Below are 53,568 nucleotides of genomic sequence, written 5' to 3' on the forward strand. Positions count from 1 at the left end.
CTATGCCCATGATTCTCAATCTTGTTGGAACTGCACTCTTTGCAAAGCTACTCATGATGGTATGTCGTGACATTCCGATCTTGAATGGTTTTGGATTTTATTGATTACTGAATTAAATGGATTGATTTTGTTTTTGGCACTTGAACTCAACGGATTGCAAAATTAACAATTCTCTAGCTGGTCAAGGCACAGTTAGGATGCCTACTCACAAAGAACGGGAGGAGTTCAGAGAAGCAAGGCCTGGAAATCCCTTTTGAATCCACGCTTGCTTCTCCTATTGCACGCATAAGAACGGAAGAACCAGTGCGCATGGTGAAGCATCCTGTTCTTTTCATTACTAAATTATGTTGTCTTGCTGATAAACACATAACTGTGATTTGTCAACCCTTTTGTTTTTTAGTTAATGGATGACTCTGATGTTGTCTCTGCTGCATTTTTAGTTAATGATTTGTCACCTCTACATATTCACGGATGCTCTCACTCGTGTTGAAGAAAGTGTTAAACGCAGTTCATAGAGTCTCCCCGCCGGCAGACAGTTACATGATCGAATCACCCTCCCTCCTCATGCTCGAGGGCCAAAGCACTGCAAATAAAATTGTATGCCATCCTTCCATTAACCATGTAACATTACTTGCCGGAAGCATTACAAATTACAATTACATTACAAAATAAACTAAATTAAAAAGGGTTTTTGTTGATCATCTTGGCGTTTGACTGAGGTGCTACAGTGCACTGGAGTCGACCCCCTTTCTTTTCTCGTCCTTGAATGATTGTTTAGTTTCAGTGTACCAATTTTTTTTTTTTTAATTTTATCTTTTCAATGTTAAAACTACAATCTGTTAAGTTTTGGGTGATATGACTTTTGTGTTGTAAAAAAATAAGAATAGAGTTTACTTTATCAATTAATAAATTGAAATTAGAGAGACTACATTTAATATAAACTAAAAAACAATCCTTTTGCCTGTATTTTAAAGGTTTCATATTTCAGTTTTTTAAATTTTAAAAACGAGAAATTTATTGGAAAAAGAAAAAAAAGAAAAAAAATAGTTGGTTAATCATGTTTTAGCTATTAAAAAAAGATAATCTTGATGTTAACGGATTTTTTCAAGAAAACAAATTTCATTAAAATATAATTTTTAGATCATTTATACTATTAAAAAGATTAAAAAAAAAGAAGAAGGGTGGGGTTTGAAAAACCTTGTTTTGTTTGGTTTAATTTTAGATTTTTTTTTTTTTACCATTTTAAAGTTGCAACAATTGACCTCTTAGCGTTTAAAAATAATTTTTGAAATCAGCGCATCAAAATGATCCAAAACATGTAAAAAAATTTAATATTTAGTAAAAAAAAATTAAATTTTTTTAAAAAACACCAATTGACCCGCATTTCCAAATAGACTCTCAAGCTTGTATCTATTAGATATTAAATTGCTCAAATATGGCATATAAATTGAACATGACTCTTTGTTTTAAAAAATAAAAAAATAACAACATGCTATCATAATTACAGATCAATTTAGGCCTACTAATATCAATAAGAAATCTATAATTAATAACTGATCAATTTATTCTGTATAATTTAAAAAATTGTATGTTAAAATGTAATATTATTCATATATACTTTAATCTCTAATTAAATATAATGAAAGAATTCCAATTAAATTTAGCATAAAAAATTATCATTTTCATTATGTTCTCAGGTTTAAACCTTCTATGTTATGGATCGGTAATAAATGTTCAATTTAACTACCATTCATTTATTATTTGACAAGGGAAGGGGGGTTGGAGAATTAATAATTTATATTTTAATATGCATTATTTAAAATCATTTATTAAAAAAGATTATATTGAATATTAAAAAAAATGAATAAAAGGTTTAAAATAGCACTCTTATATTATAACATGTGAGTTATTAACGGCTAAATTGTGATAATGGAGATTTTAAGATTATATATACAATCTATAAGTTTGATACCAAATTTATTCTTGATATATAATATAAGAAAATATTTGGTACTTATAAATTATATATATGTTATAATTTTAAAATTCTCATAATCATAATTGAGCTTTAATAACTCTTTTAAGACCCTGTTTGGTTATGTGGTAGCATCCATGTTTTGTGTGTTTCTAATTTGCAAGCTGTTTGGTTAACAGCTGACCACAATTTTAACCGCCTGGATCCCACACAAATATGCGTTCCAAACACAGGAGTAGCCAAAGAAACTTTGCCTTGCTTTTATTGTGGCTGCTGTTCAGAAAATGCTGCAAAACAATAATGTTCATTACCAAAAAAATTAATTAGCCTTATCTATCCTCATGCACTAGTGTCTCCTCCTCCACTTTGGCTTCCATCGTCTCTCCTCCTCCATTGATTCACCTTCCAAACAAAGTTGCCATCGTCTCTCCTCCTCCACAACTTCCCTCGTCTCATCGATTTGTCCTCCTCCCCACAGCTTCCTTGTCTCAACCTTACACAGACCTCAAACCGTTTCCTCCCTGCTGCTTTTCCTCTTTGCGATCTTCCCATGTTCTCTCTACTGTGCTTCCTTCTGTCATGCCAAGCTCAAACTAACCTTACACACTCACCTTGACTGGCTGATTCCCTACTCGCGCCATTGTTCTTCATTCTCTCACATAGACCGCACCCAGTCACTAGTGTTTGTAGTAGATTGTAGATCAAGCCCATCTGCTAATGATCTGCTGCCTTTATGAACTCCTTTCGCGGTTGAAGAAGACACGCACTCTCCAAGGTAATTATGTTGTCATTGTACTTAAAAAACTGTATATATCATGCCTAATCTGCTACTACAAACATACCAAACGTCTTTCTTTGTGTATGATTTTGCTATATCTATTTTGTTTGCCAGAACCAAAGAGGGCATCGAAATTAGTCTTCTGGAAAGCTCAAGCATAACACTTACCAATCTTTGTTTCGATTGCACAAGTAACATCAAGGTTAGTTGTTGTGTGCTTTTGGAAGTGCATGTTTTTAATTTTAACCGTTGATTTATTATCTCTGTTTTGGTTGAACAATTAATCTTAATTTTCAGTTGCTGTATGTTTTCTAAATTTACATGTGTGTAATTGTTAGATTTTATTATCTCTGTTTCGGTTAAACAATTAGCATCAATGTCAGTTGTTGTGTGTTTTTTGAATTTACATGTGTGTACTTATTAGATTTATTATCTCTGTTAAATAGGTATAAACATAAAACTTGTGTGAATATCCAACCGCTGAACATGGCCCTGAAGACATTTATCTGCTCTATATCACGTCTATTTATGTAATTAAACACATGAGAAAATTATATCTAAGAAATCTTAGCAGCTAATGTTATATGAAATAATTGGCAGATTCTGCTTAGGAAATGAAAACATTGGCTTCTAGGGACAGAAATGTAAATATACTTAGCAATTAAAGTGGTTAGCTGATTATGTTAAGTCCATGTTCTTAAATTGCATGCTTTTTTTAAGTTGGCGATTTATTAAGATAGATTGTGCATTTCATGTCTGTTACATTGCCTCTAGAAAATTAACCTGTTAATTATATATTAGACAAAACATTTTAACTGAGAATATGGACGATTCTCAATCACAAGATAAGGCTTGTTGGACTAGAGAGATATCACACACTTTTTGTGACATGTATTAAAGCAATTGAGCAAGGTACGTGATTGAACACATATTTCGACAAAGCTAGTTGTAAATATGTTATGAATTGCTTTAAGGATCAAATTGGCCATGCATCAACTAAAGCACAATTAAAGAATAAGTGGGACGAAATTAAAAAAGATTGGAGAATATGAAAAAGGTTGATTTATGAAATAAGAGTAAATATGATATCATATTTACAAACATTGTTGCTACCGGTCAGTATGTTTGGATTCCATCACAAGGTTTGAATTCTGATGAAGATGGTATCGGTGAAAGGCGAACTAACGCAGTAAATGAGGACCGTCATCTAGAGGAAGGTAGTGGAGATTCTGAGAAGGATACTCTACCAAATTTTATAGATGATGTCAATAATATGGTTGCTGGTGTCACTTTTACCAGCAACAAAGGTAATCTGATTGGTAGTAGTGGGAAGAGAAAATGTGTGCAACAATATACATAAAAAAATGAGAAAAAAAAGGGGTGCTAGAAGGGGAGTGCAATTGTTTTCGCGTTTAGATAAGTTGGTTGATAGTGTATTTACCAAGAGCGAATGCACATCAAGTGGTTTGGATAAAATAGTATGTAGCATAAAAGAGGTCATAAAGGAGTTTTACTCTATTGAGGAAGTGGTTTTTCGGCAGTGAGCTTTATTGTTTTGCAATTGAGTTTTTTATGGTTAGAAGTAGGAGGGAAATGTGGGCAGTAATTGGTGATATGGACCGGAAATTTTAGTGGCTAAAATTAATGTTCGATCGAAGGGTAAACTACAAACCTTGATGTAAATGTACATTTGATAAAGGAAAAACTTACACTTACACTTATATATATATATATATATATATATATATATATTCTATTTAACAGCAATTAAAGTTTATTGTTTGTTATATGTTTTGGTAAGTATTTCATGCATTTCGTATTTGAAGTGTTGTTTAAATGTATAGCATACTTATCATGTTTGTTTTTTTTTTTTTTCTTTCAATGATCCATTAACATATTGTATGGTTATGTGTTTTTTGCAGTTAAAAGATTACAATACCAATCTTATTGGTGAGGTGCACTTCATAAGGTGTTGCTGCGGTTGTGTTGTTGCCAAATGGTTGATGAACAAGGTTTAGCCATTGCTGTTTTTTTCAGGTTTCTAATTTGTAATGTATGCTATGTTGAACAACTGCTTTGTACGTGTATGTGTATCTGTATCTATAAGATAATGGGTTATGTTTGAGATGTGTTGAACATCTATTGTTGTACTTGTTACAAGCTGGAATGTTAGGTTTCATGTTGACTTCTATAGGTGTTACTGGTTTGAATGGATGTAAAACATTGTTTTGAGTTTGCTTTTTCAGCCTAGAATAGGATATTGTAATTTCTCGGATTTGGTGGTTGTTGCTGAGTTGAATGGCTAATTTGTTGAATGTTAGTTACTGCTTTGAATGATTGTTGCTGAGTTGAATGGCTGCTAATGGTTTGAATGGGGGTTGCTGAGTTGAATGGCAGTAATGGTTTGAATTTCTGTCATGTATGTGTTTCTATTTAAGCTGCATTTTCATTTTAGCCATGTTCATTTGTTGCCAACAAATATTTCAAGCATTCCCACGTGTATTGCTTTGTTTTGAGAAGGTTTAGTTGCTGGTTTGACACTGCCACATCCATTGCTTTGAATTTAGAAGGTTAGTTGCTGATTTGAGGTTATATGTGTTACAAATAATTAAGCAAAAAACGTCACTGATTTTGTTCTCATAGGGCTCTTGTTTAGTTAATAAAGATGGTTCCTTTATGTTTTGTAAACAAATTTGTGGCTGGTCTTATGCTTGGTTTGATAACTTTTGGTCAATGACTGGCTTGGTTTGTGTTGGTTGGTTATAGTTTGAGGTACTTTGCTATTACATATATTTTCCTTTTTTTTTTTTTTTTTTTTTTGTAATTGTATGGTTGTGTTGTAAAATATTGAATTCATTGATTATAAGTAAAATATGTGCGATAATTAGGGATTGCTCTAACGTAATTGTTTGAGGTTAAGTTCATGTCGCTTTTAAAATTTAAAATATTCGAAACAAATTTTTCCATGGACAATGTCTTTTTACCGATACTTTGCAGGTTGAAAATTGAAATTATGGTTGTGTTGTAAAATATTGAATGAATTATTTATAAGTAAAATATGTTTGATAATTAGGGATTGCTCCAACATAATTGTTTTGGGCTAAGTTCAGGTTTCCATTAAAGTTAAAAATATTCGAAACAAATTCTTCCATGAACATGTATTTTTACCGGTACTGTACAGGTTCAAAATTGATATTATGTTGTGTTTTTAGATATGGATGCGAATTGGTTTAATGTGCTACTTGATGTCTGGTATGAAAATATTATGAATAATGTTGTTTGGTATGTGTCTGATGGTACAAGTGCTGGAAGTGGTTTTGGAGATAGTATCGGTGCTGGTTATGGGAACAATCAACAGGATGCCGATGATGTTGGCGATTTATTTTGGCATAGAGAGTGTGATCGCACTAAATTAATAATGTGCACTACTGGAGCACTGGCTTTGTATTATAATATGTATATTTATAAAGAACCATGTATGGTTTCATACAACACAGTAATGCGATGGTTGATTGAAATTTTAAATGGGCATTAGATACGTTGTGTGAACATGTTTTAGATGGATGCAGACACATTGAAGAGTTTATTTGTTGAGTTGGAAATGATGTACGAGTTGAAACAATCTAGAAGGATGAGTGTTATTCAAAAGGTATTCATGTTTCTCTACACTTTAGCTCTAGACGCTTCGAACAGGTAAGTTCATGAGAAATTTCAACATTCAGGTGAAATCGTTTCTAGAAATTTCAACGAAGTTCTTCGTTCTGTGTGCTTGCTAGTTGCTGATTTAATCAAACTAGTAGATCCAGAATTCACAGCAACACCCTTGAAAATTGCAATGAATCCAAGATATATGTCCCATTTCATGGGAAAAAAAAAATACTTTTTATAAGTTGTTAAATATTTCAAAAGGTTACAATCAAATATTTAAGTACAATTAAATTGATTCGGCAACAATTGTTCTTTGTTTTTGTAAAATTGTATTGAAGCGATTAATAGAACATATGTACATGCATGTATATCACAAGAAAATCAAATCTTATTTATTGGTAGAAAAGGTGTACCAACGTACAATATAATGGCAACATGTAGCTTTGACATGCAATTTACATTTGTTTGGGTTAGGTGGGAATGTAGTGCACACAATACAAGAATATTTCATGAGGCGATTGGAAATACAAATATACAATTTCCGAGGCCACCAGAAGGTATTCACCTGCAAAAAAATAGGGGTGTTGTTCAGCTATTCTTATTTTTTTTTTATATGAAATAGGAAATAACAGTGAAACAATAATTAATTTTATGAAGGGAAGTATTATCTCGTTGATTTGGGATATCCGAATGAGTACGGTTATTTGGGTCCATATAGAGGGGAGAGATATCATCTTCCAGAATTTTGTCGACGAGGACAACCGCGAAGTCGGGAGGAACTATTCAACTGAGTTCATTCATCCTTACAATGTGTAATCGAATGTACATTTGGAGTTTGGAAGAAAAGGTGGCGAATCCTGCAAAATATGCCTAAGTTTCCTTACAAATCACAGGTAAAAATTGTTGTCGCATCAATGGAGCTGCATAACTACATTCGGTGGAAGTTGGGCCAAGATGTTGCATTTAACGAGTTTGATAGCCATCCTAATTTTGTTCCTCCTGATACTTTTCCCGATGTCGTTCCACAATCACAACCACATAGGCACCAGAGGGCGTCGTGTATGGATTATATTCGTGATGATATTGCAAATAGTTTGATGGGTCAATAATGTTTATTTTGTAATAACAAATAACGATTTTATTTTTTGGCTGGTATTTTTTTTGACTACATGTTTTATTTCCTCTTAACATAAAGAATTATTTCATTTATGTTATTTTTGGTCATAATTTTAACCAAACATGTTTTTACCATAATAAAATCAAACCACACTTTTAACCAAACACACAAAATATATACACAAACCACATAAAAAGTGCTTTTTTCAAAATCACTTTTTTCCAACTACAACCACAACAATTAAAGCAAAACCAAACACTTTCTGCTAGAGTCCAATGAATATAAGATATGTGATTAAAATAATTTTACTGGAGAATTTTTAAGATTTTTTAATTTAATGCAAAATTTATTTATTTATTTTTTTCGCATAATTTATTCGAAAACTTAATTTTCTTCATTTAAATTTAATGAATTAAAACAGGTTTCTATAGTGAACTGGGAACAATGCCCATACCATCTAACTATATTTCTTTGGAATCTCTTTATGCTCTGTTTATTTGTTGGAATTTTTTTTTTTTTGAAAAGTGAATTCTGGAAAAGTAAATTCTGGAAAAGTGAATTATTTTCTGATGTTTAGTAGTGTAATGAAAAATAAGTTGGAAAACACTCTCCAGTATTTGATTATGTCATGAAAAATAAGCTGGAAAATAACTTATTAATGTTTTTTTTTTTTCAAGTTTATTAAAATAATGAGAAACAAATCTTACAAATTAAAAAGTTGAATGAGAATGAAATTGAAAAAAAAAATAATTTCATAAATTATCTCAAATAAAATAAATAATAATCAAAATAATAGAGATCAAATCTAAAAAATAAAAAAAATTAAAAGATGAAGAAATTAAAACATTAAGAATTAACATTTCATAAATTATTTCAAATAAAATAAGTAACAATAAAAAGAATAAGGACCAAATTTGATAAATAAAAAATTTCAATTAAAAAATGATAATAAAAAATTAGCTAACAATTATAAAAATGAGAACCAAGTTAGTATAAAAATTAAATTATAAGGGATGAAATTAAAAAATAAATATTCAAAACAAAATATATGTAATAATTAAAAATTTGATAATCAAATTTGATATAATCAATATAAAATATGATATTTTTAATTTTTTTCATAACTTTCAGAAATTTTTTTTTATCCAAAATAAAATAAAAATACTTTTCTAAAAATTAAGAAAAATTTTTCTTTAACTAGATAGTATTTTATATTTAACAATTTTTCATTCATCAACTTTTTTTTTTTTTTTAAGTAACAATTAGATACTGCAAAAGTTTGAAAAATGGTTTTAAAATGAACTTTCCGGGAAAAAACGCACCTTAATCATATCATGTACAAGTTTTAGATCTACGCAAGTAAACTGTGATCAACAAGAATTTATCAGCAGAAGAGAAGTGGGATTTAGAGAGATTTGTGTGAGAATGGAAAAGAAACGATCTTGGGCTTGTACTTTTGTTTTGCAAGTTTCTCTCTTTATTGCCTTCTACCTTCCTCTCAACTTGGATCAGCCTCAAACGTCCATTTATAATAGCAGAAAAGGCACTAGAACACCTCTTGATGTTTACTTTCTTAGTGTTAGAGGAGGATATAGACCCCTTAAACAACGAGCCCTTCTTCTCAAACAGGTCAATTTCTCTTCTTTTCTTCGTTAAACATTGAAGCACACTTCTTTATATTTTAGAATTTATCATAATAATTACCAATTCCTAATGTTACTAATGGAGGTTGGATTCTGTTCTTATTTCCCTCTTTTCACATGTTAAATGATTTTGGCTTCATGTTTGTGGCTTCATTATCCAAATTTCTTGAAATGAAATCATAGCTTCAACTTTTCTAGTTATTTTTCCTTATGGGCTTCTATGGCTTCTTTTACAATTTTCTCAGTTGTCTCGGTTGTGTTGGCATTTCGGGTTTGGTTCTGTTTGTGGTAAAGAGGTTTGGTGTGTATCCTTATTTGATGTCATAGGAAGTAGATGGTGTTTATGTTCTGAGTTTACGTTTAGTTAACTTTACTCAGGTTTAGTCAAATCAACGGAGGGTACTGTTTCTTTTTTATATTTCATACGCTGTACCTAGTTTGACTGGATATCCTGTTATTGATGAAGATGGAGAAGGTGGCTAACATGTACAAGGCAAGGTTTGTGGTGAACATTAGTGAGCTGGGAGAAGATGATCCACTCACCCAGAATGTAAGATCTCTTTCTTTTTCCTGTTTTTATCAATTTGTAATCTCTTTCCTTGGTCCACGAAACTTTCAATTATTGGAAGCCTTGATGTACACTTTTTCCTACTTGTCAAATGGATTTCTGGGGACACTTGGTTCATGATCATGTGAAAATCAAACTGTTATGCAAAAGCTTACTATGGACTCTTTATGATAGAATCAAGTATGATTGCATTTTCATTGAAATCAACAGGTAGCAACAATCCTACATGTATCTTTTGCAGGCAAGCAGGCTCTTCCCACCACAGAAAATCCCATGGTATTTACTCACGCAATTGGTACCCGTCTTCAGCAATGCAAATGTTTTTTTTCCTTGGATTGTGATAGATGATAACCATTTTTAATCCAGTTGCTTCAAATCACAGTTAAATGGTAATTATGAAAAGGAATGCTTGTAGGTATTCTACGAGAGTATCAAAAGGCAGGGAAGGTGGAAGCTTCCTGGAGCAGATCAACATAACTTGCGGGAAAACATTAACAGTTGTTGGTTTGGATACCGGGCTGTTACAGGTATAAACTTGCTTGTGAAATTCACTATTTGCATTTGCTTGTGACGTAAATGATGTATTATGTGTCTGCACTCTTCCTCGAGATTTATATCTGAGCTCCACAACATAAAGTTGCTAGTGTCAGTTGTTAAGGCCTTTGGGATGTGCATCTTTCTGATGCTTCTTGGTTGAACTTTCAATAGTTATGATTTGAAGTTATTGCATCTCCTCTTTAATCCCTCATCCAATTCTTTAAATGGATTAACTATTAACAATTATTGCATCTCCTCTTTAATCTACTCGTCTAATGTATCACAGTTTGCCTTCAGCAATGAGGTCCTTGGCAAGTTCGAGAGTGAAAATAGATCAAATCGAGCTGTGGATTATGGAGAGATATATTTTTGAAGTTGGATTTAAAGCACAAGTAGGAATATGGTTATCGATTTTACAGACTTAGCATGAAATTTGTCAGGGACACTTGCAATGCATTTTTCAGTTTTAGGGCACCACATTTCAACTGCTTTGGACCTGTTTGAGAGTGATGAAGGTTGCTTTTCAAAATACTTTTTGCTTGGAAACATATTAAAATAATATTTTATTTTTATTTTTTTAAAATTCATTTTTTACATTAGCATATCAAAACGATCCAAAAACATAAAAAAAAAATTAATTTAAAGCTAAAAAACAAATTCAAAAATTTCAAAAAACACGGTTAAATTGTAATACCAAACAATGTTATTTGTAACGAGTAGTTTTGTCGGTTGGTTAATTGATCACATTTTATTCATGAAATGAGTTGGATTGATATTAGTCTGGTTACAACAAAATAATTCTCTTAGATCAAATAAGTACATTCAATCTAATAAGTACCTTGGGTTAGAATTGAGAAATTCTATGGCTCGACTCTTTAGTATTTTTTATTTATTACCCGTGTCTACTCTTTAGGTAGAATAACATCACCCATTTTTACTAAAAAACTGAAAGATATCTCATAAATGAAAGAAAAAAAGGAAGAAACAAATGTAGAAATAGAAACATCTCCCGAAACAACGAGGACTAAATGGGAACAAGAGGGATCCACCAAAGAAGAGAAGAAGATCCTTCTTCTTCCTTCTTTTCAGAAGAAAAGGAGAATCTTGACAAAATTGACGAAACGGAAGAGATCCGAGTGAATGGAAAGGAAAAAACAAAGGATGAATTTCATTTTCACTTTAAAGAGACATTCTATATACATTATCAGAACATACATTATGAGAACATTCACTTAGGTAATTTCTCTTCAATGAAAGTGCAGATATACATTTGATGTTTTTGGAAGAGTACCTTCGTAGATTCTTTATTCTTATTTTTCTTGTAGTATTTCCTTATCTCTTCCTGACATGTGCCTGTTTTGAAACTTCAAGGATTTCATGGGACCAACGAGTGGCTTTAAGAATGGTCAGTTAAACTGGCTGACAGAAACACTAGAAGCGACCACTAATAGCTGGTAAAATCAGTCTTCATCATTTTGTTTATTTATAGCTTATTTGGCCTTTGCAACTCAAGCACCAGCAGGCTGTGTAAAAGGGAACGCAATTTTGAAGATTTGGATGCTGTCCAAATTAGTTGGGTCATTTTAATATTCATGTTTAAAGCCTTAAGCTGTGATAACTCGTATTATGATTTCAAAAAGAACTGAAATTATTGTAATACACAAAAGGTTTTCAAACTGAACTGGGATCTGACTCCCTCACAATTCTAGCTCTTCTTATTTACTCTTTCACACTTGTGCAGGATCATAGTTTCTGGATATCACCCTGTGGTTATCTGTGACAAGGAGCGAGTGGAAGCAAAGCAAGTTTATGGGGCTTTACACAATATCTTTATGAAATATGGAGTGGTAAGAAGTGAATGTCTTCACATTCTGACATCTACGGGTGAATCTCCCATGTTTGTGGTTTTAAATTCTGGATCGCATCAATAGACAACGCTGCTAACACAAATTAAAAGTGCATCATATTAACTTTGATTTGTATGTATTTTCCTTGAGAACGAACTCACAGCAAACTAGATGAAGTTGAATATCAATGACTTTTGAATATAGTAAAATTTAATAACTTGCATGTGGCACATTTATGAAGGTAATTTGTGTTTCTTTCTTTTTCTCTCTAGAATGCGTACATTAGCAGGCAGGGTTGCAATTGTCATACCGTTCAAGATGGTGTGGCATACATAGGCATTGCAGACTCTATCGAGAATGAACCTTTGAATTCCTCAAATGGAAGATTGGCTCTTCGAAAGTGAGTACCTTGTTCTCCTTACATTACGTTCTACATGCATTCCACTCATGCAAGTTGAGCTTACGGTCTTCCATCTTTTTCAGCTTCCACAGAGATACGGTGAATGATTGGTTTCTTCTCCACAGAGTTGGCTCCCTCGAGATTGTATGTATTCCATCATTTTTGCAGAAGATTAGAGTTCATCTGGGAAGATTTGCTGGTCTTCAACAAATCCTAATGATATGCAGTGGTCTTCATTCTAACATGATAATATGCGCACTCCTCGTTCCTCTTAGATGCACCTTGTGAATCATAATGGACTAATTCGATACATTCTGAATATTGAAATATGCTCTCTTCCTCTGGAGGACGTCTGAACTTTTCATTTTTTTGCAGACAACCTATTTTGTAAGCTCAGCTGGGAAGATTGTGAATAAAGCTGTAATCAAACAGCGTGGAAAGGTGGCCATGTAAATTAAGAATTTAGAGGACCAAACTCCATCCATTATTGAAGCTTTGGTGCAGCTGCGTCCATATTGGCATTCCCTATATTAGCTTCCTACATTGAGAGGACGACGGGATTTCTATATACGATATTTTATCAACGTCTAAAGCACCAAAAATAGTGGTATCGATGAAGCTTTTTCTGATCATGTGAACATAGATTGTCAAGCAAAATGTTGAGATTTGACGTTGGATGTTTGGACAAGGACTTCCAACTTGAAAAAGTGATTAGATACATGATTATGGACTGCATATAAGCTTTGTTAAGGTCATAATGAACTTTGTCTTGATGTTAATCAATGCCTTTCCATAATCACCATATTTACTGAATATTTATCTTGTATATAATTTGAATAATAAGAAATTCAAAAAAATATTAACGACTCCCTGTTTTAAAGAGTATATATGGACGTGATCATTATTTTTAATGATTTAGCTAAAATTACCTAGTGGATTGTGTTGTATTGTCGGTCAACTATTTTATATATATATAAAAGATTGTATATGCATGCTATTCTGACGCATATTTGTATATAAAAAAATTTTAAGTGTAAATAAAAAAGTTTAGTAATGGCTGGAAAATCAGTACAGAAGGTTTTATTTATCTAAAAACTCATTTTCAATCTAATTTGACACAAAAACATCTAAAAAATACCTTAAATACCTTGATAAACATATATATAATCTCAAAAAATCATCCCAAAACCTAAAATAGAAAATATTCCCAAGCTCAAAGATGTTTTTCTAGACACTTTCAAGGTAAAAAAACTCATTATATATGCATGCTTTTCCGATGCATATAAATTTGTATATAAATATATCCATAATCTTAAAAAATCATCTCAAAATATATATATCCAAGATGTAGAAAACACTTTAAGCATCTTGATAAATATATCCATGATCTCAAAATCTAAAATAAAAAAATATTCCCAAGCTCAAAGATGTTTTTCTAGGCACTTTTAAGGTAAAAAAAAAATAAAAATTGTATATGCATGCTTTTCCGACGCATATTTGTATATAAAAAAATTATAAGTGTAAATTAAAAAGTTTAGTAGTGGTTGGAAAATCAGAGCTGAAGGTTTTTTTTACCTAAAAACTCATTTTCAATCTAATTTGACACAAAACACCTAGAAAATACCCTAAATACCTTGATAAATATATCCATGATTTCAAAAAATCATCCCAATTCCTAAAACAAAAAATATCCTCGAGCTCAAAGATGTTTTTCTAGGCACTTTCAAGGTAAAAAATAAAAAAAGAAGAAGCATTTATGCTTAACTCCCCTCATATAATAAAATCATTTGACATAAAGATTGATTGTTTTGGTGGCCGAAATCAACTCTAACGACACCTTTATCTTTCTATTGCCAGAATCCAATGATCCCTCTCTCTTCTCCTTCTAATCAAGGACTAAAAAATAACAAAACTAAACTTTATAGTACTACAATTGAATTAAAAAATATTAAGGGATTGAATATGTATAATTTGTAAAGTTTAGGGACTAACTCATACTTTTTGTGTGAACTTTGAAACAATCATTTATTTATGGCGTCTTTTCTACTTTGATTCATTGTCTTTCATTTTTATTCTTAGTTAACAACTCTAATTTAATTGTCCTTGAATTTGGTCTAAGAAGGGTATTGTAATCATGCAAAAAAAAAAAAAAAAATTGAAATTGAAAAAAAATAAAATAAAATTTTGAAGGATATGAATTCATAGTAAATTATGAGATGATTAACAATGTACATATATTCAATATTTTAGCCATTCTTTTATATTTTTATTAATTATTTTTTAGTTATTTTAGCTACAAAATAAAGAAATATGGAGGGGGGGTAGTTTTTACTGTCGCGCATGCAATGCATACTGATAACCGAGCCAAATCATATCTAACCACGGTTAAAATCCACAATAGATTTATCGAACTAGCCTCAAGTTTATTTTATTTTACGCGAGACGACATAGCTCATCAATGCCATGCAAGAGGAAGGGTAAGTAGGGGATGAAAAGAGACAAGAACAAATCTGCCGTAAAAGGAGAGAATGTGCAGCCAATGAGTAATCCCACAATGAGGTTTTGCTCTCAGAGAGATGGGCTGGTTTGCTTCAATGTCGTTACCTCCCTCTCTGAAAGACTGCGTAGCCGGTGATTTCACAATATCTTACCCAGCCAACCGCCATGTGCACGTGTGTATATGTCTATTAACATTTCTGCTGTCAATATTGATCATGATCCTTCCCCTCCTCCTCCTCCTCCTCCTCCTCCTCTTCTCCTATGAGGCGGTGGCGGTATTTTCCAGTTATAATCGGTTATTTTAAAGAAATTCTCCAATCATTTGGCAAGGCAAGTTAGGGTTTCTGTGTTAGATTAACTGTTTTGTCCGTTTTCACATTGAACCATCTTCGTTGCAACCATGGTTTTCGTGTTTCTTTTTATTTTTCTGATAAATAACGCGAGTGTGAGCCTCCGGAGAGGCACATCTAATAAATATGCTCTTATGACAACCAAGAAGAAAAACAAAGAAATCAATGCAATCTCTCTCTCTCTCGCTCTATGCATGTATGCATGAGGCAGTGATGGTGTTCGAAATGAAAACTCAGACGGAAAGGGAAATGCAATTTTTGGCAGGGTAACCTTACTAGGTCTGTGAAATGAAATGGGTGTTTTACAAGTCACTAGGAAGACGAAACATCATTGTTTCGCAGGCATAAATATCATTGTTGCAGCCATGGTTGTGTTTCCTTTCCGCGCTGACAAACTGCGAATCTGAGCCTCCAGTTCCCTCCCCTCCTCTAATGTTTTTAAACCCTTATCTGAATGTTATTCAACCACAGAGATTGCAACTGATTATTTCATCTGATAAATGTGATAATGGATTGTTGGATTGAACTTGAAATTGCCAGAATTCACAAATTGTTGTTATGGGACGTTGTGCACTCTCGTCATGACACTGCAAAATGGAACAATAAGTTCTTTCCTTTCCTCTTTGTGTTGCTGCTGCTTTGCTGATACCAATGAACCCTAGTTGCTAGGGCTTGGAGCCAAACATTCAAACCAGGAGAAAAGACCGAAGGAAACATCGGCGAACGAGTTCAAATTGGTGATAGGCTGTTCAATCTCAGTTTTAGTATTGAAACTAAAACATGGATGAATCAACCATTGATGTTACATTTCCAGAGAATGATGTCTGGCCTTCTCCTCGACGGGGAGACCGCGGACCACATTCAGGAACTGAGGCGGCTCAAATTAATCTCTACTTGCTGGTTATAACTTAAAGTTAATTAATCACAACCTGTGAGTGTTTATTTTACTTTATTATAATCAAATGGATTCAAATATTAAGTTAGTTAATCAAAATATGTTTACATGAACATCAACAAGAGGTTGAAATTATCAGGCAGCTCCCAATTCTTGCTTCTTCTTCTTCTTTAACGAAGTTATTGCAATCATGTATCCATTATTTTTACGTCAATCAATTAACTTAGATTGATTCATATTTTTTAAAAAATTATTATTTTTTTCAGTTTTTTTCTTTAACTTTGGGTTGTTAGATAATTAAGTTTTCTCGGTTTATTCAATTTACTTTCGACGATGTTATCTCAATATGATAATAACATTATAGATTTGATATACTAGCATGGATAGACTTGGATTGTTTTTTAACATTTCCTTCTCTATCTATTTTTTATGTTATTATCTTTGTATTTTTATTTATATTTATTAAAATTATACAAGGTTATTAAATCCATTCAAGTTTTTTTTTTTTTTTAACCAACGTTTAGCATTTTCATTGTTTTCCTTTGAAGCAGCCAGAATTCCTTTCCAAGTTCTTGTGCTCAGAAACTCCGACCCTGTACCTGGTTTTGTGTCTTTAAGTAATGCCGCTAAATAATCAAATAGACAGTTGAATTGAATTTTGAATGTTGTTAGAAAATTTGCTAAAAAGCATAAGCATATTTGAAATTTAGTACACTCATTTTTTATTAAAAATTTAATGTACATGTATTTAAGCATGTTATATATAATATGATTTAAACAAATTATAAATTAATAAAAAATTGATCTAAAATAATCTTGATCGATGAAATGCAAATACTCTAAAATAATTCTATCTCACTTAAAAAAACAAAAATTAAAATTTTCTTAATAATTATAAAATAAGAAGTTGAAAAGTTAAAATTGAATTCAAAGCACACCTAAGCTTAATTTTAGAGAAAAGAGATTCTAAGTAAAATAGACTTTAGACTTAAATTCACATACATGCATCTTGGCTGGTACTTCGTGTTGGGCCTGAGTTTGGGGTGTATTGTAAAATAATATTTTGGACTATAAAATATTATTTATTTGCCAACTAAAACTTGGACTTGAGCTAGATCCATGAAGAATTATTATTTATAACACACTATTTTGTCCAATCTATAAAATATTAATAGTCTCTTCCAAAAGCTTTTTTTTTTTTTTGAAAATCTGAATAAATTTCTCAACTCAAAAATTAAGATTTACGACCATTATGTTCATATTTAATTCTTAATTTATGGTGGCTAATCAGATATTGACAATGAAGGAAATTAATTCTATTTATTACTAAAATTAATTTTTCAACTTTTTAACTTTCAAATCCACTGTAAAAAGGGGTGAAGAAAGAGCATCACTCATGTTTTTTTCTAGATTTTTACTCTCTCTTCCTCTCCTCATTTGAATATTTTCCTTCTCTTTTTATACTTTGTTTTTCTCTCTCAAATGTAGAGCTTAGGTTTACTTTGTTGAAAGATAATTGAATCATTTTATTTTGGTTTAAAAACCTTATATAAAAGTATTTTTAAACTAAGGTGGTGCTGGTGAAATATTGGGAAACTTATAATAAACATCCCTGTTGCATTAAAAAAAAAAAAAGCAATAAAATTTCAAGGATAAATGGTTCATCTTTAACAACAACAAAAAAAATTTAATTGCTTTAAAGTACTTCAATAAATAAATACTCTTCTTTGTTTTAATTTAAATATTAATATTTTTATTATTAATAAGCATACTAAGACTTTGAGTTGATATATCAATTGTAAGTTTTAATATATGTTTAGTATGCATAGTAGATTTTTATTATTATAACCGTATTAAAATTATTTTTTTCATGAATTTTTATTTTGCATGCTTTTAGATTTAAACTTGTTTGAACTCTATGTTGAATATCTTTTATGTTTTAAATGCAGTATAAACTAAATATCATTTCTTGCCTGGTAATTCTATACATTTACAATCAAACAAATGAGAATAAAAAATAAAGAAAAAGGAAGTGTCTTCTCTCGAAGAAATCCAAATGATAATGAACTTGCTAAATCTCGTTTCTATGAGGTTTGAAACTTGGACATGGATGATGAGAAACGATTTACATTGCATAGTTTATGTTTCTGTTTAGCTGCCTTGCCAATTGAGAGATTGAAGGTCAAAACGTGCACGGCACCTGTAGGCCATCCAACTTGTGTTTTGCGAGTTATAATGCAAACTCGTACACAGATTTGATCAAGTTGCTAGGAGACAGGTAAAAAGAAAAGGTTAAGAATCAGTCACAATCCTTGCCATGTTAACTAATTTCACATCAAAGACAGCGAACTAAACACCACGATTGCTACTAAAGAAAGGCCCACGTTAGCAATGTTTGCTAGGGCACTTGAACGAGGAGAAGTTGTAGGAGGTGGGGAGGCAGGTTTGGTCACTGCAGGGAGTGGTGGGTCGACAATATCTGCAACATCCAAGGCTGGTGTTGGGGAACTTGCTGGGGGCTGTGTTTCTTCTGGAACTGTCTTCAGCAGACTACCAGCTTCAGCTGGAATGATGCTGTATGAGCTCTCGGGCATGGAATCAGAAGAACATGGATTTCCTGCAAGGAATCAATGTAATATGTTAGTGTACAAACTTGTGAACTGAAGACTAGGGCATTATTGCTCATTAGTAAGAAATAGCGAAAGAATTTATGGTTTTGGCGATTCTATACTTAAATATCTGCTTGCAGTTGCTGGGTACTCGGTTATGATTCCATCAACGCCAATCCCAGAAGTGTAAGTTGCAATCTCTATTGTAGGATCCGCAAAGTAATCAAATGCAAGGGTAACAAATTCATTCCTTAGAACTGTGACATATACTGAGATATTCGCAGCATGCATTTCATTTACGACTTTGGTTGTTGCTGTAGTGAAGCCATCAATGGTGGGCACGATGGAGAATCTTGGCAGAGTTACTGCATCTGCATATTTTTTTATCTCGCCCACTGGTGTCTTGGGTGCATCACTGATTTCATCTTTAAGATATAGTACTCTACTGTATGCTGGGACATTCTGAAACTTGGACAATACTGAAGTGTCGTCTGATTGGATCAGGACTTTTTGAGTGGATTGCTTGTCAAATGTGGCATTGCTCAAGGCAGTGTTAACAGCAGATACTATGTCAAGACCCTTCTGTGATGCTAGGTAAGCGGCATTCTGAAGACCAGTGATGTGTGTTAGAAACTTGTTTTGTGGATGTTTTTGAATATGAAGCTAACACTGCTAGAACACAGTTAAGATTTATGAAAGAGAAAGGCTCACCTCTATGTTGATTAAAATCCCGGTAACCGCCTTTACTTTAGCCAATTCTAGAAATTCAGCAAGAGTTAAAAATTTACCCTTGTTCTTGTTTGCAGGGTTTCTTGGCAAGCCACCCTTATTCTCAAAGGGACTTGTCAATTGAGCTGGAATATGAAACTTTTACAGTCAGGGACTTCAGAAGATTACTTGAAGAAAACTGTTAGCAAATTTATGGAGGGTAGAAGAAAGAAAGTTTACGTTGCAAGGTTTGAATATCGCTCCATGAAAGGTCAAACGAAAAAATTCCAGAAGACTGTTGAATTTCAGGGATAGTGGTAGAAAGAGACATGAAGGTAGCTGCAGCAGTTGTATCTCTGGTAACATCCACCGAGTCCAAGCAGAAGGCCACTCCATCCTTTGACATTTGAACAGAGCAATCTATTATGTCAGCTCCATCTTCTAATCCTTGCTGATAAGCAAGATCGGTGCTCCCAGCATGAACTCCACTTGCTCCATTGTGAGTTATGATCAAAGCTTGTCCTGCATATACATTTTTTGTGCATCATTAACCAGTCGCTCTGCTATCTATTTTGCTCTTGTACAGTGTGCGTAGAATATGAAAATAGCACGTACCTTTTGTAGGTTTGATATCAGGGTACTGAGCAAAACATGCTGCATAAGAAAAATAAAATTTGGAGGGTTAGGTCAGGTTGTATTCCATGCACGTTTATCTTGAAAGTAAATTAAGATGCTTCCTAAAAAACCAAGACCTAGATGGCAAAATCCTTTCTTTTAATGTTGTTTTTATCGGGGAGAAAATGAAAAGCGGAGAAGGTATGAGAATGTATAGACTCACCAACAGCTTCTGATGCTGTAGGAGGAAAATCTGTAATCAACCCATCAACAGAAAACTGAGAATTATCGATGAATTGCAGATACTCGGCTGATGGATCATAACTATAATTATAACTTGTAGTGAAGTCGTTCGCGAAGCCAGAAGCATATACTTCAAGATCCAGTTTATGAGCATCATTTACTAGACTAGTGGGAGCATCGAGATAATTAGCCGTATTAACAGGCCATATGTAATCTTTTGGGACAACAATCCCGGAAGCGAATTTCTTGATCGTGGCAAGATTTCCCAATATTGAACCATAAGTTTGATTGCTTGTGGGTTCAGTTGTCTTTTTGTCCAGGAACACAAAGATGAGCTTGGTCTTAGCCTTGTTCACCAATCCACTCATTCTCTTTAAGAAACCAATCTCAGGAGAAGAAATGTAATTTACACCCTGCAGTCTCGTTGCCTTTTGAATGTAATTTGTGACACTCAGTTTGTTTTCCGTATAGAACGCATCGTACTGCAAACCAAGAGCATATAGAAGGCAAAGGTATTAATTAGTACTGCACATTCTAAAATGTTAACTAGGAATTAGATGCATGTAGATTTCTGGGCGTGACACTCGGTGACACTGTAGATCTTGAAATGAGAATTCAAACAACGTTGTTATCAGAGACATCCACAGAAAGAGAGATGGACACCTGAACATTCAGCCAAAATGCTGGGGGATTGGAATTTCTGACGTCATCAACGGTAGACATGGGCAGCATCCCGTCGAATGCACTCGGCCGAGAGAATATATTTTGCACCACTGCATACGAGCCAACGCCGACGAGGAATTTTAGTCATTTTAAGGCAGAGAGTAATTTGCAGAAGCTTATATACCCTTTCCATGCATGCCATGGATTCTTTCTTATGCACAATCTTATTCTTTCTTATATGCCTATTTACCATTCCTACCTTTTCTTGTAAGACATGGTATCTGGACTTCAACAAGATTACGAGAACACAAGAATATCTCTATATAAAACAAAGATTTAGTTTCCGAGACTTACAAGATACATTGGCAAGGAGCTGATCAGCTGTAAAATCTAATGCGAACCACCCAGTAAGATCCTGCCCATTTACCTTGTAGGTTTTTGATCCCTTTTCAAATAGCATTGCTATATTTGTTGTGTTGTCAAGCCTGATGTCTCCCTGGCAAATCCCAACCCCATCTTTTGTTAGCTGTAAATTGCAGAGCACAACCACATCATGGACGCTTGTCCCCAGCGCCATTTGATTTGCAAAGTCACTGGATTCAGGGAAAAGCCCCGAGAACCCTCCGCGGGCTATAACAGAAGGTCGCTGGCCTGCATACACGATGCACAATTGTGTTGTCTTATATCATACAGGTTCCAGTTGGTTTCTAAAATATATGCAAAAAAAAAAAAAATGCAGCTACCATTTAGTGTTAGCCATTTCTTGGAAGCAGATTCTGAATTCGCCAATGTTGCATGGATAACCAAGGAAAGTAAAAGCAGATACTTGATCATTGTCTTCCAATCCCGTTAGAATAAGGGTCAAATAAATTCAACGGGCCAAGGCTAATAAAACTTGAAAAGAGAAGGAACTTGCTTAGAATCTTTCAGAGATTATGCTTAGAACACGAGAAACGTTAACTAGTTCCCTTGCAAGTTCCAGATAAGAATGAAGCTCTTCAAGGGAATGGAATGGAGAACTCAAAAAGAACAGGGAAAAAGAAGAGAGGAATTAGTATGACAATTAAAGTAATGACAAGGATTCAATGTTCTTTTTTTAGTTTTGCTAAATTAACTCCAACGCGTTTTTATCGCATTAATGGCTGGTGTGAACAGTTTTGCTGCCTTGTTATAATGGTTTTATTCATGAACTTGAGGGTTATTTACTATTTTTGATTCCTAGTTTTTAGTTTTTAACCCTTTTGCTGTTGGTTTATATCTCTCTTTCGCGGCATTGATGACAGCTAAAAACTTGAAGACTTGACTGTTTTTTGAGACCCTTTCTGATTTAATGTGTTTATCTCAAGGGCTTGCTCTGTCTTCCGTTGAAATTCACAAGTTTGATTGGGACGAGGATCACATAAAACTCCCACAAAAAATGTTATTTTCAGTATTTAAGTTTGATGGCATAAAAGGAACGAAGTCTTGAAGATTGTTTTGTGTGTGTTTATAGAGACATTAATTGAGGATAATTGCATGGGATTGCTTGGAAGAAAATGCAATAGAGCATTGGACCACGTAACGTGTTCTGGCCCCAAAGGATGTGATCTACGTTTGAGCCTTCAATGCTTGAATGATCTTTATGATTCATTGGGCTTTGGGTTTGTGTGTCTTATTGTTCTTGCCTTGTCTTAGACTTGGATAAGTTTTCGAGGGTTGAGTTAGATTTATTTTAATAAAAAAAAATATTAAAATAATGCTAATATTTTTCAAGAAACATGGAAAATATAATATCTAGATTATTGATTTAATTTGTTTCAATAGATTTAGTAATAATTAATTATATTCAATTTAAAAAAAAATTCATAACAAATCTATTATCGCTCCATTACAAACATCGCTCAACCACCTAAAATAATTTATCGAAACATTTCAAATGTTATTATAAAATATTCTATGTCAATATTAAAAGAAGCAACAAGCACGACTAGAGCAACGAACTAGAAAGCAAACTAATTAAAATATCATGAAATGAGTATCTCATATTTATATTTAATAATTTTATTTAATTAAAAAATATATTTTTTAAAAAAAATAAAAGCCAAATTAAACAGACATTAACAATAAAAAAAAAAATGAGATAACAAAATCCCTTTGTTATACATTAAAGAATTACCAGGCATACATACAATTTTATTATTGACAACATGCATTAGAAATTGACGAGTTGGAAGGCGAATAATTTATCGCTAGCAGGTGGAATTACTTTATGCAGATCAGTGCTTGCAAAAATTAATTCCTTTATATCCGTTGCAAGCTGCACAGCTCCATATATTAATTTGCAGCAAGATTGAAAGAATTTGCAGAGGATTTATTTGGGCTGATGGTGAAGGAAGGCGAGGCAGACACCTTATCAAATGGAAGGCAATTTGCAAGCCAGGGGAGGAAGGAGGGCTAGGCATCCGTGATGAACAAAGCATTTACCATGAAATTGGTATGAGGTTTGCTTCAAAAAGCTGACAGTCTGTGGATTCCAGTTCTGCAAATAAATTGTTTAATGCCTCACAACCTAGTAATTTATCAATTTAAGTTTTAACATATAGTTTTTCACACTATATATTGCAATTTCAATTTCCCATATTAAATCAACATGACCTACTAACCGATTTATTCATGTTAAAACAACAAGTTTGTATCAAGTACTCAACTTTTATAATTCAAGTATGATTAGCTACCCTAAGTATACTTTCAATTAATGAACTCATTTATCCAGAACCAATTTTTGTATAATTCTAGCATCGCTTGATGTTAGTTATCATGTAATTTTACCGATTCGTTATTAACTCTACAACTATACATATGACCGACCACCGTAAAAATAGAATTCCTAAAATTGGATTTTCAATTTGTTTTAATTGGCTTTCGATAAGTTATATACATTTAGTTTCTTTATTACTAATATATCATTACAACACATAAAATTCCTAGGTTTTAAATCAATGCACCACTTCCCCTATGAAAATTCTAATTCCATATAATCCTAACAATTAGGAAGAATTCAATTACACCACAAACATAACCTAAATCCTAAGTATTTTATTTCACATGAATCATAATTATTATTCTAACTCATTTCCATCATATTAATTTAGTTTAGACATCATAATATCATTAAGACCTCTCAAATCACATAATTTATCAAATTTCTACATTTTCATCATTCCAAACATGTAAAAATATTAACTAAACTTGTATTACTCATTACTAAACTTGTAAAAATTAGTAATCCTCATTAAAACATTCAAAACAAATCTTAAACATTTTTAAACATAATTAGAACATCACAAGCAAACCAACTTGGTTAAATTTTCAAATTGCTATAAACTAACTATTTAGCCCATTCAAATGAAACTCATAATTAATCATAATCTTCATAATTTATTTCTTAAGCATGCTAATTTCTATATCAAAAATACCAAATCACCACACACAATCCAATTCAATAATTTATCATATAATTTAAATAGATCTCTTAACATCCATACATGTAACTCATACTCTCAAACAAAGCTCTACTTTAATAACAATATCTTAAGCTTTCAAATTAATTCCTAAACATCCGATATAACATGAAATGATATTCATCATTTTTTTCTTAACACATCTTCATCATGTAAATCACATAATGCAAATTAAAACTCTTTTCTATGCATAATTTACTCATACTTACAAATTTAATAACAATACACTACCACAAATTTAACCTAATTTTTCCTTCCTCCCAAAAGTTTTTATATGGCTGGCCCTAGAGGTGTTGATCATCTATTGATTAAGTTCAATTTCTTTCATGATTTCATCTTAGTTACCATACATTCCATGTTCTTTAAGTCAATTGTTTTGACAAAATACTCTTTTCATCAAACTTAAATAGAAAAACCCTAGAATTTATGAACTTGGGGTTTCTAATTTTCATGAAACTAATTCAATTCAAGTTATTAACATGCATTCTTTACACCCAACAACTATAATAAACAATCCAATTTATATTTCAACACACAAGTATCATAAACCTTTAGAATTTTGGATTTGGGGATTTTCTCCTCTTTCCCCAAACAAGATAAAATGAACATTAAAGAGAGAGAAAATCTTTTTTCTTATTCTCCATCAATTTAAAATTTCTCTCTCTAAGTTCTAAACCTTCATTGTTCTTCCTAATCCGCTAATTATCAATATCAAATTCTTCTTAGAAACCCCACTTTCCTTGTCATTAACTCACTCTTTTAGAAACAATTAAGAGAAGAAGAAGGATAGAGAGAAATGTTACATCCTTTTTTTTTTTTTTTGCTACTGTTGGAATTTTCAGTCAGCATATAAGAAAAGAGGGAAGATGTTATTTGTATCTTATTTACAAAACTACCATTGCTTTCTATGTAACTACAAACTATCACTCATTTGGTTTTTAACACATGAATAGTTTCTACAAAGCCCTAACTATAAAATCTTTTTGTACACAATCTTATTCTCATTTCATCTATAATCAATAATATTCTATTAGGATATTTACTCCTAACCACAATAATTCATCTCTTAATTTATACTATTTCAGTTTAAATATTCCATAATTAAATACGGAGTTTATACCAATAGTCAACCCGCACATCAATTCATACATTTATTTAATCAATTATTATGGTTTTTACCATATTGTTTTACCAATTTTAGACTAGGGTTTACATGTTACTTCTTATAATTTTACTTAGCGACCGATACTTTTACACACTATTTTATTACTTAATTTTCTTTTTTTTTTTCTATAAACCAGTTCACTGGGGACACCCCTTAATCATAACCCCTTTTTTTTTTGTCAAAAATACCATTTTTAAAAATAGATTTTACTCATTTTTTATCGGGATTTACAATTTTCATGTGTTTTAGATCAAAACAGGTTAAAAATTGGGTTTTGGGGGTAAAAAAGACAAAGCCTGAATTTTCAACTACCTCTGTGGTTGTTGGATTCTACACACACAGATAACGTTTCATCTACTTTTAAAAATAAAAAAATAATAAGCAGATGACATGTCATTTATCTAATTTAAAAGAAAAAAATTAAGCCCCTCCACACGGGCCTTACCTAGTTGACCCTCATACTTGGGCTTAGTTTAAAGGCCTAGGCCTAACACACTAGGCTAATAGGCTTGTGTAGTTGGCCTTTTTTTCCCTCCAAATGATATTAACTTTCTTAAGAATTAAATAATTTAGAATATAATATATATAATTTCTTTTAAATTCTTAGATTATCTAAGAATGATTTTTATATGTTATTTCATTTTATTTGTTTTTAAATTTTTACTTCGTTCTCAAGCAAATTTTATTTTTTGTGCATCCCATCATAATAAAAAAATTATTTTAGTAGGTTTATTTAGTGTGATGTATAATTTTTTCTATCATATAATTAAATAAATAATAGTTTTTAAAAAAAACTTGTTAAACTCGATGAGGTCTATCACCTAGATTGCGAGTTTAGCAGGCTAACCCATATTCATTTGATGCGTCGCCATCTTTATATTAAAAAAACATTCACCTTAAAATTTGTTTCAAGTCAATCCAAGTCTTTATCAATCTTTTGAGTTGTCTCTAGACTTGTTAAGTTGATTGTGTTATATCAGATCAACATTTACATGACTTAATTTAAAATCTAAACTAAACAATAATTCGAGTCTAAGACAAGTTTAGTTATGCTTACAGAGAGTTTCCTGTGATAGCGCATGAGCGTTGTATTATTATTATTATTATTATCATTATCTTTTATTTACATTTTCTAGACATGGTATCACCTTAGCCTTTGTTACATTTCTTATAAAATGTCACCTCCATAGATTTTGCATCTATATTTGGTACAAGAAACAAGAACTTAACCAGTTTTCTATAAATTTTTCATCATCCAGAGATTTTTCAATTCTTGTGTCTCTCCCCTCTTTCTTGATGTTTCTTGTGCCAATTACTTCAAGAATTTGCTTATAGTTGATGTCAATCCGGAAACAGATAGAAACTTGGTCAAGTGAGTAGCTAGAGAAAATAGATTGAAATGTGTTTTCAAAAGTTAAGGGTGAAAATATATGCCCAATTCATATATATAGTTGAATAACAAGTAGCTATGAAACTAGAGCTCCTAAGTTTATCTTTGAAAAGATGATGTTTTTATGTTTTTGTTCTCAAGTTTGTATGAATCCTAGGTTAATTTAAGTTTCAAATAGTCAAGCCATTTTGCTATCTGGGTTTGAATAAATACTTATAAGTGTTGATTTCTATTGAGCATTATTACTTGCATGAAGCAACTAGGTAGTTTATGTCCAATTCCGAACACAAAAAGGCCAAGATAAGTGGTTTTCTTATCATTCTAATATCTTGGTATGCTTATCGCCTTTCCGACAACTAGCTACTTCCTAGATACTTGACTCCTGGAATTGTGTTGAAGTTTATTGCTAATAGTTAACCTTGATCGCTTGTCAATATTCATCTTCTCTATGTTGTTATAGATGGTTCATTGGGAGGCATATTGAATGGTGTGAAGAATGCCCTTGGCATTCTACATGTTAACTTGTACTTCGCTGCGAGTTGTATATTTTTTTAATAAAAAACCTTAATATATAAGCTATTTTGATATGTTTCTTTACATAAAAAAAACTCAAAATGTAAATAAAAAAGCTTATCCAGATCTCTAATTAAAAAAATTGATAATCATCTAAATAAATAAATAAAAATTCATTAACAATAACAAAAAAAAAAAAGCTAAAAAAATTAAGAAATTGTTGTAGATCAAAATATTTGATCTTGCAAAATAAGACATTTACCCATTTATATCTATTGATTTATTTTTTTTATTAAAATCAATAAAAAAAAATAGAAACACACATGAAACAGAGTGAGTAAAATAAAAGGGAATTTTTTTTTATGCAAGGCCGGATATATTAGAAATATTATTCCAAAATAACTATTTTTTATATAAAATAAAGCTTATCTATATAAAATAAAATAAAAATCTTCAAAAGTTAAATATAAAACAAAATAATTTTTTTTTTAAAAAAAATCTTATACAAAGCTCGCAGTCTAAATCATGATATCAAGATAAATTGATAGGAAAAAAAAATAAAAATAACCACAAAATTGAAGATAAACCATGTTGAAAAAATGAAATTGCATGTGAACACTTACCTTAATTTTTTATGATTCTAAGGGAAGAAGAGTTATTTTATTGTTTTGTAAAAAAAAAAAAAAAAAAAAAAAATACGCTTGCCCAACAGTTCAACAATTTTTTAATCTAGAAGTACATAAATAATTTAATTATTTGAAAAAGTTAGAAAGACATATAACTTTTGATAGTCTTTTAATGACCAATTAACCATTTAAAAAGATCAAATTACCCTAAAAAACAAGACATTCTATTTTTTTTTCTCTTTTCACAATTTATATTCGAATATTTTTTTATAATTTTTTTTAAATAATTTTTAAATAATTATTCAAATATATTATTTTTAAATAATATTAGTGATTTTCGTAACTATTTTAAAAATTATTTTCTGAATAATTATATGTTGACTTAATATGCATTGTTTTCTAAATGCAGGTGAGATATTTATTTTTAATATTTTTATATGATTATTCTTGACATTATTATTGTTAATTTTTTTATTACATTGGAATTATCAATTTATTATTTTATTTTAATAAAAATTTGATATGTTTTTTAAAAATCTCAATAAAAAACCATTTTGGTAAAAAAAAAAAAACAGATTAATAAGTAAAAGAGATATTGATTAAAAAGATATCTTGTTTATCATTGTTTTAATTTATTAGAATTTTTTTACATATTGATTTTAATTTCTTACCATTTATATTATATAAATGGAAAACAAAACTAATGAAATTTATATTTTAAAAAAAATACGTTAAGAAAAAGTTATACTGGCAATTACATTTTTTTTTTCAATGTTTAAATTTGTATATTTATGCGGTTAAAACTCCATTTTTATTTTTATATAATTAAATAAAAGGATTTTTAAAGAACGCCCCGTATTACAATTTACAAGATAAAAAATCCTTATTTGTATTTATATTTTAATTGTTTTTTTTACTTCAGCCTTTAATTATCATCAACAACACTTTTAAGACTTGTTAATTCACATCCTTTTCACTTTATTTTATTAAATATCTGTAACAACTTTTCAAATTCTTAATTAAAATTTCTTCTCTAAACTGCAGAAGCGGTACAGATCCATTCCTCGGCGTCAGCAGCTCAAACACTTTATCGCCAGTGAGGCAAACTCCAATGCCTAAAAATAAACTCACCCACATCTAATTAAGATCCCTTTTTTCTCTTTGGCGATCCCAATAGAGAGATCAGAGAAACCTAAATTCGAAAAAAAAAAAAAAAAAAAAAGGAAAGAAAAAAAGAAGAAAAGGAGGAACAGAGCAGTCTCTTAACACAAAACCGAACAGAGTTTTAGAAAGATAGAGAGAAATTCAATTTAAAAAAACATATAAAAAAAAATCGTAGAAAGAGGGAGAGAGATGAAGATCACGGCGCTATTGGTATTGAAGTGCAACCCGGAGGGATCGGATCCGGTTATTTTAGCAAACGCGATGGATGTGAGTCATTTCGGGTATTTCCAACGTTCTAGCGTTAAGGAATTCATATTTTTCGTCGGTCGAACCGTAGCTAAACGGACCCCACCCGGCCAACGCCAATCAGTTCAGCACGAAGGTCGGTTTCAATATATTCTCTCTCTTATTATTATTTTCTTTTAAGATCTCAATGTTTGTCATCTCCTTTTCTCGTTCAGCTTTTTATCGAATTGGAGGTTTATTATTATTATTTCAAAAAAAAAAACAAAATTTAGATTGATGTATTGATCCAGTTTTGATGTCTAATTGTGTAATTTCGTTAGTATCTGTGGTGATTTTTGGGATCTTGTGATCAAGATAACTGAATTGAATTATGTAGAGTACAAAGTGCATACTTATAACCGAAATGGACTATGCGCGTTGGGATTTATGGATGATCATTATCCGGTTCGCAGTGCATTTTCCCTTCTCAATCAGGTGATAATACTAGTTTTTGTGGCTTGGATTTTTTCTTATGTTAGCTTTGAAATGCAGCTGTAATTAGGATTTTGAGGGACTGTGTTTTGTGCCTCATCAAGACTACGAATTTTGCATGTTATCATGTAAATAGATTGATGATGTTGCTAGGTTTCTTTGTGTTTCTATAATGCAATGATTCCGGGTGACCTTCCAGCATGATACTGTAACTCGATAGACTTTTTTTTTTTTTGAAAGCTGAAATCATTAGGTTATGTGATGGATAACATTTGTTTCTGCCTAAAGTTTATTATATAGGCTGTTTTTTTAGTGCTATTGTATTTGGTGGAATAAACTTAACTGCACTTGCTATGTTATAGGTTTCATTTTAAGATGGTATATTGTAATGTTACAGGTGATTGATGAGTATCAAAAGAATTTCGGTGAATCTTGGAGGGCTGCACAAGCGGATAGCACTCAACCTTGGCCGTATTTGAATGAAGCTTTGACCAAGTTCCAAGTAACTTGACATCTTTTTTTCCTACGCTCAACACTGGCTGCAATTTATTTACATTTTCTGTTTCATTCTTAATTGAAAAGTATGCTGTTGTTTATCATCAAATCTCATGAATCTCGAGGCTTCTTTGTTTTTCATTTTTCCTTCTAATTTTTAAAATTTTCAGGATCCTGCGGAGGCGGACAAATTGTTAAAAATCCAGAGGGAGTTGGATGAGACAAAAATTATCCTTGTGAGTGGCTGTTGATTACATACGTTTTAGTTTTGCATCTCATTCTTTCCTATTCTCTTTCACTTAAGATGCCTGGTCAAATCTGTTAACTTTTCTCTTTCCTGTTTCTATTCTTAGCTTTTGGTTGGAGGTATTTTAGTTGCATGGTTCTTGCATCTTGGGATTGCTGTTTTGGAACCTTATCAATTAGAAATGAAATACTGCTACAATCAACTTACACAAAAAGCATATTCTTTCTTCTTCTCCATGATATATGCTTCTTTTTTCTTCCCTGGGCTCATATGGCAATTGGTTGACTAAAGTGTAATCACATGTTCTTTGGATAGACCCAAGTGTGGAGATCCAAATTTAACAGCTCACAAACTGAAAAGGAGGTGATTAAGTTGCAGTAAAACTAGTAGTAGCCCGAACTCCATCCCTGGAAAATGCTGGTTCTATGTTGAGTCTGTGGATGGTTATCTCACCCGTACTCAGTAGCCTGAATTTGTGATATATCTTAAATCAGTATTACCATACCATTGAACCAAATGGCAGCTTTAATCTCATGTAGACTTGCATAGCCCTGGTCCCTTTTGCAGAATGAGTTGGTGCAATATGCATAGCTTGCACGTTTTGTTTATAAGCCAGGATCTTCCTTGTAGTGTAGCAACTGACATGAGGTTTTCTTGCTGAGTACGTCACATATTTAAATGATTTTGACCTCATAGGCTTGGTGATTCTCAATTTTCAGTCTCGGTTAGCTTGCATTCTGATTTGCCATTGCTTCCTGACATGTGCATGGTAAATGAATTTCTTTTTTATTCTTTCACTAGCTGTTGAGACAAACATCATGCCAAAGGACTTAAAAGTTGAAAGTTTAGGCATGGATTACTTTTGGTGATTCATAAGTAATTTACTGAACTTCATCCTTGTAGCTCTCACCTTCCTATATTAGTCTCGTTGTGACATGTTTGTGTTTATTTTTTGGTACAGCATAAGACCATTGATAGTGTACTTGCACGAGGTGAGAAACTTGACAGTTTAGTTGAGAAGAGTTCTGATCTGAGTGCTGCATCACAGGTACACATACAAATATGTAAATTACCGTTATGCTTTTTTCTAGTGTACAGGTATCTGAAAAATGTACTTGTGCAACTCTTGTATGTGTGTTTATTGGTTTTTTCCTCCTTAATCAGGCTATGCAAGTTTAAGAGTCATCAAATTTGTGTTTTTGTTGCTTCACTACACCATCATTCCATGTACTAGTATGGTTCACTGTTGAGAAAGTAGTCCGTGTCTCTATAGAGTTTTATTGGCAAAAAGGTGTACAACTTTACTACATGATTGTTTATGCTGGGCTTTCCGATAACTAAATAGCGTGTTAACTAACATCCTAAAGATATTTGATCATTACATATTTCAGAAGGGCAAAGGACCTTTCGGAGGAAAATTGGATACAATTATTTTTTAGCCTGGGGAATTGCTAGCACTTCCATTGACCACATGCTGCTTGAACTTGCATTCGTCATACTTCTCACATTTTCATTATGGTCTGTGCAGCTGCAGTTAGTTTTGTCTCTTAAAAGAAATTTTATGGTGATTTATGAATGCACCATTTAGTTTTCCTATTGGCTTCTAAAAAATTTGAACCGGTGTTCTGTTGTTTTTACTTCTCAGCAATTTGGATGCTGCATTTTGAAAGTCTACATTATTGGCTTGTGTATTTTTTTTCTTAATTGGAATCCTATATTCTTCAATGTTGGAAAAATGATTCTGGGATTGAGAGCCTTTATAAAATTTCCCCTTTCCTTCACTCCCCCTGGCAATGAATAGACCTTTGGTAATTAAAAGCAGGAAAGCTTAGCCGGCTGAGTCCAGATAATCAAACAGTTCGAAAGGGTGATGTTGTACTTGTTTTAGAAACCTTTGATTTGTGTTTTTCTTTTTCTTAAAAAACAAAATACAGAACTGTTTTTGCTTTGACCTTATTTATCTACTTATGCTCTCTATCCATAATCTCTTAGTGGCTGATCTACTTCCTATAATCCCAGACTGCAAGTAAATCAAATCAATGAGTTACCGTTTCAAAATGGAACTTTAGCACTTCTGTTAATTTCCAAGTCTTGAATTCAGCATCGTTTTTTTTTTAATTGCGCCTTCTGGAGCTTAACGCATGAACTTTGGTTGATTGTCGAAACAGATGTTCTACAAGCAGGCAAAGAAAACCAATCAATGTTGTACCATACTGTAGGCTTTCAAGGGAAGCAGCCCAACGCAACGGCTTCTCATTTCATTTGTCGTGGTGTTGAAGAAGACGGTGGATGGCAAAATTGTGATTGTAACATGTCCATATCATTCATCAGTTGATTGTGGCAGAGTTGTGGGATTTCTCCTTTCTGGATATTTGTCTCTGGAATCAAAAAGAAAGGAAACCAGATATTGACGAATGAGTTTCTTCTTAGAGCTTTGTATCCTTCGTGTTGCCTAGCAAATATCAATAGTTCTCATGCATGAGTGTTGCATGCATTTCTCTAGCGTTCCTACCATAAAAGTCAATATATAATTTGTTTCAATCATGGAAGTAAATTTTTGTTACCGAACGTGCCAAAATTTATTCGACCGAATTTGACTATGTTGTATTAGAGATGATGCCTGAAATATGTGTGATGTATTTTGACTGTTTGTTTTTATATTTTTAAAAAAAATAAATTTTTTTTATTTTTTATGAATTTTAAATTAATATATTTTTAGTGTTTTCAAATTATTTTGATGTGTTGATATTAAAAATAATTTTTTTTAAAAAATAGTAATATATATTTTAGCACGAAGAATTATTTATTTAAAAAACAAATTGTAATTAAACTCCCAAACAACAACTATGCCACAAACGTTGCTCGCTATTATAGATTTTGCCCATTAGTTTTAGGAATCAGAAACTAAGGCTGTGTTGTGACGGCCTGACATCTTAGAGATCTTGAGGACTTAACATTGATTGGCTGAAATCCAGATCAATCTTGGTTAATCAATCACGATAGAAGGTTTACAGTGCATTTCCATTAGGAGAAAGAAGCTAAGAATTAGGAGAAGAGAGAAACTCAGAGAGCAGGTAAGTTCAGAATTAGAAGTAGAGAAAGAAGGTAATAATTGGTAAAAAAGCTTACGAGAAGAGAGAAACTTAGAGGAGGAATAATGTATTGTAATGTCAATAGAATGTCATATAAATAATAAAACCCCAGTTAGAATCAAATTTGGTTTAAAATCCACTAACTAATAAAAGTCCAACAAGTCCAACAAAATAACATAAATTAAAGTCTAATAATAAAAGTCCAACAAAAAAACATAAATTAAAATGTAATAATAAAACTAAATATAATTCAATAAATTGGGCTTGGTTGTGCACAATCTCCCAACTAAAGAGTAATGGGTTAGGTTGTCCTCCACCATTTTTGTTTATGTTGTACGTGTGTAATGTGGCGACGATTATCCTTTCTGAATCAAGGTTATTATGATAAATATGGGTAGAAAGAACAATGAATTATTGTTTTTTATCAGTAAAAAGAAAAAGAAGAGTCGCTACTTAGTATTATGGTCACTAGAAAATCTAGACTCTACGAGAGTTTAGGTCAAGGGACAAGTTGTGCAAGGAAAATACATATTACCATCAGTACACTCTATATATGGTAAAGTTACTTTGTTGTTTGCTCTAACGTTGTGTTTACTATTCATTAGTTTATTTAAGATTCGAGAAAAGTTCTTCTTGATAAGAAGATTCTTATCTCATTAGATAAAAACTTAGTCATTCTAAAATCCAAAATAGTCCATTCAAGGTTTAAGAAAATTCCTCTTTGATAAGAATATTTTTATCTTATCGGGTTAAAACCTAACTATTCTAAAGATCAAGAAATAAAAAGGTTTTTCTTTGAAATTTTGATCAAATTTCAATAGATATCGTAAACTTGTTGTGATACTAATTAACTATTTTTTTGTATTTTCAAAAGTATGATGAAAACATGATGTTTACTTTTTGTATGAAATAAAATAGATTATTGTGTTGGGAATTCCATCCATAAAATCTAATATAAAAGCTTCCATGAGCACAACAAATAATGCTAATTCATTTTGTTAAAAATTAAAATGAGATAATTAATCAAGTGTGACTTGATTGTAAATAAATTTTAGAAATTGAGAACAATAATGTAATTAATATAAGAGGTTACAATTCTAGACCTGAAAACAATTAAGTAAGGATTTGATTGAATAAATTTTTAAAATTAGCCTGAAATAATATAAGTGATATTATTTAAGAGACAAATTGATTTTTTTTTATATAGTTTTTAGATTTTCCTATAAATAGAACGTTATTCCATCGTATTTATTATAAATAAAGATATAAGGGTGAGTAGAATACAATACGTAAATACCTAAAACATAAAAGAAAATAGCTAGTATTCTGATGTATAACAATTCATCTTTCCTAAAAGAGTTTAGAAGATTTTTCACTAATGATTCGTGTGAATTACCATTAGAAACCGGGTATTTGAACGTCTTATAATTTACGACATCTCAACCTTAAAGTAAATATTCAAATTAAAAAAAAAATATCTGGTTCTCAAATAATTTTCATATAAACTTTAAATAACTCTGAATTTATCTAACAACATTCATAAACTCTTAAAAACTTTTAAACTTATAATTTTCACTGTATGTAAATGTATTTTAGAACACTTAACACTCGAGAAGTAACCGTCCATTACTCTCGGCAAATATAACAAGGTGGCTATGACCATTACATGACAAGCTGCGGTCAAGAACTCAAGACGTTGGGAAGTCTCGTACTGAAAATCTAGCAAACATTTAATTTGTTTGAAAAAAATTATTTACAGGAAGGTGACTGTGTGTTAAAAAGATACATTGAGATTTAAAAGTTGAGATCTCTCGAGGGTATCTGGAATTTTACTTTTAAATTCTCGTAATTCGATCTCAATCTTACCATTCATATGGCTCCTTGCGTTTCAACATGGAAAATTCAACGGTCAACATGGTCTTAAAGGGATGCCAAAGTCAACCTTTTTCGGACCCTTCAATGTCATTACCAGCTGGAATTTTGGCACCGACAATACGTGTGCCCTAAAGCCATGATTAGACATTCCTTTTTCTTAAGAAGAAAGCGATGTAAAGTTTAATGATGTGGAATATTTCAGCTTTCCCCAGACAAAAGAGGAACTGGTTTAAAGTTTTGACTTCCTTATCTAAATAAATCATGTATTTAAGATTTATTTTTACACGAAACACGGGTTGTTTTTAAGCTAGTTTTGTATTCATAATTTGTAAATTTAAAAAAAAAATATATGGTCAAGTATTATTAATTGAATTTAAATATTTGTTGGATAAAAATTATGATTGAGGTTTATATGCATACAAAAGATATATAAAATATTTGGTAATTATGTAATTATGGTTACTTTTCAAAATGCTTTTTATTTGGAAATACATTAAAATAATTATATTTTTATTTTTAAAAAAAATTATTTTTGATATCAACACACTAAAATAATCTAAAACACAAAAAAAAAATTTAATTTGAAGTAAATAAAAAAATAAAAAATTATTAATTTTTTTCAAAATGTGCTTTTGAAATCCAAAAAAACAAATACTTTACGAAACATAAAAAAAAATATATAAAAACTACTTCATAAAAACTGCTTTTCAAAACAAATTTTTTAATAAGTCCATAATATAAAACACAATTTTTATAGTTATCAAATACATTGCTGTATTTTTTACACCACTTACTCAAAAAATAGGTGTAAAACAAACACACCCTTAAATTATTTGGTTTCATATTCATACTATAAATTTAAAAATATTTAGTTAATACATATGTTTATCATAGTTTTTTACATGTATTTCATTTTAAAAAAAAAAAAACTATTACTTGTAGCTAGCTTATATATATATAAAAACTACCATAATACTATAAACAAATATTTTAAAACTGGAAAAAAGAAAAAGGGGGAAAGGAAAGAAGTCCAATTACCATTGACAAAGGACCACCATGGAGCCCGATATTTCAAAAGTAAAAAACCCAGATAGATAAAAATCAAAGCATCAGCCATATTTCTTTATTTTTATTATTCTTTTCACATGCAAATTTCTTTCTTTCTTTCGTTTTTTGTAATTTATTATCACTGATGTGGTGATTCTTAGCTGGCCTCTCCCTCCCTGCCAAATGGTGAAAGTTCCTCTGGGCGCTGACTGTTGACTCTCTTGAGTACATGGAATAAAATAAAATTATTACATTCCATTTTTTATTACATTCTTGCAGCTTATTAAAAAAAAACAAAAAAAAAAAACAGTGACACAAACTCCCTCGAATAATAATAATAAAAAAAAAAACAGCCCACAGACAAAACAGTAAGGATTAGTAGATTCATTTTCCTTGATTCAGCCTCAGCTATCAATCAATTCATCCACGTTAAATATCGATAGATCATCATTAGATCTCTCTCACTTACTTTCTCTCAAGACATAGAAGCTGACAACAACAAGCATACTGTGTACTTGATACGAGAAAGAGAGATGTCAAGGAGATCAGGGACTTGCTTGAGGTGTTGTTTGGTCTTTTTTGCAGTTATTTCAGCTTTAGGTGTTTGTGGTCCTGCTTTATATTGGAGATTCAAGAAGACTATTGGATTTCCTGATTCTAAAACCTCTTCTTGTCCTCCTTGCATCTGTGACTGCCCCCCTCCTCTGTCTCTTCTCAAGATTGCTCCTGGTATCAATCGAACTCGCTCTTCTTGTTTTTTTTTTTCGTGTGTTTCTGTTTTTGGGTTGTCGTTATCCTGATTGAGTTTTATTGAATTTGACTGGAATTAAGGGTGCCCATTTCATCCATTTGTGGTCTCGATCTATTTCTGTTTCTAATTTTGGATCTTGAATTCTCTTAATTGCTTTATTATTGGATTGTTTCCGTGCTTGGTGAAGTTAAATTTAGGGGATACCAAGTTCATCAACTTCTCTGGTTTTGATCTGTGATAATTTCAGGTTTTAGATTTTGAATTTCTACTTGCATATAGCAGCAACCTTTATTTTGTGAAGAGAAAATGATGGCAGAGTTATTAGTGATGCATATTAAATGAAGTAAAGCTTTGATGAGCTCACTTTGTTATTGAGGGGAGTTGCAAGATCTGTCTTTGAACTTGCTTTACTTACTGTATGTGTACATAACAGTATTGTTTTAATTTTACTGATGCATGATTTTAAGTGCAGATCTTGCATGCTACCCCTATTATTTTCAGGTGCTTTAATTGCAATTGAATCTGATTTTTTGAACTCCAAGTGACTATGCAGTATGCCCTCAGTTTCTGTAGCCATTAGAAGTTGTGATCTTTTTCAAGGCCCCTATCTGTTTGCAACCAACTGCTTGATTAACCTTGTGGTGAGGATTAGTCCTTGCATGCTGAAAAGATATTTGAATAAGCATCGAAATTTGCCATGAAAACATTTTAATTGCAAAACTTGTTTGCTAGCAAAATATTTGAAAAAGTTTTTACCAGCACAATGCTACCAGCTACAGCATTCATTGTACCCTCTATTAGAATTACTAGAAAAAAAATTCCATTTATTTTTTCATTTCATATAGTTCCTTGCCTTTCTTGATGCAATCTCATTGAATAATTCTTTGCATTGTGCTTGATCTCTTAGTGCTTATGAGCTTATTATTTGTCAAAAAGACCATGTTTGGGAGTCAAAAGTTTATTTTTGAGGAAATTATGATCTTATCTACTAATGTCTTGTGACTTCTTTTTTGTTTTATGGTTACAGGGTTGGCCAACCTTTCAGTCACAGGTTAGAGCTCATTCTGAAAACCCAATTTGTTGGATCACTTTTATTTGTTATTCTGAGAGCATCACGTATTTTTCATCCTGCACTTTCTGAAAGCCTCTTGTAAAATGAGACTAGGATGAAGCTACTTTATCAGACTTTAATGATTTCTTGAGCAATATATTCATATATTTGAACCTTGTATATGTTATTTCCGACATCCAACTGCTAAGAACCTTGCATTTTGTTTGATAAAAATGTGGACGTGCCCCATAAATTGTGTTGTCTTTACTCAGTCTGCAGAATGGGAATTTTGGTTTTTTAAGTTATTGGGTTTCTTCCATTTATGATTTCAGTTTATAAAATGCTTTTTAATTGATCTTAATTGCTCTTTCTTGAATAATCTTATTCATTCAAATTTAGAATGTGCAATTTCAATTGACAACCCCAGTGTTGCTATTGACTTCCAAGAGTTAGGGCCTATCAGATTCACTGACAATTTGATGAGTGAAAAAAGCACAACTGCTTGTTAGTCAAATGTCCTCTTTAGTTTGACCTTTGATCCAGCTGCTCCCATTTCTCTTTCGCTATTTCTTACTATTTCACTTTATCTGAAAAAATTTAGGCCAGGCAACAAAATAAAAACTCGAAAGAACTGCTTTAACACTCCTGGTGCTTGAACTTATTCCAGTCATTCATTCATTCACGCACTACACATCTTGTTTTATAATGGATAGACAGAAGCTTGTGGCAACTTCTTTTTCTCATTTATGTGCTTCCTTTAATTGTGACTTGTGGAATCATGGTCTCGCTAACATGACTTAACTTTTGGGTCATCATAGATTGTGGAAGTAATGACCCCGATCTCAAAACGGAGATGGAGAAGCAATTTGTGGACCTTCTAACAGAGGAGTTGAAATTGCAAGAGGCTGTTGCTCAAGAGCATGCTCATCACATGAACATCACTCTTGGTGAAGCAAAAAGGGTGGCATCCCAATACCAGAGGGAGGCGGAAAAATGCAATGCTGCCACTGAAACATGCGAGGAGGCAAGAGAGCGGTCTGAAGCATTTCTGATCAGAGAGAGGAAAGTTACTTCCTTATGGGAGCAACGGGCCCGCCAACTGGGCTATGAAGGAGAGTAATTGTCATAGAGTTGATATTTGAGTATTTACATGAATCGTTCTATCATTAGCGTTCTTACTAGCAGGCGCAATTCTGCGCAATCAAATTGACTGGGATCTTCACTTTCTGCGCAATCAAATTGACTGGGATCTTCACTTACTCTGTCACTCGCAAATTGGTTCAGTTTTCTTGTGAAGGCGTTCCAATGGTATGTATCTATCGATTTTCACCGTTAATCTTTACCTGCTCTGGATCTACCAGCTCAACCATTATTTCTAGTGCTCTCTTAATGAGTTACTTGATACTGTGCTATACTGCTATGCATGATGTAATGAACATGATTTTACAAGGCTTGTTTTGTAACCCTGATATAAACTTCCTGGACCACTTAATCTCCATCCTTAGTTTTGAGGGAGCTTTGTGGATTTTTTTCATACTGCATCTGCATCTTGGCTATAGAAAGTAACAGCTGTTCGCTTTGCCATATCTCATTTACCTCAGCCATGTCGTTTTCGTGCCTGCAATCCTCCTTCAACATGTCACTTTGGAAGTAGGTTTTGCACCTCATCACATCTTACCGAAACCTTGTCCCAGCTGCATGTATTGATACCACCGCTCCGCTCAGCTCGGCTCGGCTCGCCAACAACTTTTTATACAAGACTGGACCCACCACGTCCTTCTAACAATTTGGACAAACATTTGCATTTTTATGACATTGAAAAACCATGTTAATATCGTAAACGCGTCCCTGTTATGATAACTTCCAAGTTTTCAGACTTTATCATACCTAGACAACTATGAAGAGATGAAACTTCCAATACTCCAACAGCCATGAATATGGGGCCATGAGACTCCAACCACGATGCTTCATTGACATCTAAAATCGAAACCTCAGCTTGAATCAAGATTAATATAAAACTAATTTGATATTGGAAATGGAGTTGAAACTGCTTATGGCACTTTGCTCTAAATTAAAGTTCAACTGTAGGTGCCAGGTTCCGCTGCTTCAGGATTTTAATACTGTTTAATATTACGTCTAATTGTATTTTAGAAAAATTTTAAGGTTTTTTAATTTTAAATAAGTTTTTTATATTTTTTAATGTGCTGATATTAAAAATAAATTTTTAAAAATAAAATAAATATTATTTTAATATATTTTAAAAAAAATTAATATAACACTTTGAAATCGGTGAACACCTGACCTCATGTAAGTCGCTAAAAAAAAGGGAAAAACTGAAATTTTTTTGGAACATCTACCCAGTTGGGATATCTGGGTAGGCCCAGTTCAATTTTGTAACGTCTGCAGTTAAATTTTGTAACATCTACACACATGGGAGGTACTGAGCAAAATCAAACAAGAAAAGAAGCGACGATTTTGTATCCAAACATGACACGATTTTGAGCAAAATCAAATGGTCAACTTGTTAGGGTGCATCTACATAAAGTAGATATATGTGAGGTAGTTTGCTTCTGTCAGGCCAACTGACCAATCTAGCCATCATGACCAATTTGACTTTCCTCCAAAAATAAGAAAAGAAAATCACAAACAGTCAAAAATCACATGCTTGCCAAGCACACAGACGCGGTTTCAGAGACTTTCAAAGTCCATGCACTCACTGTCATGCCTGGTCGTAACCTTATTTTTTATACGTAGAAAGAAATATTTTATTGTCTTTGATCATAAATAAAGAAAAGAAATCAACTTGGATCTATCTAAAACTAAACAAAACACATCATCTTTGCAATACCCAGATCCGGAAACTGTCTTGAAAGGCCGTTTCTGCTTTTTTTGGGGTCTGAAACTTTTATTCCATTTCTCTTCAATTGAACATGGTGATGTGTAATATGCTGTACGATATAGGGTTTTTGTTTGTCTTTCTGTGAAGTTTCTCGGGTTGTATTTGGATCTTCGGACCAATCTTGGGGACCTCTCTACATTTGGAAAGGTAACTGAGATTTTTTTTGGGTTCTGTTAAGTTTCTATAAATGGAAAGTTCAAGAGGCAGGAGGGTGGAGAAAAGAGGTTATGAGCAGAGTGTTGATGATGAAGCTGACAACCTGCCAGAATCAAAAAAGGCAAAATTGCCTGCTTTAGCAAGGTTGGTCTTTGTCACTACTTCATGAGATTTATTGTTTCCAATTTTGTGTTTTGGTTTTCTTTCTTGGCTTTGAAAGATAAGTTATGACAACTAGAAGAGGATTGAAAGATAATTTTGTTAATTATAGGAGGATTGGCAGATTGGATATATTCCCTATGATCCATTGGGTTGGGTTTTAAAATCCAGCACTTGTATCAGTTTTATTCCTTCCAGAGCTAAATCAAGTCTTCTCATTTTAATCCGATGCCTAAACCATACATAGGTGGTCCCTATTTACAATGATTCTGGTTCCTTGATGATTTGTGGATCTCAGCCAAACCTAGCTATGCCTAGTGAGATCTTATATTAATTAACAATATCATAAGGTAGGTGATTTGGTAGCCTTCAAGAATGATTAAAACTGCTTGTAGGATGCGCTTAAGCTTGATTGACATTCAAGGAGGTAAATGAAAGAATGAGCCTGTGATTATAAGAAACTTGGGTGCTAGAGCATTGTCACAGTGGGGTTGTTCTGTTGATGTAGGGGAGCTTCTGAAATCACTCTTTTGGGCTGATTTCAGAATCAAAGTCTCCACTGAGTTACTTTACTAAATCGGATCAATGATTAAGAACAAGATCATAGTTTTTGAAACATCAAGTATGTACTTAAGCTTTTGGATTCAAGTTTCAAACAGCTTAAACTTATGTGTGGAATTTGTTGAATGTTCAAGTCAATGTTTGGTGCTGTATTAATTCAGTTTGTCAATATCTTCTTTGTGCAAATGTTCTGCCTCATCATCAGTTTTTAAGTCCCCTCCAACTGATATATGACTTAATGTATCTGCAGTGTAATTGTGGAAGCTTTGAAGGTGGATAGTTTGCAAAGACTTTGCTCATCTTTGGAGCCTTTGTTTCGCAGAATTGTGAGTCACGGATTTAATTCGTTTGTTCTAATAAAATTTGGGTTGAGTTGTGATATTATTCTAAACCTGTAGAAGATACAATGACACTGCTGCTGTCGTATATATTTAGCTGATTGTATCTCATGAGAATCATGACCTGGGTCACCATGTAGGGCTCACTTGTAGACATACTGAAATAATTGCAGAGACTTCTGTGCAGTAAATCTTACATCAATTTACAGAATGTTGATAAAAAGTCCTCAGCAACATTCAAGCATTTTCTTGTCTCCCTGTCCCCTAATTTGTCTGCTGTTGGTTTAATTTATCAAAGGCATTGCATATTATGCGATCCTAGTTATTGTCATTTCCTTTGCTGATTTTGGCATTATGAATGAATGATCAGGTCAGTGAAGAAGTGGAACGTGCTTTGACAAGGTTAGGCCCTGCTAAATTGGCTGGAAGGTAGGTTCCTAGGTATTTTTGAATTCTAAAAATTAAAAATTCCTTTCCTGGATGGCAAACAAAGTAGAAAAAATCATTGTAAATTTCAGTTATACTCCATGTTCTCCTGGTGGAAATTGGGATATCATTTGTATAAAAAAAACTGCAATGTATAGGTATTGATACGATGAATTATGATTCTTCCTATGGCAGGTCATCACCACCAAAGCTTCCAGGCCCAGAAGGAAACAATCTACAACTTCATTTCAGAACAAGAATGCCTCCTCACCTGTTCACAGGAGGGAAAGTTGAGGGGGAGCAAGGGGCAGCTATCCATGTTGTCCTGTTAGATGCAAGCACTGGAACTGTTGTGCAAACTGGACCAGAATCAGCTGCTAAACTGAATGTTGTGGTTCTTGAAGGTGACTTCAATGAGGAAGCTGATGAAGATTGGGCAATGGAGCATTTTGAAAGCCATGAAGTAAAGGAGCGTGAAGGTAAAAGACCACTGCTGACTGGGGATCTACAGGTCACTCTCAAGGAAGGGGTAGGAACTCTCGGAGAAATTACTTTTACTGACAATTCTAGCTGGATAAGGAGCAGAAAGTTCAGGCTTGGTGTGAAGGTTGCTCCTGGATATTGTGAGGGGTTTCGTGTTCGTGAGGCTAAGACAGAGGCATTTGCTGTTAAAGATCACCGAGGAGAATGTGAGTTTTTAAATGGTTATAAATCATGGTTGCTAGTTTAGAGACCATGCAGCACACATCCGTTTTGGAGAGAGTTTTCAAATGGTCATAACTCATGGTTGCTAGTTTAGAGACCGTGCAGCACACATCTGTTTTGGAGAGTAGAACATTAGATTATAAACATTAAAATTAGTGCTCAACAATATTAGAATCTAGATGCTCTTACTTAGCTAGATAGATGACTGCCCACTAAGCCTCTCAAATAACACCATCTTCCTGGTTTTCTCTGTTATTTAATTGAGAAACAATGATATCATGCGGATATAGTACAATTATCGGTAAAGCTAGTAGCCTTCCTCTGCATAATGTGGTGCATATTGGAAGGTGACAGGTTGCCAGAATAGCAGGAGAATAGTAGTTCCTTCTGCATTGTTCCAAGCTGTGAGTCTTAGCGTGGGTGAAAGATAACTCGCTATCTGGTTATAAATACTAGTACGGAATGTTTTGACTTGGGACTTCATAGTTTGGTTATTTTCTTGGAACTGAAATGCAAAAACCTTAGAAATCTAATGGTATAAATAGATGCAACAGCCAGTTCTGCAGCTTCGTACAAAGAAACCTCCAATTTTTGGGCTATCTTATAGTTTGGGTAACTGTATTGTGTATTCAGTTGGAATTGCAGCCTCTTACATTTTATCAAATTTCAGATGAATTATTTCCAACTAGTTGTGGTAACCAAGATTGTTTATATAAATTTCAGTGTACAAGAAACACTACCCACCAGCTTTACATGATGAAGTTTGGAGATTGGACAGAATAGCGAAGGACGGAGCATTGCACAAAAAGTTGGTAAAGGCTTATATTACAACAGTTGAAGATTTTCTCCGTGTTCTCATTAGAGATCCACAGAAATTAAGACATGTAAGAATCCTTTTCTTTTTCCCTACATATGTTTGAGAAATCTATTATTCTTTTCAGTTCATATCCCTTGTTTCCATATTGATTGTTCTTCAATTTCCTGTTTTCCACTTTGATGTTCACATAGATCCTTGGAAGTGGAATGTCAAATAAGATGTGGGAGAATACAGTTGAGCATGCAAAGACTTGTGTCTTAGGAGGAAAGCTTTATGTTTATTATGCTGATGGTAATCATAGCACCGGTGTTGTTTTCAATAATATATATGAGCTCAGGGGCCTTATTTCAGATGGGCAGTTCCTCTCATTGGAATCGCTTAACCACAATCAAAAGGTTTGATATTCTCTGCCATTCAGAATCTACTAAAACATTTGCTCATTATTTTACACTTCAGTTTTGCCCTGATATTCAGCTGAATCCGTCTACACAAAGTGCCATACAAAAATATTACTTAATGATCGAAAGATGTTTACTAAAACTTGTTGCAAATAATCTTGAAATCAAACATTCAAGATGTGATCATTTTCATTGTATGTGGTGTAGAGTCAATACAAATTGTCCTACTGATGTGTTTGACTGATAGACATCAGGATCTTTTACAACGGACTGTTATTCGCTACTCTAGGCATAAGAAATGGTCTTATTCTGACACATTAAATGTGGCAACTATAGCTGCCCCAACACCATGTTCAGAGTCTTGGATGGCATGCGTCCAAAACCTCACTTAGAGATTGAAGGATCTGTGTTACTTGACGGCCGTCACTACAAGTAAAGTTTGCTCATTCATGCTAGTGTTTGCTCACAGGTTTCAGTGGATTCCCTGGTGAAACAAGCATATGAGAATTGGCATCAAGTTGTAGAATATGATGGCAAAGTCCTGAACTCCCTAGCTAGCAATAACAGAGGCAAAGGAGCCTCCACTGCGCCTCTTGTTGAAAACAGCTACGAGAGAAATCACTACATAACATCTGCTCAAAACAAGCAGCTGTTTGATCCTTCTGAACCAAATCCACAACACCAAGCTGTAAATAACCACCCATCAGTCCCTCAATTGATTGAATTTCCATTTGTTAGGTCTGATCAGAATGCAGTAATGACCCTAAATAACATAAATAATCCACAAGCAGCATTATCTGGCAGCGTGGATTATATGTCAGTTGGAACTCCTTCTGTTGGGGGTGTTTACTTTCCAGGAGATTGGTCTCGGACAAGGAATGAGAATGGATTGGAAGACTTTTTTGCAGAAGAAATACGGCTAAGGAGTACAGAGATGTTGGAGAGTGATGACATGCAGAGATTGCTAAAAACATTTGGTGTGGGTGGAGTTGGGATGGGACCTGGTTTTGGCCATTCTGACGAGGCTTGTTACTCTTACAGCATTCAAGCATATGAGCCTCGGATGAATCAAGCATATGCGCAGGAGCGTGGAAAGGGCTCAGGGAAGGCTGTCGTTGGATGGCTTAAGCTGAAAGCAGCTCTACGTTGGGGGATATTTGTAAGGAAGAAAGCTGCAGAGAGAAGAGCTCAGCTTGTTGAGCTTGATTAAGTTGAATATTTAAATCTAATTAACTCGAGTTCTATCGATATTATATCTGTTTATGTGCCTGTGAATCTTTTTATGTTTTTTTCGATTGTTGAGAGACATAGTGAATGCTTGCAAGTTTAACATATTGGAATTGAAAGGCACGCTGGATTATTCCAGGTTCTGCTCTGTTTGCCTATATTCTCATAGGCCAGACAAGGCAAAATTTAAGGTGAGAGGACCGTTATCCTTGTTTAAAATTTAGGGCTCTTTTCCTCGTTTTAGCCTGAGAAAGCAAGGCAGGTATTCATTATCATGTTTAAATGTTACACTACTGTTCTCCTTTGATATGCGCATCACTTTTCCATAACTTTTCTTCACAGTGAATTTGTTAGGTTTCCTGCTGTTCTGTAATAATTATCCGCTACATAGCATCAGACTGCAGAATTCAATCATTGATATTTCCGAAAGCTTCGTCGGATTTGGGTTCATGGAACTAAACTCTTTTGATAAATGCCTGCAGGTTTTATGATGGCAACGTCAAGAAAGCGACACTGTTACTCTCCTCTAGCTCTCTATTCCTTGCATTTGCATATAAATAGGCATCATTCCACCTTCTATGAGTGCAATAAACTAAAACAGAGATTTTCAGAAATTGCTCAAACAGAGATGAAGAAAACAAAAAAACAACCAACAAAAACCTCTCTTGCTATCTTTCCAGAGAAACAAAAAGACTCCTGCTAAGCCCAGCTCCACACACAAAACGACAGATATGAGAAAAGTACTCGTGTGCCCGTGTCTGTCAGTACACGAGCACAGATAATTCTTGGTACATCCAAGGATAATGAATCTCTTAAAATAAGCATAAGAAGGGACAATTAATCCTATCTAATGGAGGCTGTTTAAAGCAACCGTGTATCTGTTTTTCTTTTTCTGTAAAAGGTTCAAGCATTTTAAGCAAAAGGTCTGCTTCTGATAGCAGATTCACACTCCAAGGCCCCAAAACAAAAGCAATCTGGAAAACGTTTATTAACGTCCCAGGTAAATTTACAATTAGTAAAAATTAATATTTTAGAAAAGGGTGATGAATTTAATATGTACGATTAGTTTATCAATAAGAATTGAGAAGAGGAAAGAGATCAAAAAACAAGGATCAGGCTATAAATGTTAACCGGTAATTAACTCTGGTAACGGAGAGTAAGAATAGAAAGAGGAAGATGAGATTACATTGGTAAAAACGAGAAGGGAAAAAACTAAAAAGAAAAGGAGTAATCAATTACAAGATACAATTTTTTCCATGAGAGGAGTGAGAACTCAGATACTCTTCTCCTTTCGAAGACTCACATGCATGATCCAGGTGAGAAAGATCCAAACCTGAATTCTCCATCCATTAAGGAACCATCATTTTGATCCTGCATCAAGTACATTATGAAGTGTCAAAGAATGCAACTTAAATTTTAACTATCTCAAGAAAAGATTGGAATTTTTCGGAAGAAACAAGCACAAAGAAAATGAAACAAGCAACTACTAATTCGAAACTTTCACAGGAACAGTAATAATAGGGAGTTTGGCAACAGAAATGATTCACCATTCCTTTTATCATTATGCATACAAGTTGGCTTTGAGTTCTATCTATCGAATAGGATATAATGATTGTCGATTATACACACTTGCGTTCTCTCCTCTCTTTCATTCGCCTTTCAGTCACTACAAATGTTTGCAAGGTAGCATGAATTTTTTTTATTTTATTTTTTTATAAATGGAGACTAAGAAAAAGCCTACCCATCACATAATTATTACTTACGAAATGGAAGTACCTAATTGATATGAATAACATAGTCTGTCTATCACAATATGAATAACATAGTCTGTCTATCACAACAAAGAATCCAAACAAGAAACGTAAATAGGTGCAACCACAACCAACTCCCATTTTATCAACTAGATAATAAAGGTTATCTATGTTGTCATCGTCTTGTGCCTTTATAATTTTTACCAAAAAGAAGCAAAAGAGTCATTTAAAAAAAGTTTCCTAAACTTCTTTGGAGCACGAAAACTTGAAATGGTGACTGGAAAAGCTGAAAAGAACGCATCTGAAGTGTGTAAATGAGATGGATAAAGCAAAATATTTTCGTACCTGTTTGATCATTGCATTCATTATATCATCCACAGACTCATAATTATTTTGAACAAAACCATTCTGGGACTTTGCTTGCTCCAAGATAACATCCTCGTTAGACCTCATTTTTGGGTCCAAAGCAAAATTCTCAACATCAGGATGATGAAACATGGATAGAGTCCCACTGTTTGATTGACCAATCATAGATGCGCCAAACCTTTTCCTTTGGTCCATACTCTGGTTCAATGCACCAATGGAACCATTGCCAGAAACCAGGGAATTCATGGCACCGAATGAACGATTAAGACCAGGATTATAGTTTTGGCTATTTTCTTCCCATCTGTTCTTTGAAGTGTAATTTGTTGTATTCTGAAAAATACTACCAATAAAGTCTGTTTGTCCTTGTATGTCTACTCTGGAATCTTCTAAAGGTGCTGTGAGAGAACCCGTAGAGGAAAAATCGATGGGGCTGTTAACAATGTGAGAGGTAGTGGAAGATACATTGCCTCTCAAGGTACTGGAAGGTAATCGATCATGTCGGAAAGGTTCACCGATTGGCAAAGAAGGAAAAGTGGACAATTGAACTGCACCCTGCCAGTTATCATCACATCGACTATGATCCAGAAAATTTGAAGAGCCCTGGACACCAACATCAAAAGACTCCTGATTCAATGAAGGCATGCTTAGAGAAGATTGAGTCAACAATGATCCTCTACTCTGATTTTGTTGTGGGTTTGCTTGTAATATCGGAGGGCTGCTTGTGGCACTAGATATGGTGTTGCTCAAGCTACCAATAGTCACTTTGACATCCGGGAAGCAACTTGCAAGTGTAAAACCTGCTGTATCACCTTTGTGATTAAACTCTCCAATATGGTTAATGGACTTCATTTGTAGTTGCTTGGGCTCCAGTGCAGATGAAATCCCTTGAAATAAATTTGTACCCTGGTTTGTTGGTAAGAGACCTGGCTGGAGCAGCCCAGAAGAAGCTACTCCCTGTAAGGTTAAACCCCCAGGAGAGTTCAATCTACCAAGAAAAGTCCCAGATGGATATGATGAAAGAGAAGTGCTTGAAAGCCTTCCTGGTCCATGCATAGAGCGAAAATCTCCAAATCCATCAACTGAACTCATTTGCAAGTAAGATGAGTCTCTAGAACCGAATGCAGAAACCATGTTGCCTTGCTGGTTTCCTCCACTACTTAGTCTTTTCAGGTAAAGCCTAAATTTCTGTAAGAAAATATAAACAGGAAGCTTCAAAATGACTACAGCAATAAAACTCTTCGAAATTTTAACATGAGTTCGGAACTTCATTAAACATGTCTAACTACTTGTTGCATAAAAAACCAAACCTGGTCACCCACACTCTAACCACCATGTGAAACAACAGTTGAATTAACATTTCTAATTTACAAAGATGGGCCTCGATATTGTTAATGATTTGCCAAGTTTTCCACGTTAGTGTTGAGTGCACAGTTGCAGAATTCACACCCAATATACATCCCATTATGATGTCACCCCAAGCACAGGTGCAGAATTCACAATCATAGGCATCATTTCTCATGGAAGGTAGGGAATCAAAAAGGAAATATCACTACCTGCAAATGACTTGCCACGTTTTCCCTTGTAAGCCCATCAACATTCATCAGGTCAAGTATTTTCTTTGGAACAGCCTCTGCAAAAGATTTAACAAAAAGCAAAGGGTAAATTAAACGGTATTAGGATTGGTAAGTATGTTAACAGAAAAACAAAAAATATTGCTTCTGAGTTGAGGAAACTCACTGTCAAGACCCATTTGATTAACAGCGGCTACAAACTTCTGATGCAAATCAACAGACCAGACAACTCGAGGCTTCTTCTGATTACCAGATACCTCGTCATTTCCATCTTCACCCTCTTCTTCATCCTCTTCATCTTGGTCCTTACGTTTCCTATTTAGTTTTCCATTTTGATCCGCACTACCAGTTGATGTCACTCCTTGTTCCCCTTCTCCAGCTCCGTCATCACCCTTGTCTTGATTTGGGGACCTGTTTTGGTCCTCAGGATACCATTTCTTTCTCCTGATTACATGTTGCCATATGTTTTTGAGCTCCTCCATTCGAACAGGTTTTAGCAAATAGTCAACAGCACCATGTGTAACGCCCTTGTATACAAACTCTTTATCACCATGAGATGATAACACTGCAACAAAGTTCATGTGGGAAAGAATTATATTCAAATCCAAATTATACAAGTATTTAAGCCAGTTTTCATCTATTCCCTATGTGAAGACTACACGGTAATTATAACATACAAATTTCTTAAGACCAACAGCATAGCCATTATAAGAAACTCAAACAACAACGAAGCCCAATCTAAGTTAACATGCTTTATCAGAGTTCAAGAGATCACAGTAAATTGTGAAAAAGAAAGTGAAGATCATTTACCACCTTACAAAAATAGTATTTGCTTACTTATGACAGGTAGGTCCATTTCGAGCCCCACGAGTTCAAGGAGCTTAAAGCCATCCATGTCTGGCATGTTAACGTCACTGATAACCAAGTCATACTTGTTTCTGTTTTCTCTCAACATTTCCAGAGCAGTGACTGCTTGATTGGTAGTTGTAACTGCAAACACCATACGTAAAACGTAAGAAAAGAAATCTGAATTTGAACGAGATTTGACAGTAAAAACTCAAAGTCCCATATACTATAATTTAGATTCAAATTACATGCACTCCAAAATTCAGGAGTATAGTTGAGTAAGAGAACCCGATTACTAGCAACAGTCCTATAAATCTGCCAATCACAATTAAACAGAAAATAAAGAATATTTTAGTTCTAATAGAGGGACTTAATGAACAAACAATTAGAATTAATCCAAACCCTCTAAAAGGCAAAAAACTGAAACTCGAATGGGCAGAAGCAATGAATTACAAATTCAAACTATGCATACAAAGACAATTCAAACATATAATTCCGCAAACGCCAATCAACAGCAAATTAATAAAGCAGAACAACAAAACTTAACAATACAACATACCAATAGTTAATACCACACTTTGACAAACACATGTTCCTAAGAGTCCCACAAGAAGAAGGAAAGAGAAGAAAAAATAACAGGTTGAAACATACCCTCATACTGGCATTTACGAAGCAAATTCTCCAAAACTTTGAGGCAAATTGGGTCATCATCAACAGCTAGAATACGCATTCCAACAGGAAACTTTTTTTCATTAACTGAATTACCACCCCTTTGGTCGTTTACAGCCATCATGTACCAAACAAAAAGCACCCAACACAGAGATCACAAAAAGAAGAAGAGAAAAAGCTAAGATTTTTATGTGTAGTTCAATTAAAAGATGTGTTCTTTAAGCCTTTCAGACAAAACCCAGATGGCAAAACAAGAGAAAGAGAGAGATTCTATGGCGCTGGATCAGAACAAGAATCGGAGAAACGGATAAAGAATGGAAGATAGTAATACCAAAAAGCTGTACAAAATAGGACAATGATGGTGATGGGCCAAAAGAAAGAGAGGGAAGGGTGTTCCTACCCAAAACAAAACAGAAATCTATAACTAGTTTTTCCTCTCTTTTTTCCCCTTCAAGTACACACAAACCCCCCGTCCCTCCCTGCCCTATGTATTTGTCTCTAGCTTTTTTTTCTTCAGTTCTCAACAGAACACAAGAACCTTTTACTTTTTCTTGCATTAAATATTTTTGTCAATATATATGATAATGGGGTTTTGTTTATACGAGCCCCTCTATCTCTCTCTTAAGCTTTTTTATTTTCTTGATTTTTTTATGGTAAACTTCTTTCTCCCTTGTCAGAGCTGTCACCATATATGGAAGATGTGCTAGACTTTTGAGGCTTTGGTAATGTGAACGTAAATGTCCAAATGGTAACCATGCTTGTTGCTATGTGCGATGTAAGCGTTGATGAATCAAGACCATCCATCGATGATTGTGGGCCATTTGGAGGATCAAAGGATGGGAATTTGGTGGCATTGGTTAAGGTGAGGGGGGAGGGGCCCTACAGAAGGATGAATGGATTAATGATTATTCCTATCATTAAAGATGGTGACTCTTTTGGTAATTAAAATTGTACGGTGATAAAGGGTGCTTTAGGTTCGTTAAGTTTTGATGGACACTAATGACGATCAATCAATGACTGGATTTTCTTCCTGGAAAATTTAAAATTTGAATGTTTAATTTAGGGAAAGTAGCATGATGACACATAAATGGAAATTAAACAACAAAGCCGGATGGGGAATGTGTTTCTTGCACTCTTTTGGTAATCAAAGTTGTTAGGTTGTTTGCACCACATGCGGTATTTGGATGAGCATTAAAAATATTGTGTGTAAAATTTTAAAACAATATTTATGTAAAATTAATTTTTTTAATGTTTTGAAATCATTTTAATATATTGATATAAAAGATAAATTTTAAAAAATATATATATTATTTTAATGTATTTAAAAAAAAACACTTTAAAATGCAATATCTATTATATTTTCAAATAGATTATAATAGCAATCAATGAATTCCTTTTTTAAGACATTCCATTAATGAATGTTTTTTAAAAAAATATAAAATTTTGTTTTTCTTATTTTATAATCACGGACAGTAGTGTTGTGTGTCCGGTTTTTATATATCTAAACAAAATTCATCTCCTTAGGCCAAAAGAAAATATCTAATTTAACTCTCGAAGACAAATTATTTACAACGTAACTAGGAAAAAAAAAATTAAAATCTGATACATAATTATTTTTTTTTGTTTTTGGTCTTAAATATAAATGTAAGGGGTATTCTCCTCCTAATTTTCACATATAAGAACTAAATTCATCTCTGATTAGGTCTTAATCATGCCATTTATACACAAAATAGTACATTCATATAAAAATAATTTTATGGATATTTAGCATATAATAACATAAAAAAAAATCAACACATGAGTAACATCTTCGTATAGTTTTAGTAGAGTTAATGGAAAACATGAGTAGTGGTGTTGGAGATTATAAATACTATGGATAATATGTTGGCAAGAACTAAGATGTTATGTGCGTAACTGAATATGTCACAATCAATAGCGACATGGTCAAATC

The 53,568-nt window shown here is 33.0% G+C and overlaps 6 protein-coding genes across 7 annotated transcripts; 4 read left to right on the plus strand and 2 right to left on the minus strand.

Moving 5' to 3' along the window:
* The first annotated feature begins 8,823 nt into the window (after positions 1-8,823).
* LOC118043792 (uncharacterized) lies at positions 8,824-13,271 on the plus strand. 2 transcript variants are annotated; one of them, XM_073409854.1, is made up of 9 exons: positions 8,824-9,147; positions 9,628-9,711; positions 9,971-10,005; positions 10,145-10,256; positions 11,638-11,720; positions 12,008-12,113; positions 12,386-12,513; positions 12,597-12,742; positions 12,889-13,271. In XM_073409854.1, the coding sequence occupies exons 1-9, from the start codon at positions 8,944-8,946 to the stop codon at positions 12,927-12,929; spliced, it is 939 nt and encodes a 312-aa protein (XP_073265955.1). In that variant the 5' UTR covers positions 8,824-8,943; the 3' UTR covers positions 12,930-13,271. The 2 variants fall into 2 exon arrangements, with proteins under 2 accessions (XP_073265955.1, XP_034907756.1); XM_035051865.2 differs by having other exon boundaries at positions 8,829-9,147; positions 12,597-12,657.
* Positions 13,272-18,543: 5,272 nt separating this feature from the next.
* Positions 18,544-21,929, minus strand: LOC118043791 (glycerophosphodiester phosphodiesterase GDPDL6). The gene is made up of 9 exons (XM_035051863.2): positions 21,839-21,929; positions 21,450-21,746; positions 21,096-21,205; positions 20,413-20,914; positions 20,190-20,228; positions 19,815-20,096; positions 19,578-19,720; positions 18,989-19,472; positions 18,544-18,874 (listed from the first exon to the last, which is right to left on the minus strand). Exons 1-9 carry the CDS (start codon positions 21,927-21,929, stop codon positions 18,588-18,590), a joined length of 2,235 nt encoding a protein of 744 aa, XP_034907754.1. The 3' UTR covers positions 18,544-18,587.
* A 7,354-nt stretch (positions 21,930-29,283) lies between these two features.
* On the plus strand, positions 29,284-33,522 carry LOC118043790 (VAMP-like protein YKT61). Its single transcript, XM_035051862.2, has 6 exons — positions 29,284-29,835; positions 30,076-30,173; positions 30,568-30,672; positions 30,836-30,901; positions 31,874-31,960; positions 33,081-33,522. The coding sequence occupies exons 1-6, from the start codon at positions 29,643-29,645 to the stop codon at positions 33,129-33,131; spliced, it is 600 nt and encodes a 199-aa protein (XP_034907753.1). The 5' UTR covers positions 29,284-29,642; the 3' UTR covers positions 33,132-33,522.
* A 3,700-nt stretch (positions 33,523-37,222) lies between these two features.
* Positions 37,223-40,262, plus strand: LOC118043789 (uncharacterized). Its single transcript, XM_035051861.2, has 3 exons — positions 37,223-37,655; positions 38,705-38,728; positions 39,547-40,262. The coding sequence occupies exons 1-3, from the start codon at positions 37,460-37,462 to the stop codon at positions 39,846-39,848; spliced, it is 522 nt and encodes a 173-aa protein (XP_034907752.1). The 5' UTR covers positions 37,223-37,459; the 3' UTR covers positions 39,849-40,262.
* Positions 40,263-41,258: 996 nt separating this feature from the next.
* Positions 41,259-46,743, plus strand: LOC118043788 (calmodulin-binding protein 60 F). Its single transcript, XM_035051860.2, has 7 exons — positions 41,259-41,927; positions 42,754-42,829; positions 43,212-43,270; positions 43,463-43,956; positions 44,696-44,856; positions 44,981-45,184; positions 45,657-46,743. The coding sequence occupies exons 1-7, from the start codon at positions 41,815-41,817 to the stop codon at positions 46,395-46,397; spliced, it is 1,848 nt and encodes a 615-aa protein (XP_034907751.1). The 5' UTR covers positions 41,259-41,814; the 3' UTR covers positions 46,398-46,743.
* Positions 46,744-47,528: 785 nt separating this feature from the next.
* Positions 47,529-52,272, minus strand: LOC118043787 (two-component response regulator ARR12). The gene is made up of 6 exons (XM_035051859.2): positions 51,600-52,272; positions 50,940-51,092; positions 50,269-50,667; positions 50,085-50,161; positions 48,511-49,716; positions 47,529-47,785 (listed from the first exon to the last, which is right to left on the minus strand). The coding sequence occupies exons 1-6, from the start codon at positions 51,739-51,741 to the stop codon at positions 47,714-47,716; spliced, it is 2,049 nt and encodes a 682-aa protein (XP_034907750.1). The 5' UTR covers positions 51,742-52,272; the 3' UTR covers positions 47,529-47,713.
* Between the last annotated feature and the right edge of the window lie 1,296 nt (positions 52,273-53,568).

Source organism: Populus alba, chromosome 6 (assembly GCF_005239225.2).
Source record: "Populus alba chromosome 6, ASM523922v2, whole genome shotgun sequence".
NCBI lineage: Eukaryota > Viridiplantae > Streptophyta > Magnoliopsida > Malpighiales > Salicaceae > Populus > Populus alba.

What these genes read in the sequence shown, in the direction of transcription:
- LOC118043792 (XM_073409854.1), top strand. Translation starts at nt 8,944, where the DNA reads ATGGAAAAGAAACGATCTTGGGCTTGTACTTTTGTTTTGCAAGTTTCT. An exon ending in GAGCCCTTCTTCTCAAACAG is followed by an intron (nt 9,148 to 9,627) that starts GTCAATTTCTCT and finishes TTATTGATGAAG; the next exon opens with ATGGAGAAGGTGGCTAACAT. An exon ending in ATGATCCACTCACCCAGAAT is followed by an intron (nt 9,712 to 9,970) that starts GTAAGATCTCTT and finishes TATCTTTTGCAG; the next exon opens with GCAAGCAGGCTCTTCCCACC.
- LOC118043791 (XM_035051863.2), bottom strand. Translation starts at nt 21,929, where the DNA reads ATGATCAAGTATCTGCTTTTACTTTCCTTGGTTATCCATGCAACATTG. An exon ending in CATTTTGGCTGAATGTTCAG is followed by an intron (nt 20,915 to 21,095) that starts GTGTCCATCTCT and finishes CTTGGTTTGCAG; the next exon opens with TACGATGCGTTCTATACGGA. An exon ending in CGATATTCAAACCTTGCAAC is followed by an intron (nt 19,721 to 19,814) that starts GTAAACTTTCTT and finishes TTCATATTCCAG; the next exon opens with CTCAATTGACAAGTCCCTTT.
- LOC118043790 (XM_035051862.2), top strand. Translation starts at nt 29,643, where the DNA reads ATGAAGATCACGGCGCTATTGGTATTGAAGTGCAACCCGGAGGGATCG. An exon ending in CATTTTCCCTTCTCAATCAG is followed by an intron (nt 30,174 to 30,567) that starts GTGATAATACTA and finishes GTAATGTTACAG; the next exon opens with GTGATTGATGAGTATCAAAA. An exon ending in ATGAGACAAAAATTATCCTT is followed by an intron (nt 30,902 to 31,873) that starts GTGAGTGGCTGT and finishes TTTTTGGTACAG; the next exon opens with CATAAGACCATTGATAGTGT.
- LOC118043789 (XM_035051861.2), top strand. Translation starts at nt 37,460, where the DNA reads ATGTCAAGGAGATCAGGGACTTGCTTGAGGTGTTGTTTGGTCTTTTTT. An exon ending in TCTTCTCAAGATTGCTCCTG is followed by an intron (nt 37,656 to 38,704) that starts GTATCAATCGAA and finishes TTATGGTTACAG; the next exon opens with GGTTGGCCAACCTTTCAGTC. An exon ending in GGCCAACCTTTCAGTCACAG is followed by an intron (nt 38,729 to 39,546) that starts GTTAGAGCTCAT and finishes GGGTCATCATAG; the next exon opens with ATTGTGGAAGTAATGACCCC.
- LOC118043788 (XM_035051860.2), top strand. Translation starts at nt 41,815, where the DNA reads ATGGAAAGTTCAAGAGGCAGGAGGGTGGAGAAAAGAGGTTATGAGCAG. An exon ending in AGCCTTTGTTTCGCAGAATT is followed by an intron (nt 42,830 to 43,211) that starts GTGAGTCACGGA and finishes ATGAATGATCAG; the next exon opens with GTCAGTGAAGAAGTGGAACG. An exon ending in ATCCACAGAAATTAAGACAT is followed by an intron (nt 44,857 to 44,980) that starts GTAAGAATCCTT and finishes ATGTTCACATAG; the next exon opens with ATCCTTGGAAGTGGAATGTC.
- LOC118043787 (XM_035051859.2), bottom strand. Translation starts at nt 51,741, where the DNA reads ATGATGGCTGTAAACGACCAAAGGGGTGGTAATTCAGTTAATGAAAAA. An exon ending in TCGTAAATGCCAGTATGAGG is followed by an intron (nt 51,093 to 51,599) that starts GTATGTTTCAAC and finishes TGGTGTTTGCAG; the next exon opens with TTACAACTACCAATCAAGCA. An exon ending in ACGTGGCAAGTCATTTGCAG is followed by an intron (nt 49,717 to 50,084) that starts GTAGTGATATTT and finishes ATTTTCTTACAG; the next exon opens with AAATTTAGGCTTTACCTGAA.